This window comes from Nicotiana tomentosiformis, chromosome 11 (genome assembly GCF_000390325.3).
Source record: "Nicotiana tomentosiformis chromosome 11, ASM39032v3, whole genome shotgun sequence".
NCBI lineage: Eukaryota > Viridiplantae > Streptophyta > Magnoliopsida > Solanales > Solanaceae > Nicotiana > Nicotiana tomentosiformis.
In genome coordinates this window covers 119,663,095-119,734,753 of record NC_090822.1, presented here as the reverse complement: position 1 = coordinate 119,734,753, position 71,659 = coordinate 119,663,095, and the positions used below count along the sequence as shown (strand labels likewise).

Sequence of the window (71,659 nt, the reverse complement as noted above, 5' to 3'; positions counted from 1 at the left end):
CGCGTTTGGGGGTCGGGAGCCAAGTCTGGATGTCAAAACGCGAAGAAAACGAAACACTCTTTAAAAACTTCATTGTCGCGCTGCATGGGGCGGCGCGGCAATGTATTTCTGCTCTACAGTTAGAACGTGCTCTCTGAACTTTCCCACTAGCATCACGCATGGGGCGGCGCATGCCGCGCCACTCGTGTGTGATTTTCTGAGAGTAATTTCCTGTTTCAGCTTGAAAAAGGTAATTTTACATGGGACCACTCTTACATGGTATAAATACACCATAAAGACGTTTTTGAAGGGACTTTTGACCTTGGAAACTAAGAATTTCATCATCTTTCCATCAATTTAATACGGGAGTTTGGATTGTAATGTTAGATTAATGCTTCCTTACTCTTTAATTATATTTGTGATGACTTCCTCCATAATTATGGAATAGTTTCCATTAGTTTTTGAAGGATATGATGTTTTGATAAATATTTTTGGATTTTAACTCTAGTTCTTTGCTTACAGGGGCGGCCCGTCCATAAAGCAGGTAAAGCAACTGCTTTAGGCCCCACATTTGTGGAGGCCCTATTTTTTTTTCACTCTCTCTATATATATTTTTTAAAATAGTTATGTGAAGTAAAAATATTTGATTTCTTTATTTAACAAAGGCCAAATATATAGACAACCACCTAAACTTGACACCAATTTTTACTTAAACACTTAAACTAAGACTTGTTCCTATTAGGCACTTAATCTATCTTCAAACTAACCTATTAGACACATTCAGCTTACGTGACAGAATGCGTGTACCACACTTCATATTCGAGCGTGAACAATCAGAAACATACCTGGAGTCTCGAATAGGCATGGATATCTGCTCCGCATCTCCCGCTCGGTCTCCCATGTGGTCTCCTCCACAGGCTGACCTCTCCATTGCACCTTCACTGAAGCTATATCCTTTGACCTAAACCTTCGAACATGCCGATCCAAAATAGCCACCGGCTCCACATCATAAGTCATATCACCCTCTAACTGAACCGTGCTGAAATCCAAAACAGGGGACGGATCTCCAATATACTTCCGGAGCATGGAAACATGAAATACTGGATGCACACTCGACAAGCTGGGTGGCAAGGCAAGCTTATAAGCCATCTCTCCTATCCTCTGAAGCACCTCAAAAGGCCCAATGAACCGGGGGCTTAACCTGCCCTCTTCCCAAACCTCATAACACCCTTCACGGGTGATACCTTCAGTAAAACCTTCTCCCCAACCATAAAAGACACATCACGGACCTTCCTATCCTCGTAGCTCTTCTTCCTAGACTGCGTCGTGCGAAGTCGCTCCTGAATCAATTTCACCTTATCTAATGCATCCTGGACCAAGTCTGTACCTAAGAGCCTAGCCTTACCCGGCTCAAACCATCCAACCAGAGATCTACACCTTCTCCCATACAAAGCCTCGTACGGAGCCATCTGAATACTCGACTGATAACTATTGTTATATGCAAACTCCGCGAGTGGCAGAAACTGGTCCGATGAACCTCCAAAGTCAATGACACAAGCACGTAACATGTCCTCCAATATCTGAATAGTGCACTCGGACTGCCCGTCCGTCTGAGGGTGAAAAGTTATGCTTAACTCAACTTGAGTACCCAACTCTCGCTACACGGCCCTCCAAAACTGCGATGTGAACTAAGTACCCCTATCTGAAATGATGGAAACTGGGACACCATGCAGGCGAACGATCTCTCGGATGTAAATTTCAGCCAACCGCTCTGAAGAGTAAGTATTACCAATTGGAATGAAGTGCGCGGACTTGGTCAGCCGATCCACAATAACCCAAATAGCGCCGAACTTCCTCGAAGTCCGTGGGAGCCCAACTACAAAGTCCATAGTGATCCTCTTCCACTTCCACTCTGGGATCTCTAACCTCTGAAGCAAGCCACCCGGTCTCTGATGCTCATACTTAACCTGCTAACAGTTTAGACACCGAGCCACAAACCCAACTATATCCTTCTTCATCCGCCTCCACAAATAGTGCTGCCTCAAATCCTGGTACATCTTCGCGGCACCCGGATGGATGGAATACCACGAGCTATGGGCCTCCTCAAGAATCAGCTCTCGAAGCCCATCTACATTAGGCACACATATCCGGCCCTGTATTCTCAGCACCCCGTCATCACCAATAGTCACATCCCTAGCATCACCTCTCTGAACTCTGTCCTGAAGAACGAGCAAGTGAGGGTCATCATACAGACGCTCCCTGATACGGTCATAAAGAGAAGACCTGGAGACCACACAAGCCAATACCCGACTAGGCTCTAATACCAATCTGTCACGACCCAAAACTAACCCCTGTCGTGATGGCGCCTATCGTGAAACTAGGCAAGCCAACTCATTTTCAAAACAAAATAATATTTTTATTTCAAAGATAATTTCAAGGTTATTTAAACATAAAACCTCCATTTAAAAAGTTCAAATTAAAGAAAAACAGAAGTGCGGAAAAGAAAAGCCCGACATCGGGATGTCACTAGTCATGAGCATATACTACAATCTGTCTAACAATATCAAGGCTAACTCAGTCTGGAAAATAGCTAAATACAACTAGAGGAAGATAAGAGGGAGAAGAGCAGGGGCTGCGATCGCCAAACAGCTACCTTGCTATCTCCAAGAAAATCTACAACCAGAACACTCCATAACTGCTACCGTGTCCAGCTACACCTGGATCTGCACACAAGGTGCAAGGAGTAACGTGAGTATGCCAACTCAATAAGTAACAACAATAAATAAAGATTGAGCAGTAGTGACGTGCAATAAAGCATATAACGTTCATATCGGAAATCTCAGTAAAATATCACATACTCAAAAAACAATCAGGATTTGAATCAAACATCTCGTTTAAACCCAGTTCTAGTAAAAATCATTTAAAGACATTTTTCCAACAGTTTTTCAAACAAAGGCTCAATGCAAAGGTGAGCAAAAATGATGAAATCATAAACAGCCCCTCGGGAAAAACATCACTCATATATAGCCCCTCGGGCAAACCTCACAGTCACTGGTGCCACTCGGGCATACCTCACAATCACTCTTGCCACTCGGGCATACCTCACAATCACTCTTGCCACTCGGGCATACCTCACAATCACTCTTGCCTCCCAGTCACTCAGTACTCGGCACTCACACTCAGTAGGTACCTGCGCTCACTGGGGTGTGTACAGACTCCGGAGGGGCTCCTTCAGCCCAAGCGCTATAATCTGCACGGACAACTCACGTGCGATAATAATAAAGTATGTTGCAGGCGGGCAGCCCCGATCCACACTCATCCTCACAAATCAGGCCCTCGGGCATTTCAGTAAAACAAGGCATTCGGCCCAAAACATTTATATTCATAAAAATAGAATCATAAAACTGAGTTATGTGGTAAACAAATATAAACATGACTGAGCAGTAAGAGGATGGTAAGAAACAGCCCCTAAGGGTCCAAACAGCATTGGCGCAAGGCCCAAACATGGCATTCAGCCCAATTTACAGAAAATCTTTCTAAAACATATAAGTATCAATGGTTCCAACAAAGTATGCAACTTTACAGTTGCTACGGGGCGGACCAAGTCACAAATCCCCAACAGTGCATGCCCACACGCCCGTCACCTAGCATGTGCGTCACTAAAAATAGTAGAATGATACAAAATCCGGGGTTTCATACCCTCAGGACTAGATTTACAATCGTTACTTACCTCAAAACGTGAAACTTTTTACTCTGCTATGCCTTTGCCTCGCAAATCGGCCTCTGAATGCCTCGAATCTAGTCGCAAATAATTCGTTTTAGTCAAAAAAATTCATTGGAATTAATTCCACAAGATAATAATGATTTTTCCATAAAAATCCGAAAATTAGCTCAAAAATTGTCCGTGGGGCCCACGTCTCAGAACCAGACAAAAGTTACAAAATCCGAAAGCCCATTCAACCACGAGTCTATCCATATCAATTTTACCAAAATCCGACCACAAATCGACCCTCAAATCTACAAATCTAATTTCCAAATTTCTAAGTTTCAATCTCCGATTTATACCTCAAAATCATGTAATCTAGTCGGATTATTCGATGATAATTCAATATTATGGAGTAGAAATAATCATAAGGGACTTACCTCAAGTTTTTCTTGAAAATATAACAAAAGTCGTCTCTCCTCAAGCTCCAATTTGTCAAAAATGGCAAATGGGACGAAGTCCCTGTTTTTATAATTCTGCCAGACATCCTCGGTCCTGACCCTCGATCCTGGGCTCGTCATGCCTTCGATCGTGGCCCTCAACTTTGGGCTCGATCTGGGCTTCGATCATGGCCCTCGACCCTGAGCTCGATCTGGGCTCACATCTGGGCTCGATTTCTGGGCAGAAGCAATTTCTAACAAAAGAAAATTGCAGCAGCTGTTCTAGTTCAATATTTTATCCGCTAACCATCTGAAACTCACCCGAGGCCCTCGGGACCTCAACCAAATATACCAAAAAGTCCTAAAATATCATACGAACTTAGTCGAATTCTCAAATCACCTCAAACAATGCTAAAACCATGAATTATACCCTAATTCAAGCCTAATGAACTTTGAAATTTCTAATTTCTACAAACAACTCTGGAACCTATCAAATCACGTCCGATTGACCTTAAATTTTGCACACAAGTTCTAAATGACATAAAAGAGGTATTCCAATTTTCAGAATCAGATTCCGACCCCGATATCAAAAAGTCAACCCCCGGTCAAACTTCTCAAAAATAAAACTTTCGGCATTTCAAGCCTAATTCCTCTACGGACTTCCAAATAATATTCCGGACACGCTCCTAAGCCCAAAATCACCATACGGAACTATTGAAATCATCAAAATTCAAATCCGAGGTTGTTTACACATAGGTCCATATCCGGTCCACTTTTCTAACTCAATTATTTTTTTCAATTATGAGACTAAGTGTCTCATTTCAATCCGAGTTCTTTCCGGACTCGAACCCACTAACCCGATATAATATAATATAGCTGAATAACACCAAAAAGAAGTAGGAATGGGAAAAACGGGATTATAACTCTCGAAACGACCGGCCGGGTCGTTACAAAAATACAAATTCATCTCTTTCTGTTTAACTCTCTCTACAGATCTTTGAGGACCTCATATAACTACAAAAAAGAAAAACGTATAGGCGCATATTTCCCAATAATTTACTCTTTGTGCAATATGATGGACTTTGGAATAGAGAGCTACACCAACCTAACCGCCACCACCGCAACTGCCGACGGTAATTCCGATTATGATATTCCTCGAATGTTGTCGTCCTCCAGTGTTTATCAAACCCTTCTTCTCATTAAATTCGATGACTCACTTTGAAAAATTAGGCGGCTAGGGAAATTGGACACCTCACATAAATTTCTAATTGTTATCGCCACTATTTCTCCAACACCGTCAAACTCCTCTTCAACTCTCCGCCATCAAACACTGACCGTAAAAGCATTTGCCGTAGCCCTGAATTTTTCAGCACTTGTTTTGTTTCATAGCAAGATAACTCTGAAATTTGCCGGAAATAGTGAGAGGGAGGAAGGGGGTGCGACGACTGTTTTATTTGTTTCATTTGCTCAAAATCTTTTTTTAACTGAAAAGACACTTGGCATTTTTTATTCCTTATTCTATCATGTAAGAGCGTGTGAATTTCACGCAATGTATTTTGTATACGGGTTAGTCACAAAGTGTTTAATAGGTATAGATTGACTTAAGTTAAAATGTCTAATAGGAACAAGTATTAGTTGAGGTGTGTAAGTGAAAATTGGTGCCAAGTTTAGGTGGTTGTCTATGTATTTGGCCTTTAACAAATAAAGAAATGAAGGATTTGCAACTGCTTCTATTTCTCCCAAGAAAATTACATTTGAAATTAATATCGAACCCGAATTTCATTAAAAAAAAACGTGTAATATATAGGAAGAAACAATTTGAGGAGAATGTTAATAGAGAAATCTCAAAATCTCTCAAACATCTTTAGAGTTGATTACTTTTTATACATACTCCCTCTGGTCCATAATAAATAACTTTTTAACATTTGATGTACCTCTTAAGAAAATACTGAATCCTATAACAAAATTGTATTTTGACTGAATTATCCTTAATTAAAATTTATATGTTGTTAACTTGACACATTGAGATATGTAAATAAGAGCAAATTTTGAAAAAATAAAGTTAATTCCTTCTCGATTATATAAAAAGGACACTTATTTGGGACCAAAATAAAAGTCAAAAAAATCACTTATTATGGACCGGAGAGAGTAGTAGACAAGGTTATTTTCACTTTAAAATAGATTTGAACAATTAGATGTATATGAAAATATTTTTGGTTTTATATTTAGCTGTAAAAACTGAGATCACTAGTTGATGGAAATTTGAAAACATATTGCCTTCATCTTGAATGCTCCTTAAATCATAATAATCAGCCCGATATTGATAGTTTAGATTTATTTTCTAAATCAAAAATATTTAAAAAATAGTACAATTAGAAGATAACAATTTAATTGATATACTCAATCAAATAAAAATGTTTGATTATTTTTCAAATGCCAATATTACTTATAGAATAATGTTAATAACTCCTATTACCGTTACTTCCGCGGAAAAAAGTGTTTCAAAATTAAAATTGATAAAACCTTACCTACGATCAACAATGTCTCAAAGATATTAAATGAATTAGCTATATTGTCAATTGAGAAAGATAGGAGAAATTGATTATAAAAAATTAATAATAACTTTGCATCTAAAAAAAGTTAGAAAAATAGATTTCAAATAAAAATAAAATATTTTTTATTAATAAAAAATTCAAGGCCCCTCATAAAGTTTGGCTTTAGGTCACGAAATTGGTGGGGCCGCCCCTGTTTGCTTGAATTCGTTTATGGAGCCTTGAATTGTTGCAACTTTATTCACCGGTCTATTTAATGGAAAGAGGAATATTTTGGTGATTATCTTTGCATTATTTTGTTTGATGTAATTCATTGATTCTATTAAGTAATCGAAAGAGCTTGGTGAATTGTTGATTAAGTCAAGATAGGAGAATATTCGAGAGACGTTTTCCTAAAGACTAATCCATTAAATAATGCTTGCATACTTTCACAGTGCTTGTATTAGTTCACCTCGTAGAGTTAAGATTTAATCGAAAGAGGAGTCTTGACTATACGTTTGAACTTATCTTCGAGTGAATTCATGAGAATCGTTCGAACATTAGAGTGAATTAAACTAGAGTTAAATCCCAAACAATTATCTTGCACCTATCATGTCAACCCCTTATTCCTCACATTGGTAAGAAACCAACTATTTGAATCTCCAATTCCTTGCTGTCAATTGTCAATTGCTTTATTTTAGTAGTTAACGTAGTTCATAATCACTTAACTCAAGTGTTGATCCTCCTGAATAACAATTAGCCCAGAAATTACTCGAACATTATTTAAATTCAATCACCGTGGAGACGATATTTTACTATACTATCTTTGATTAGCGAGCATCAATTTTGTGTTGTGTTTAGCACTCGTCAGATGGGGCTAAAAGCAATCTTTGCCCTACTTTATATATAAGAGTAATAAAGTTCAAGTTTGGGACATGATTGCAAATGAATTGGACATGATAGGAATTTAAAGTTTGAAAGTTTGACCGGGGAGTTGACTTTTTGATACCGGAGTCGGAATCCAGTTCCGAAAATTTTCATAGCTCCGTTATATAATTTATGACTTGTGTGTAAAATTTGAGGTCAATCGGAGTTGATTTGATAGGGTTCGACATTGAATGTAGAAGTTGAAAACTCTTAGTTTCATTAAAGCTTGAATTGGGGTATGATTCATGGTTTTAGCGTTGTTTGATGTGATTTAGAGTTTCGAATAAGTTCGTATGATATTTTAGGACTTGTTAGTATATTTGGTTGAGGTCCCGAGGGCCTCGGGTGAGTTTCGGATGGTTAACGGATCAAAAATTTGAGTTAAAAAGCTGCTGCAATTTTTCCTCTTCTGTTGGACATTCTGGGCTGTGATCGAGCCCAGATATCGAGCCCAGGTATCGAGCCCAGGGTTGACGAGGTACATGCTCGAGCTAGTGTATCGAAGCCATGATCGAAGGTCTAACTCGAGGGCCATGATCGAAGGTCCAGCTCGAGGGCCATGATCGAAAGCAAGGCTCGAGGGCCAGGATCGAGACCCAAGATCGAGGGTCACAATCGAAGGCTCAAGCTCGATGCCATGATTGAGGCTATGATCGAGGCCATGACCGAGGTCCAGGCTCGAGCCTGTGATCGAAGCCGCGATCGAAGGCAAGGCTCGAGGGCATGATCGAAGGTATGGCTCGAGGACTAGGATCGAGACCCAAGCTCGATGCCCTGATCGAAGGCCCAACCTCGATGCCCTGATCGAAGGCACATGTTCGATGCCGCGATCGAGGCCCAGTTCGAGGACCAGTTCCGAAGGCTGCTGGGCAGTTTTATAAAAAGAGGGCATTCGTCCTATTTGCCATATTTGACGAACTTGAGCTTGAGCAGAGACGACTTTTGGCAGATTTTCAAGGGAAAAATATTAGGGTAAGTGATTCTAACTCGGATTTGATCAATATACACGAATATATCATTGTTTTCACAATTTAATTAGTGTTTTAAGATTGAAACTTGGAAAAAGTTTAGAAATCTCATAAAAATGAAATTTTGAGATTTCGGTATCGATTCGGAGTCAGATTTGAGTGAAACTGGTATGGTTGGACTCGTAATTGAATGGGTTGTCGGATTTTATAACTTTCACCGGATTCCGAGATGTGGGCCCCGCGGGCGAATTTTTAATTAATTTCGGATCTTTTCTTTAAAATGTAGTATTTTCTTATAGAATTGATTCCTATAATATTTAGTGATTATATCGAATTATTTTGGCTAGATTCGAGCCAGACGGATTTGGATAATCGTGAAAAAAGCCTTATAGTGGATTAAATTGGAGCAAGACGAGGTAAGACTCTAGTCTAATCTTGTGAGGGGGAAATTACCTCATAGACGATTAAGATTAAATAATTATTGCTAATTGTGGGGGCTACGTACGCACGAGGTGACGAGAGTCCCTGCGTAGCTACTATTAATGCTAAAGTCCGGGTAGTTTAGGACTCAAAGCATATATTACTTGTGTAAATTATATTCTTTGATTAATTAATATTAATTGATATATATATATGAATATATTGTGAATTGTTTGATAAAGATATTAAAGGATGAAAATCTCATAGGCTTGATTTCTATTTAAATCAATTAATTGTCAAAAGAAATTGTTCTCCTCCCAAATTTATCTTATAATAAACATACTGTCATTCCGGAGGCACATAAGAAAATGTCCTCCTTTCTTGTGGAGTGGGCCGAACGCCTCGGCAGGATAGATGCATCTATGGATCGCGCCGCACGTCCCTCGGCAGTGTACACGACACTCTGGATCGGGTCGTACGTCCTCGGCAGAAATCGTACTTAATAATAATAATTACACGATACTTTAATAATCTATTTCAGCTTGAGAAGCTAATTAATAAATTGGAAAATCCTTGGACTTTAATGAATTATTATTCTTGCTTGTTTATGGAATTAATTGTTACTCCTGTAAATGAGATTTAAATTGATAAATTGGATTTTTTCTGAATTGAAGGAATTTAATTAATATATTGAGAATTGTTACATTTGAAGGAATTTGATTATCTCTGTTGATTAAACAAATTATTGTAAATTCTGTAAATTATGCTGATTTAAATATTCTAGATATATTTCAGTTATTATTATTGACCCATAGTGAGTGTCAAAGTCGGCCATCTCGTCTCTACCATTTCGAGATTAGGCTTGATACTTACTGGGTACACGTTGTTTACGTACTCATACTACACTTGCTGCACTTTTTGTGCAGGATCTGAGACAGGTACTAGTGGAGGACCTATCATCACATACCCCACGTCATCCCGAGGCATAGTGGTGAGCTGCCTTTCTGAGCCGTTCTGCAGCTACCAGCGTCTCTTCTTATATTTATATTCTGTCTATTTCATTTCAGACAGTATTTGGAGTTTTGTATAATCTACTAGATGCTCATGCACTTATGACACCGGGTCTTGGCACACACACATTGGTAGAAGTTGGTATTTTATTATTTTCTTGGAATAAAAGTTTAATCAATGTACGTATGACTTATTAGTTGGCTTGCCTAACTGTAGTATTGAGCGCCATCACGACCTATAGGTGAAATTGGGTCGTGACAATATGGTATCAGAGCACTAGGTTCACGTAGGTCTCACAAGTTATGAGCAGACCTAATAGAGTCTTGCAGATCGGTACGGAGACGTCTGTACTTATCTTCGAGAGGCTATATGGTGTTAGGAAACTACCTTTCTTCATATTCTATCGTGCAATTGATGTAGTACTAAATATCCTTCTCTTATTCTCTCACAGATGGTGAGAACACGCTCTAATGAGATTCCAGACCAGGGAAGAGCTACTCCCCCAGTTGCTAGAGGCCGAGGGAGGGCTCCATCCCGTGGTAGAGGGCGAGGATGTCCCAGGACTATTCCGGTTATGCCGCCAGTGGATCCAGTAGAGAATCCCATTATTGAGGAGGAGGGTGAGGTGCCTGTGGCAGAGCCAGCTCCGGTGGACTTCACATATGCACCGGGATTTCAGGATGTCATGGGTCGTATGCTGCGATTCATGGATAATATGACTCAGGCCGGTTTATTTCCGGCAGACCCAACCACATCTCAGGCGGGCGGGCGGGGGAGCACAGACCGCTACCGCGCAGGCTCATGGACAAGCAGCTGTTGCATATCAGACCTAGGGTGCACTACCCATAGGTGGAGTCCAGCCAGTGGCAGCAGCTACACCTGAGCCCAGGCCAGCTGTAGCCGCGGATCCTCAGAAACTATTGGATAGATGGGCTAGACTATATCCTCCTATCTTCGGGGGTGAACGACATGAGGATCCACAGGATTTCATTGATCGTTGCAAGGATAGACTGTACAACATAAGGATATTGGAATCCCATGGGGTTGATTTTACTACTTTTCAGCTAGAGGGTAGAGCCTGTAGATGGTGGCAGTCTTATGCTCTTGGCAGACCAGCAGATTCTCCTCCCATGACTTGGAACAGGTTCACGCGTATCTTATTGGACAGGTATATTCCACCCTCCCAGAGGGAAGAGTTGCAGTTTCAGTTTGAGCAGCTCCAGCAGGGTCAGATGTTAGTGACCGATTATGATGCGAGGTTTTTCGAATTATCTCGCCATGCACTAATGATACTCCCTACTGAGGCGGAGAGAGTGCGAAGGTTTGTAGCCAGTTTACATACTGGTATTCAGGCCACTATGGCTCGAGAGATTGAGATGGGTACTTCTTATGAGCGAGTTGTGGAGATAGCCCGGAGGATTGAGGGTGTACGTCAGCGGAGCCGAGAGCAGATTATGAGAGATAAGCGGTTCAGGTACTCTGGAGAGTTCAGAGGTGCTCCGTTCGGGGGCAGAGGTCAGTTCGTGAGGGGACAGTCCAGCATACCCCCATATCCAGCACCACCACCTCCTCGAGGTGCTCCAGTGTGACCTTATCTCAGTGCTATCCCAGAGAGTTCTTACCGCCCACCAGCTATTCAGGGTCCTCCCAGTGGGTATTCAGGTCCCCAGGGCCATACACTTAGTCAGCAGCCCATCGCACCGAAGATTTGTTACGAGTGCGGGGATCCCAGTCACATGCAGAGGTTTTGCCCCAGGCTTTGAGGTAGACCAGTACAGCAGGGTCAGCAGCCTATGCTTTCCAGACCAGTTGCTCCACCAGTAGTCCGACCACCCAGAGGTGGAGGACAGGTGGGTAGGGGCCGTCCTAGAGGTGGAAGTCAGCCAGGCGAAGGCCAGACAATTGGCGCTCCAGCTCGGTTCTATGCTTTTCCGGATAGACCAGATGCAGAGGCCTCAGATGCTGTGATTACGGGTATTATTTCTGTTTGTGGCAAAGAGGCCTCAGTATTATTTGATCCAGGATCTATGTATTCATATGTGTCATCTCTATTTGCTCTATTCCTGGGTGTTTCTCGTGAGTCCTTGAGTACTTCTGTATATGTGTCCACTCATGTGAGAGATTCTATTATTGTGAACCAGATCTACCGGTCCTGTATTATTACATTCTGTGGTTATGAAACTAAAGCAGATCTCCTATTTCTTGAGATGACCGATTTTGAAATTATTCTGGGCATGGACTGGTTATCTCCATATCATGCTATTCTAGATTGTCATGCCAAGACTGTTACCTTGGCTATTCCAGCATTGCCTAAGCTGGAGTGGAAAGGTTCGCCTATTAGTTCATTTAATCGAGTTATTTCTTTTATAAAGGCTCAACACATGGTTGAGAAGGGTTGTTTGGCTTATCTAGCCTATGTTCGGGATACTACTGCAGAGACTCTGGCTATTGATTCAGTGCCTGTAGTTCGGGATTTCCCCGATGTATTCCCGCCAGATCTTCCAGGTATGCCACCTGATCGTGATATTGATTTCTGTATTGACTTGGCTTTAGATACCCAGCCTATATCTATCCCACCGTATCGCATGGCTCCAAAAGAATTGAAAGAATAGCTTGAAGAGTTACTAGCCAAAGGGTTCGTCAGACCGAGTGTATCGCCTTGGGGTGCACCAGTATTATTTGTGAAAAAGAAGGATGGAACAATGCTGATGTGTATTGATTATCGCCAATTGAACAAAGTCACTATTAAGAACAAGTACCCGTTGCCGCGTATTGATGATCTATTTGACCAGTTGCAGGGTGCTAGGGTATACTCTAAGATCGACTTGAGGTCGGGGTACCATCAGTTGAAGATTCAGGATTTGAATGTTCCGAAGACTGCTTTCCGTACTAGATATGGTCATTATGAGTTTATGGTAATGTCTTTTGGTTTAACTAATGCCCCAACAACATTTATGGATCTGATGAATAGGGTATTCATGCCATATATTGATTTGTTTGTCATTGTCTTCATTGATGACATATTAATCTATTCGCGCAGTAAGGAGAAACATGAGCAGCATATGAGATTAGTGCTTCAGACATTGCGGGAACAAAAGCTATATGCTAAGTTCTCTAAATGTGAGTTCTGGCTTGAGTCTGTAGCATTTTTTGGACATATTGTATCGGGCGAAGGTACTAAAGTTGATCCCAAAAAGATTGAGGCAGTTCAGAATTGGCATCGTCCCACTTTGGCGACTGAGATCAGGAGTTTTCTGGGTTTGGCAGGTTATTATCGTCGGTTCGTGGAAGGTTTTTCATCTATTGCAGCACCTTTGACCAAATTAACCCAGAAGGGTGCCCTATTCCGATGGTCCGATAATTGTGAAGTGAGCTTTCAGAAGCTCAAGACATCATTGACTACAACACCAGTGGCAGTGTTGCCTTCCGGTTCGGGGATGTATACAGTGTATTGCGACGCTTCGCGCGTTGGCTTTGGTTGTGTATTGATGCAGGAAGGGCAAGTTATTGCATATGCTTCACGTCAGTTGAAGCCCCACGAAAAGAATTATCCGGTACATGATTTGGAGTTAGCTGCGATTGTTCACGCTCTTAAGATTTGGAGGCATTATCTTTATGGGGTGTCTTGTGAAGTTTACACTGATCATCGCAGTTTGCAGCATTTGTTCAAGTAGAGGGACCTAAATTTGAGACAGCGCAGATGGCTGGAGTTACTAAAAGATTATGATATTACTATCTTGTATCATCCGGGCAAAGCAAATGTGGTTGCAGATGCCTTGAGCAGAAAGGCAGAGATTATGGGTAGTTTGTTTTTCATTTCAGCAGAGGAAAGGCCATTAGCCTCAGATATTCAGTCCTTGGCTAACATACTTGTGAGGCTGGATATTTCAGAGCCCAGCCGAGTTCTTGCATGTGTTGTGGCCCAATCTTCACTATTGGAGCAGATCAAGGCTCGCCAGTATGATGACCCACACCTGGTGGTTCTTTGTGAAACGGTACTACGAGGTGATACCAAGAAAGTTACTATTAGAGCGGATGGTGTTCTGCGACTCCAGGATCGTCTATGTGTTCCTAATGTGGATGGGCTAAGGAAAAAGATCCTGGAAGAGGCACACAGTCGATATTCTATTCATCCAGGTGCTACTAAGATGTATCGTGACTTGAGGCAACATTATTGGTGGCGACGAATGAAAAAGGACATAGTTGAGTATGTAGCTCGGTGTCTAAATTGCCAGCAAGTTAAATATGAGCACCAGAGGCCAGTGGCCTACTCCAACAGATGACCATACCAGAGTGAAAATGGGAACGAATTACTATGGATTTTGTAGTTGGGTTGCCGCGGACCTTGAGGAAGTTTGATGCAGTTTGGGTGATTATTGACAGGTTGACCAAGTCAGCACATTTTATTCCTGTTGTGACTACGTATACTTCAGAGAGGTTGGCCCAGATTTATATTCAGGAGATAGTTCGGTTGCACGGTGTGCTAATTTCCATCATATCAGATAGAGGCCCTCAGTTTACTTCATATTTCTGGAGAGCAGTACAGAGTGAGTTGGAGACCCATGTAGAGCTCAGCACAGCCTTTCATCCGCAGACCGATGGACAGTCAGAGAGGACAATTCAGATTTTGGAGGATATGCTTAGAGCATGTGTGATTGACTTTGGAGGTCAGTGGGATCGTTTCCTGCCTTTGGCCGAGTTTGCTTATAATAACAGTTACCAATTCATTATCGAGATGGCTCCATTTGAGGCTTTATATGGTCGGCGATGTCGTTCACCTATCGGATGGTTTGAGCCACGTGAGGCTAAGTTATATGGTACTGATTTGGTAAGGGATGCCTTGGAAAAGGTAAAGTTGATTCAGTAGCGACTTCGTACAGCACAGTCCAGACAAAAGAGTTACGCGGATCAGAAAGCGCGTGATATATCATTTATGGTAGGTGAAAAAGTTCTCTTGAAGGTTTCGCCGATGAAGGGAATTATGAGATTTGGGAAGAAGGGCAAGTTGAGCCCAAGGTTTATAGGCCCATTTGAGGTGTTGAAACGAGTTGGGGAGGTTGCTTATGAGCTTGCCTTGCCTCCCAGCCTATCGGGAGTTCATCCGGTTTTTCACGTATCTATGCTCCAGAAGTATCATGCCGACCTATCACATGTGTTAGACTTCAGCACAGTTCAGCTAGATAATAGCTTGGGTTATGAAGAGGAGCCTATTGCCATTGTTGATAAACAGGTTAGCCAGTTGAGATCCAAGAGGATTTCTGCGGTAAAAGTCCAGTGGAGGGGCCAACCAGTCGAGGAAGTGACTTGGGAGACCGAGGAAAACATGCGGAGCAGATATTCAGACTTATTCAACACTTCAGGTATAATTCTAAACCCGTTCGAGGACGAACGTTTGTTTAAGAGGCGGAGAATGTAATGACCCAACCGGTTATTTTAACTTTTAGAACCCCGTTCTCTAAAATAAAACTTTCCGTAGGTGCTTGTAATGATTTATGACTTGCGGGGATGGTTGGTTGGGGATTTGGAAGTGTTTGAGGTGAAACCGGAACACTTGGTTCCTTAAGTTGGCCTTAAAGTGCTAAGTTTGACTTCGGTCAACATTTTGAGAAAACAACCCCGGAATAGAATTTTGATGATTCAAACAGCTCCGTATGGTGATTTTGGACTTAGGAACGTGATCGGAATTTTATTTGGAAGTCCGTAGTGAAATTAGGCCTGAAATGGCTAAAATAGGAATTTAAAGTTTGAAAGTTTGACCGGGGAGTTGACTTTTTGATACCGGAGTCGGAATCCAGTTCCGAAAATTTTCATAGCTCCATTATGTAATTTATGACTTGTGTGTAAAATTTGAGGTTAATCGGAGTTGATTTGATAGGTTCCGACATTGAATGTAGAAGTTGAAAACTCTTAGTTTCATTAAAGCTTGAATTGGGGTATGATTCATGGTTTTAGCGTTGTTTGATGTGATTTAGAGGTTCGAATAAGTTCGTATGATATTTTAGGACTTGTTGGTATATTTGGTTGAGGTCACGAAGGCCTCGGGTGAGTTTCGGATGGTTAACGGATCAAAAATTTAAGTTAAAAAGCCGCTGCAATTTTTCCTCTTTTGTTGGACATTCTGGGCTATGATCGAGCCTAGATATCGAGCCAGATATCGAGCCCAGGTATCGAGCCCAGGGTTGACGAGGTACATGCTCGAGCTAGTGTATCGAAGCCATGATCGAAGGTCCAGCTCGAGGGCCATGATCGAAGGCAAGGCTCGAGGCCAGGATCGAGACCCAAGATCGAGGGTCACAATCGAAGGCTCAAGCTCGATGCCATGATTGAGGCTATGATCGAAGGCCCAACCTCGATACCCTGATCGAGGCCATGACTGAGGTCCAGGCTCGAGCCTGTGATCGAAGCCGCGATCGAAGGCAAGGCTCGAGGGCATGATCGAAGGTATGGCTCGAGGACTAGGATCGAGACCCAAGCTCGATGCCCTGATCAAAGGCCCAACCTCGATGCCCTAATCGAAGGCACATGTTCGATGCCGCGATCGAGGCCCAGTTCGAGGACCAGTTCCGAAGGCTGCTGGGCAGTTTTATAAAAAGAGGGCATTCGTCCCATTTGCCATTTTTGGCGAACTTGAGCTTGAGCAGAGGCGACTTTTGGTAGATTTTCAAGGGAAAAACATTGGGGTAAGTGATTCTAACTCGAATTTGATCAATATACACGAATATATCATTATTTTCACAATTTAATTAGTGTTTTGAGATTGAAACTTGGAAAAAGTTTAGAAATCTCATAGAAACGAAATTTTGAGATTTCGGTATCGATTCGGAGTCGGATTTGAGTGAAACTAGTATGGTTGGACTCGTAATTGAATGGGTTGTCAGATTTCATAACTTTCGCCGGATTCCGAGATGTGGGTCCCGCGGGCGAATTTTTAATTAATTTCGGATCTTTTTTTTAAAATGTAGTATTTTCTTATAGAATTGATTCCTATAATATTTAGTGATTGTATCGAATTATTTTGGCTAGATTCGAGCCAGACGGAGTTGGATAATCGTAGAAAAGGCCTTATAGTGGATTAAATTGGAGCAAGACGAGGTAAGTCTCTTGTCTAATCTTGTGAGGGGGAAATTACCTCATAGGTGATTAAGATTAAATAATTGTTGCTAATTGTGGGGGCTACATACGCACGAGGTGATGAGAGTCCATGCGTAGCTACTATTAATGCTAAAGTCCGTGTAGTTTAGGACTCAAAGCATGTATTACTTGTGTAAATTGTATTCTTTGATTAATTAATATCAATTGATATATATATGAATATATTGTGAATTGTTTGATAAAGATATTAAAGGATGAAAATCTCATAGGCTTGATTTCTATTTAAATCAATTAATTGTCAAAAGAAATTGTTCTCCTTCCAAATTTATCTTATAATAAACATACTGTCCTTCCGGAGGCACATAAGAAAATGACCTCCATTCTTGTGGAGTGGGCCGAACGCCTCGGTAGGATAGATGTATCTATGGATCGCGCCGCACGTCCCTCGGCAGTGTACACGATACTCTGGATCGGGCCGTACGTCCTCGGCAGAAATCGTGCTTAATAATAATAATTACAGGATACTTTAATAATTTATTTCAGCTTGAGAAGCTAATTAATAAATTGGAAAATCCTTGGACTTTAATGAATTATTATTCTTGCTTGTTTATGGAATTAATTGTTACTCCTGTAAATGAGATTTAAATTGATAAATTGGATTTTTTCTGAATTGAAGGAATTTAATTAATATATTGAGAATTGTTACATTTGAAGGAATTTGATTATCTCTGTTGATTAAACAAATTATTGTAAATTCTGTAAATTATGCTGATTTAAATATTCTAGATATATTTCAGTTATTATTATTGACCCATAGTGAGTGTCAAAGTCGGCCATCTCGTCTCTACCATTTCGAGATTAGGCTTGATACTTACTGGGTACACGTTGTTTACGTACTCATACTACACTTGCTGCACTTTTTGTGCAGGATCTGAGACAGGTACTAGTGGAGGACCTATCATCACATACCCACGTCATCCCGATGCATAGTGGTGAGCTGCCTTTCTGAGCCGTTCTGCAGCTACCAGTGTCTCTTCTTATATTTATATTCTGTCTATTTCATTTCAGACAGTATTTGGAGTTTTGTATAATCTACTAGATGCTCATGCACTTATGACACCGGGTCTTGGCACACACACATTGGTAGAAGTTGGTATTTTATTATTTTCTTGGAATAAAAGTTTAATCAATGTACGTATGACTTATTAGTTGGCTTGCCTAACTGTAGTATTGAGCGCCATCACGACCTATAGGTGAAATTGGATCGAGACAGCTGACTTAAGAAAAAGTGAAATTTATTTGGAAAAAACTTTAACCAAATTTTATGTCCAAATGGGCCCTATATATGTTCTACCATGACATTTTCAAAGTGGCTGTGTTCTATACTACACTAAATGGCATATCTAGACATTAGTGGCTATATTACACTAAATATAGCTGCAAACGGGTTATTTATTAACATGGTTAATAACATAATTAGATAGACCTTTAGTACTCTCTCTGTATTCTACGCGAAGAAATCAGAAATAGTCTGATTTACCACTGCTAATTGAAAATTAGCCATAATTTCAAAAATAATTAAAATTTAGCTACTTTTTCAACTAAAACACACATAAAAATCGGAAAAATTCCAGCATAATATGGTGGAGTTCGAATTTTTTATATATGAGATTCCATCATAATGAGGTGGAATTCATAATGTGCTAGAGTTCCAATATAATATGCTCGCAGTTTATATGCAGGAGTTCCATAATCCAACATGTTATGCTGAAACTTTCTGTGTTTCAGTTAAGGTACTTATGTTCATATTTTATCTCCGCCTTAAATAGCGACTACTTTTCAATAGATTTACAAACACTGACTATTTTTCAATAATCGCCGTTATGCTATGCCATTTTGGCCATATTCTACCTTGTGAAAAACTTAAATAAAACTATATTAAGTTCTTGATGTCATAATAGCGTGTGAGAAAAAGCTAACACGTTGGGTAGTTCAGATACAAAGTGGAGTTGCATGACAAATATAATTATTGAGATATAAGATATGGTTGGTGGGATAATAAATTGATATATCACCAATAAATAAATTAAAGAATAATTGTATTCACACGAACGAGTATAGATCTAAGATGTTAGCAAGATCTTTCGTGTTGCTTCCTAAGATTTAGGCTGGCAACAGCAAGTCCAAATAATTGCAAATTAAATTTCACATGAATATTTTTTTAAAAATAATTTTATCCAAACATTGTATTCATTAAACGATACAATACAATATAATACAATATAATACGATACATCATAAAACGATATGTAACAACCATCCAAACAAGCTGTTAGCGTTAACATACTTATGACTTTCTCTTAACAAATAGGAAAATATTTAAGTTTAGTGTTGAAAAAGTTAAAATCATAAGATAAGGGTAAATTTCACAAACGGTCATATAGCTATAATTTTTTTCACCAAAGTCATATAACTTTGTTTTCTCACACAAAAATCGTATAACTATGTCTTTTTTTACTAACTCACACAAAAATCATAGTGATCGAAAAATATAAATTTTCAGTAGTATTTTCTTATTTTGTGATTTTTATTTTTTATTTTCAGTCTAATAAATAATAATCCAATTAAAATTGGGATGACCCAACTCGACCTGGCCCACCCGACCCATATATATATATATATATATATATATATATATATATATATATATATATATATATATATATATATATATATATATATAATAAAAATAATACTAAATGTGAATAGTAAATTCTTCAAAATATGATACTTCTATCTTCTTCTTTTTTCAAGAGTTTTATTGAAATTGATAACTTTTTCATTTCAAGTGTTGTCTAATTATACGTTTTATTTCTTTATTTTTGTGTTAGAAACTCATGCATTCCGAACTAAGTTTTTTATGGGGGAAGAATTAACTTTTCGTATTATTTTAACTTGCATATATGGTTATTGGGTCAGGCTCGGTTGGGTCATTCCTATTTTAAGAAAAAAATATAAAATTAACTGACTGGTCGAAACTAATGGCATTGCTAGCCAAAATATATATAGAATGTGTATGTTATATGTATATAATACACACATATATAAAAAATATTTTATCGGCTATTATTTTTGGGAGGGCTAAAAATATACTCATATTTTTCCTATTTTTATTGGGTAATTATTAATTAGACCGAAAATAAAAAATAAAAAAACATAAAGCAAGAAAATATTTATTTTTTAACCTCTATGATTTTTATGTGAGTTAGTGAAAGATTTATGATTTTTGTGTGAGAAAACAACATTATATGACTTTTGTGAAAAAAAAATCATAGTTATATGATTTTTGTGTGAGAAAACAAAATTATATGACTTTGGTGAAAAAAGTCATAGTTATATATAAATTTGTGAAATTTACCCCATAAGATAATACTCTTTCTTTGAATTTGTATTTCACTATAGTACTCATTATAGTATAAGTTTTAATCGCATAATATCTACGATATAATTTTATGAGGTAATTGTTTCAAATTACTTATGATTTTAGTCACGATGACAAACTTGTATTCATTTTCTCCATTAGAATTATTTATATTTAACAAAATAAGGATATAATTTTGGTCATATTTTACTTGTTTTTAATATTTCACAAAGGGAGTTTAGAAAAGATGATTTTTTTTCATAAGAAAGAGGTTGACTTTGACTGCTTTTTTGAATTTTGATTGGAGAGTACGAAATTTTGATGGATTAATTGAATAGTTCCCTTTTGACTTTCTTGTTTCTTACAAATCTTGCTTACTAGGGGCATTTCTCGTTCTTTTCCCTCTAAGTTAATCAATCAAGGTCATAAAAAAATTTAGTGTAATCTCGCAAGTAACGTTTAAAACGAGTAGTGTGTATATACACATTACCCTTACCTTGTAAAAATAGAAATATTGTTATATTAATTAAATAAACAATAAATTATTTTCTTATTTTAGACAATAAATGTAAACCCGAACAATCCTACAATAAACGAAGAAAGAAACTAATATAAGAGTACACTTAATCATAAAAGATCACCACCGTTAGTCAAAGTTTTGAGTTCGAGCTACGAAAATAGAGAAATCATTGGTAGAAAATGAGTATTATTTTTAATAATTTTTACACGGCACAAATTTTTTTCTTTCACCATGCAGCATAAATTTGAATTAATGAAATCAATGGCTAAAAAACATCATATAGTTATACACAAAAATCATAAAAGAGCCTTAGACTTGATATAAGATAAAGTCTATATAGTATATATAGACAGCATATATTGTAGCTAAGTTTTTTTTTTTCTGTTTTGAAACCAAATAGGAGTACATATTCTTGCTTGCATTGGCCAACAAACCCAAAAAAGGAAACAAAATTCACGATTGGTTTTGGTGGAATTAGGCATATAAGTTCATCAATCTTGTTGTAGCTGTAGATGAGCTACACTCTCACCTTTCAATTATTATTATTATTATTATTATTATTATTATTATTATTATTATTATTATTATTATTATTATTATTATTATTGTTATTATTAGTGCAACAGTAAAAATTATCGCTGTTAGAGCTAGAGATCATGAATTTTCTGGCAAAATTACAAGCTAAGACTATTTACATAAGACTTATAGTCTGTTTGGCCAGACTTCTTCAAGCCAAAAATACTTTTTTTTAAAAGTATTTTTTTTCAAAGTTGAAGTGTTTGGCCAAGCTTTTAGAGGGAAAAAACGTACTTTTGAGTAGAAGCAGAAGTAGAAAAAAATAGTTTCTCTCCAAAAATACTTTTTTGAAAAGCAATTTTGAGAAAAATACACTTAGAATAAGTTTTTAAAAGCTTGACAAAACACCAATTGCTGCTCAGAAGTGCCTTTTAAGTAAATTAGCCAAAAGCAAATTGCTTCTCACCAAAAGTACATGAACTTTCTCGTACTCGCACATGATGGAACTTAGGTTCTGTTTGGCCATAAAAAAAAAATACTTTTTTCGATTTTTTTTTACTTTTTTTCGGAATCAGTATTTTGCCATGAAAAGCACAAGTTTCACTTGAAATTGAATTTTGAAATTTTTAGGAAATTTAAAAAGCTCCAAAAAGATGTCTTTCAAAATTTTACTTTAAACCACGTACAAAAATTTGAAAACAGCTCCAAATTGTATTCATGTCCAAACACAACTTTAATTTTTAAATACAATTTTTACTTGAAATTTTTTTTCATTTTTTTTTTCCGGAATTTCACAATTCTTATATCCAAACGTCCACTTAATGCACCAAATTGCATTTGTTATTATTATTGTTATTGTTACTTTTATAATTTTGCATCATAGAATAACACATAATACTACCAACAATTGCATTTACTGGTTTAGCCGCTATTTCCTCCCACTTGTGTGTATGTTAGTTAGTAGTAACCAATAGGGGTGTTGTGTTTTGGGCGGTGCTACTTGCTGTGGGAGAGCAAATCCAAAACTTTTGCATTGAAATCCACAAAATAACAAAATAAAACTAACCAATCCATAAGCTTCTCTTCAACTATAAACCACACATTTCAGCTTTCTTGTTTTTGCCTTGTTTTCATTGGTTCTTTGCTCAACTTACCATTTCTTGTCCCTTACTTCCAAGAAATAGTGAGAAAAATAAAGGGTAGTGGTCAATTTTTTTTGTTTTTTGTTTTTTGTGATGAAGAATTTAGGTGGATGATTGAAAAGGGACAACCCCACTTGTTTAAAACTTCCATACTTCAATCATCCATTATTGTTTTTTACATTCATCTCCATATTTTCTTCTTCATTTGCCTTTGTATAATTACCTCAATTGGGAGTCTAAATAAATAAAATCACATAGTTTTGGTTTTTCAATATACAATCTTTGATTTTTTCAAGAAAGAGGTTGGTGACCTTTGTTTGTTCCCCATAAATTTGTACTATAAAAAGTTGGTATTTTTGATAAAAGGAGGGGTCTTTGTATCTGGACTTATCTCCTACTTTTTTCATCATTTGGGGATTTTTCCAGGTGTCAGAGACCCATATCAGATCTGTTTTCCCATCTTAGAATACAATAAAAGAAAAAAAAAATCCAATCTTTATTGTGTATATGAACTGATCTTGCACTCTCTACTGGATTATTGATATGGGAATTTGAGAACAACATAAATAGAGGAGAAGTATTCCACTTTCCTTTTGCTGTTGTGTCTAAATTTATGTGACCACTTATCCTTTGTTTTATTTCTTTTTGCTCATAAGAGTAAAAGGATTGTGTATATAGTAATAGATTTTATTTAGTTAAAGCTTTGTTTTTAGTCAATCTTGTTAGACTTGTGGTGAGGCCCACTCTTTGTTTTGGTGGGCTTCATCAAACCAATAGAAGGATAAAACCTGTATTTTTGGAAGGGATTGGTGGGGATCCCCTTTATCTCCTTTTTAAGTAGAGTTGTAGTTTAATAATTGTTATATAGTAGGAAGAAAGAGTAAAAGCAAATGAGTTTCTATTTATTTACCTAACTTTTGATCTTCTCCCCACATGATTTATGCTTAAATTGAATCATCAAAAACCTTTTTCAAATGCTTTTCTTATTGATAACTTGCTTCACCTTCATCACTTTCCTTTATAAGTCTCTTTCCCTTAAACCACTTCCCTTATGGAGTTCTGAGGTCAGATTGTTATCAATCTATTTTTGGAAAGATTTCTTGATTTTGAAACCTTTCAAGAAAGGATTTTTGGAAGCTGGTTTTATCCCTTTTATTATTTCAAGAATGTCACTTAGGAGAAAGAGTTTCAGCTCTAGAGTAGAGAATGTTGATCGAAATTCAGAAATGTCTGTTCTTGATTTGCCTGAATTGGCTTTGGATTGTATTCTTGAGAGGCTCCCCCCTGAGGGACTTTGCAATATGGCCAGTGTTTGTAGTTTTCTGAAAGAGAAATGCAAAAGTGATTATCTTTGGGAAAGACATATGAAAGAAAAATGGGGTAGAGTTATTGGACCTGCTGCTTATAGGGAATGGCAGTGGCGTATTGCTTCAAGAAATGATTCAAGTTTCTTTAACCAAGCTAAACAAAGAGGTTTTATGACTTACCTCTCTCAGTTTTGGCCTATTTCATTAGTTAGTAGATCTAATTCTAGCATTAGTAGTATCAAGAAAAAACATACCCCACCACCTGTTGATTCAGTTATGTCTTGGTATCTTGCTCTTGAATCTGGCAAGTTTTGGTTCCCTGCTCAAGTTTACAATCGAGAGGTATCATCAAATTTCTTCCTTCAAATCTTCAGTTTGAATCGTTTCCTTTTGTGAAATGTAACTGTTAATAAGATTATTTTCTCTGTTTCTAATTTGCAGAATGGGCATGTTGGTTTTATGCTATCTTGCTATGATGCTGAGCTTAGCTATGATCTAAGAACTGACACTTTCCAGGCTAGGTAATTGGAAATATATACTCACAAATCTTGATTCTTAAATGTCTCTCCTCTTTTTGTGGGCTAAAACCAGTGGAATTGTCATTGTAAGCCGTGTCGGAGCCATAAATTTCACTAATAGGTGTCAAAATATAAAGAAGTTAAATACACGAAGAGGCTAATTAGGGGAGTAACATATAGTATATATACATGAAAATAATTTTTTGACCTAGCTATACATTGTAATTTTCCGGCTTTGTCCACTGACTCCGGCCACTGATTGTAAGTTAGATATAAGTTCCTGTTACTTTCCTTTTTGCTACATATGAAATTAGAAGTTCAAGAAATGCTTTTCTTGTTGTAATAATATATGTAAATGAGTTGTGAAAAATTAGTTTTGTTTCTATAATTTATTTTGCAGATATCCTCCACATGGAAGGAGGGCAATTGCAATAGAGACAGGTGTAACATGGGATAGATTAAGAGCTCCCCCTCTTGATACTTCTCCACATGATCTTTATATCTCTGATTGCTTAACTGAATTATGCCCTGGTGATCACATTGAGATTCAATGGAGAAGAAACAAAGAATTTCCTTATGGTTTGTTCCTCCATTAACTCTTCCAACATTCTCTACCATTTTCATTCTTTTTGATTTAGTGTAATTTTTTGCCATACTGTATTTTGGTCTAAGGGAGCTTTGGTGTAAACGGGTAAAGTTGCTGCCATGTGATCAGAACGTCACATGTTCGAGCCGTGGAAACAGCCTCTTGCAGAAATGTAGGGTTAGGCTGTGTACAATAGACCCTTGTGGTCCGGCCCTTCTCCGAACCTTGCGCATAGCGGAAGCTTAGTGCACCGGACTGTCCTTTATTTTATTTTGGTGAAGTCAGCTACTATTCTAATGTTCCTTAATTGTGGATGATGTGTTACAAAACAAACTTCCTGGTAGTATCTAGGAAAGAGGACTAATCCTAGTCCTATTTCCAACTTGTTAGAATCTTTTTCTTTTTTTCAAGTAAGGTCCCCTTCTCTTGATCTCCCAAAACGTGTTCAACTGTTAAGCCTGCCTTAATTGACCACAACTTTTTGATGGACATAGTGGAACTTTTTCACTATTGATGAATTTGGGGATATATTTTCAGCAGTACATGTTGGGTGTGCTATGAACAGTTAATTCCTAGTTCCTACTCATCTCTTCCATTGTATATGATCTTATGATTAATGAAATGTCATGAAATATTCAAATTACAAGCTCTAAAGATTCTTTTGGTACGTGTAAAAAGCCAATCGCGGTCAGTATAAAATGAATTGGAGAAAGTCATTGTTTTTCAAATGGAAGGTGGCCAGTCTTTCTTGTTTGGTAGAAAGTTGCATCAGTTGATCAACAAAAACTTAGGATTCCTATTTTTTGATTTGAGTCCACTGTCAATTTCTTTCTAGGAAACGTGACTTACTTTGATTGGTGTTTGAATCTTGAAGATATGAACAAATCTATCTTTTGGTTTTGCAATCTTTGAATTTTTGGGGCATACTTTTGCAGGCTGGTGGTATGGTATTGTAGGCCACTTGGAAACATGTGATGGAAATGAGTTTTACTGCCGTTGTCATGATAGTGGTGAGTTATTTCCCCTTTCACATCTACTATAGCTAGTAGTGATTTTTAGCCATATACTTTTACACTAAGTTGGAGAATCTAGTCTGTAGCTTTACTTACCACTTATCTGTCAACTGTCTTATTAAACGAGCTAAAATCCAAGATTTAGCTATATACTTGTACACCACTAACTCCATTACTAAACGGGCCAAAATTCAAGAAACGTAAACATCAGTTCCCGTTCGCGCATGTCAAATTCAAGATCACAAGTCTCATTTGTGGTCCACTATTAGAACAACAAGACATATATTATGGTTAGATCGATATTATTGTTGTTATTAACCATCCGAAGAAAGGGTGGACCTACAAAAGCTTGTGGACTTGCCTAGTTGTTTACATTCAAGATTTTCGTACACACATGTATAGGAGAGACATCTTAGCTGTGAATATAATTTGAGTATGACACATTACTTGTTTGTAGTCTACGTGCTTTACATCTTTAAATTTTTTTGATGAAATTGTCAATTCATCCTTATCGAAGATAGCCTTGGCGTAACTGGTAAAGTTGCCTCCATGTGACTAGCAGGTCACGGGTTCGAGCCGTGAAAACAGTTTATTGTAGAAATGCAGGGTAAAGCTACGTATCTATTGTAGTCTGGCCCTTCCCTGTACCCTGTGCATAGCGGGAGCTTAGTGTACCGATCTGTTCTCTTTTGTCAATTGTTCATTATCACAAAATAAACCTTTTCTTCCCTTCATTTTGCATGTGGGCCCATCTTTTATGCCACACAATTGGTCCCCAAGACAAAGTCCTATTCAGTTTGTCATCTTTTCTTCCAACATGATCATAAGTGCCGTCTCAGTGGAGCATATTTAATGATAACCAAACTGAAAGAGACTTGTAATTCTCTCAGCCTATGATTCTTTCTTATGGAGCTGGAATTATTCTGCCTTTTAATATTGAGATTATTGTATTGATCCAAGATTTTTTATTTTCTCAGTCTTACTATTCTTGGATCAACTGATATTGGTGAATCCTAAAGTCCTAGTTTCACATTTAGTACACCAGCATGCATTGCTTCAAACACTACTCTCTTTTTGTGAAGTTTGTCAAGATCTTTCATAATTCAAAAGATTAACTTCTGCCCCTAACTCTACATCCATTAAATATTACATAGATTTTAAACTCATCTTTTAGTAATAGTAGGAAGGGGAGCCTTGGCGTAACTAGTAATGTTGTTGCCACGTGACCAAGAGGTCACGGGTTCAAGCCGTGGAAACAACCTCTTGCAGAAATGCAGGGTAATGTTGCGTACAATAGACCCTTGTGGTCCAGTCGGCCCTTCCTCGAACCCTGCGCATAGCGGAAGTTTAGTGTACCGGACTGCCACCATTTAGTAATAGTAGCAAGCAAACTATAATAAATGTACATTCACTTTGAACACCTTCTGTCAGTTGAGAAGATCTCCTAAAAAATGGATAAGTCCTCAAGCCTTCATTTAATCCATCAAAAACTGTTCTTCATTTTTAAGTCAGCTATACGAATCATCTATATCTATTTCGCTCTAAGGCCTCATTTAGCCAAGTTCTCTCTTTCAATTAGTTGAAACTTGATGTAAGGTTTCAAAGGTGTAATATCTCACATTGTAAATGAAAAACGGGTCGGGGGAATGGAGTAACAAGAGGATTACATACTCTAGCAGATATGAACTGTTCTAAGGAAAAATCAATTCAGTACTAGAAAACTAATACTATATATCTTTGATCTTATGAACCACTACAGCGCCAATGTGATCCCTTTTAATCTTGCTACTCGAAACTTTTTCGTTCTAGTGTGTTGTCATGGTTTCTGAATATCAATGTGGTACCTGCAGATACTGTAATTCTAGAGTTCAATCAATATACTCCTGGATCGCGGTGGAGAACAACAACCATTGATAGGAAAGATCATCGCGAAGAAGGAAATGAAGCTGATGGATTTTATGGAGGAATTCGGAAGCTTCAGAGCAACGAAGAGATTTCTATGTGGAGACACCTCTGGCCAACCGATGCGTTGGAGTAAGTTGAAAAAGAGTATTTGGAAGTTACTCGCTTAATGCTTCACTGTTGTTGGCAAAAAGATCACCATTACAAAAGCTCATTTGTTCCTTCAGAATGTGAAATAGTTACACAAGAACTTAGAAGTTCACTTCCACTAGCATTTTCAGTGCCTTTTTTCAGTCATGTCTATTGTTTGTGATCAGTGGGGGAGTTAGAAGAGGTTGTTTTGATACTGCAGAGATTGCCTTATTTGCTTCTTCACAAGTCCAAATTGTTTGTAAAATAATTACCACGTTTACAGATTGATTTGTTTAGTGAATCTATTAAAGCTTTAGTATAGCTTCTTGTACTAAGAAATTAGATTCTTGATTTATCTCTTACCACCTTTATGGTTTCTTTTGATCAATGAAAGGATAGATGCTTAGTTATATATATATATAAAGAAAAAAAAGGAGCTAATAGTCGAGTGCGCGCAAGCTACCATTATTTAAAAAGATACAAAATGAGCTAATTTAATATTTCCATGTCTATAATATTTCCATGTCGAAGAAATGAGGATATTAAGGTGGATGTGCATAATAGATAAGATTAGGAATAAAGTTATTCGAGACAAGTTAAGAATGGCATCCGTGGAGGACAAGATGGGGGAAAATACTGGCATATGAAGAGGAGAAGCACTTGTTCTAAATAACTACAACCACAAAAACTCGATTTCATAACTGAATATTTTTTTCTTTTGATCAATGAAAGAGATTGGTTTGTTAATGACATCTAATAATACAGAAAACTTTTCTTTCAAGAGAAACTCTCACAAATTTGTTCAACCCTATATGGAACATAAATCACTTATCCTATCAAATGAAAATCCTATGACTTCCTTTTCTATCACTAAATAAAGAAAGTTTCAAGTTTACATTATAGGACAAAATAAAGAACCAAAAATACTACTGATAGACATATCTTTCTTTAAGCTTTTTCAAGTCCATAACCCAAACAAAGTGCTGGTTTGTACTTCACAATCACCAACTTTGGCTCCCCTCCATTTACCTTTTTACTCACATTGCCATTACCATTTCCCTTGAACTTGAAACTCAATTTCTTGAAGTAATTTGGCTTCCATAGAGCTGATATTGGATTATTCATCTTTCCTTCACTATTATCCTTTCTAAATGATGCATATTTCACTAACATTCCTTTGAATTTTTGCATTTTGGTTTCCACAAAAACATCCCCTATAGTAGAGTACTCTTGAGCAACACCATTTGAAGTGGGCTTGTTGGGCTTTGGCTCTTTCTTTCCAAAAAGCAAGTTTTTGGGCTTCTTGGATTCTTTTGGGCCTGGCCCAATAGTCATAGAATGGTCTAGAACCCATCTTCCATATGATGCTCCCTTGGCCTTAGACTCAATGGGCTTTCTTGTGTTTGGGCTTGAAGGTTGAATTGGTGTCATGGACACAATTTCTTGTCTCATTTCCTCAATAGTCCATTCCATATTTTTGGCTCTAAATGGTGAGAGTGACCTTGTTCGTTTATGGTGATTTGAATTGTTACTTCTCCCTCTATTTTCTTCATTCATCACCTTTTGCATGGCAACAACGAAAGGATCAACGTTACGGCGAGCAAACGGAGACTTAACTATTGCACTCGGAGCGATAGTTGAACATGTAATCGATCGTTGGCTAGTATATTTCGTGTCATTGTTGTCACATTGGAGCCTTGGTGGTAGTTTAAGGGGCATGACTTGACCATTAGAGAAAAGTTCATCAGCAAATGCCAAATCAGGGAGTGAGCCACCCCGCTCTCTTCGTTTTTCGTGCCATGACTGATCATCCTTGGAGTGCTCAATGTTCTCACACGTCTCAAACTCCATGCAATTATCAAACTTTTTACTCGTTTCAAATTCAAAATCACTCAAGGTCAACTCACAAGCGTCATCAGTTGTAACACTACCAAACTTTTTACCTGGACTAACCGGAGCACTATGGTACTGCACCATGTAAGAAGTTGGGCTAGTTGGTGCTGTCACATAAGGAGAAGTTGAAGATGGAGATAAAAACTCCATAACTATAAGTTTGAGAATTGAGTTTTAGGCAAATGCAAATGAGAAGGTTTTGAATTTGCTCTTAAGAACAAAGAATGACTTGGAAAGGTTTTTGAGTGCTGAATATTTTGCTCCTGAATTTAAGGATTCCCTAAGTCACAAGCACTACCATTTAGTGTAAAATAATCTTCAAACCTAAAATAACATAGAAAATGCTAATTCATGTCCCTAACTATAGACTAGCTTAAAACATTCAAAATATTGGTGTATAGTTGTTTGATTACAAAAATGGTCATATGTGGACCAACACAATAACATTTTGTGCATATTTAGATATTTTGGTGCTTCTTTCTTGGACTTTTCTATTGTTCAAAGACCAAAAGCTTGTCTCATAAACTTTAAAAAGACAAACCACTTAGTTATCTTATTTCTATTAGAGTTAGTGAAAGTATTTGGTCTTGCACATATTTTGGATATTTATAATTTGTGGGACGAGACAAAAGGGATAAGAAACACAGAAGTGATTTATTATTCTATGCAATAAGATAATTGTATTATTGTATATATAAGTTTGACAGATGTACTTATTAATTTGTCATGTCCGTGTTTTGATACCATTTTATGATTTTGTTTCAATAAACAAAAAGGGAATATACTTTTGCTTTATCCTTTTTTAATTACATACAAAGAATTATATGGTAGAAAGTACAAGAAGACACTATATATATATATATATATATATATATATATATTATAAAATTTATTTATTTACTTTAACTAATTGGTACGTTTGACTCAATCAATGGATGGTTTACTTGAATCTCATTTTCAAAAATTTAAGTTTGAACCACTCCATGATGAAGCCACTCGTGAATTGATCTTAGTACATTTGGATAATCATCAACGGTCAAATACTTAGTTTATTGTATTTTGCGTAAACGCTATCGATCTTCTATTATTATTATTATTGTTGTTGTTGTTGTTGTTATTATTATTATTGTTATTATTATTATTTAATTTTTAAATAATTTAAGTATGAGATTGATGTTAGTGCATATAAATACATATTCTGGCTTAAAAAAATGTTATTTCCATATATAAAATGATTTTTTTAATGAAGCTACTAGTATCAAATGGCGTCCCTCACTAGAAGGTTCATTCGCCATTGCCAACAATCAAACACCACTAGATATTCTTGTTCTTGCAATAAAATAATATTGCCAGCGCACCCATTATTTTTGGCTCGATCTATTTTTATATAAATAATTTATAACAAAGATATGTGGACCTACCCCTAATGGACATTATGCTTGCAATTCCTCTTCTTTCCTTCTTCAATTTCCACAAAAAAGCATTATGTCTCCAAAGGAATGATTCAAATTTAAATAGTGACACTACTAAAAAAACATGAATTATCGACGGACAAATTCTGTAGCTAAATAAAAAAATTTGTCGTTAAACCTATTTGGCGAGATTATCAAAAAGTTTTATTAATGATGAACGATTTAGCGACGAAGTTCGTAGCTAATTCTAATTTTTTTTGTTGTATGAAAGGTATAGAGAAATCATATTAGAATTTCATCCATCAAACTTTAATGTAAGTCCATTTATTTGGGATGAATATTATTACTCAACTTCTTTACTTATATATTTATTGTACTGGACTGTCCCATCATATAATCAAGTTTGCACGAACATCACCGTCCAAGAAAAATTCACAAAAGCATAAAACAATGAGGAGAAGCTAGCCAATCAAGTTGGGATTTTGAAAAGATTTGACTTTCCAACTTGGAGTCTTTGACTGTTTTATCAAACATGCTTTCTTGCCAAACCCACTTTTCATTCTTTCATTGGTATTGGTATTGGTATTATACCTAAATAAAAATGGCGTTATATAAAACGACATCGTTTACTAACTGAACTGGAAGTGACACTTCCTTAAGAGTCAACTCAGTAATTCTAATTCCGCTCTAGGCTAAAATTTTAGTGCCCTTTTGAAATTCAAACAAAAATATAAAAATATTAGCTAGCACTCTCCTTACATCTCTTCTTTCCACATAATATACCAAATAAAGAATTACTTGTTGTATTTCTTTTCATTATTTTAAATTTTATTTTTTTGTTCTTTTTTCATACAAATTGAGGAGTTGACAAACCGGTTGGTTGAATGAATTCAAGGTAATTTGGTGACTCTTATATCTCTGTGTGATCCAATATATCATGTATGTATATAATTTCATAATGGGTCAGTTTTATTTTATTTTATTTACCTAAAGATTTAAACTTTGTGGTCTTTTTTTGAGTTCTTGATTGGTAAATGGAGAGACCTTTGTTCTTGTTTTCTCTTATCATTTGGGTGTAACAAATTTTGCAATAAAATTTGTATCTTTTCTGCCTCTGTTTATATATTTATTTTTCCAAAGAATTGAATTTCAGCCTTTGCTGCTTTCTTGGTCTAGCTGTATATTTGAGCTGATCAATGCATCATATCAGTTTCAAGGCTTTTTGAAACAATGAAAAGAAAAAGGACAAATTTTGAGGAGGGGGAACTGCCAATGTGTGCTTGTTTGTCTGCTGTATACTGTTTGTGTTGCATCATATTCAAGCTGTGATAAGGAAAAGGGGGGGGGGGGGGGAGTATAGTTTTACTTGTTCGAATGATGAAGATAATATGGGCAGCCCGGTGCACGAAGCATCCCGTGTTTACGCACGGTGGAAGGGCCGCACAAGCATCATTGGCTGATTTCACGGCTTGAACCCGTGACCTATAGGTCACACGGAGTCAACTTTACCGTTGCTCCAAGGCTCCCCTTCCGAATGATGAAGATAATAAGATACTGTTAACTGGTTCTTGAGAAAAAAATGTTAGTAAGTTTTTAGTTTTAGTTTAATTTGTGAAGCAGGAAATATGTCAAAAGAAGTTTTTTGCTTCATTTTTGTTAATAAGTTGGCTGATAGAGTTTGGGTTGCAATGAAGCTCAGTTTTATAAGCTTTTTTTAGCCTGCATCGCTGCATGGTAACATAAAGTCTCTTTGAGGATGGATAGAAATTAGATTGTGCTATACTTTAATATTTATGAGGTTAGTAAGCTGAAATGGTACAAATGGTGGGGCTAAGTTAACCATTTCACTTTTCAAAGTCTAGCATGGGCCTCCTTTAATTGTTTTGGCTGATGTTGATGAACGTTATTGGCTGGATCAGTGCACCCTAGGTTCTGCTTAATAAATGTCAGAAACAAGGAAAGTTTCAATCTTTGTTTCCTTTATGTTAAATATTTCTGAGTTTGAGTTTAAGCTGCATTATGATGTTCATGCTCTACATTCCTGGAATCCGATGTTATATGCTTCTTGTATGATGAGTTCTTATGGTTGGTGTCTAAGTTACAGCTCTATTTGACACTTTATTGATGCTTATAGCCTTAAATAATTTTTTTTTCTAATTGAAGAGGTTTATCCGTGGCTTCCTCTCTGGATTCTCCTGATCCACTTTCGGAAAGGAGTCTTATAGAGGATAGTAATAACAGTAGCCAAGGCGGGGAAAGAAACTTCTTTGATCATCAACCTATTTTGCTGGATCACGTCTCCAGTTCTTTCAGAAGAGAAGTAGTTAACAGGTGCACTTAATTGATGCCCTTATCGTCTTCCTTTGTCATTATATTTTAGTTGTCTTTCATTATCATTACTTACATTGGTTCATTTCTGGTTGGTGGAGCTTATTATTAATCCTTGGTGATATGTTTGCTTCTTGTTGGTGGACTTGTTAATACTGATAATGCATTTCATTTCAACGTGGTGGTATTTTAATAGATACTACCGCTGCTACTTGCTCTACGTCTCTTGGAGATTCACCCAGTTTTACAACTGTGAACATATCTATTATATGAAGATTTATATTTTTGGTATGTTGATATGCGTAGGTTTCAAGACTATAATCCTTGTACATAGCACTTACCTTGCATACTATAATCCTTGTACATAGCGCTTACCTTGCAAACATCATGCATCTTTTCTTTCTTCCTAGTAGTGGTTGCTACAAACACTGTATTTCTACTTTGGATACAAGTATTCATATTGCATTGTATTTATGAAATACTGGCAGACTTGGAGCGGACAATATCACCAATATATTTCCTAATATCTTAAGGGCAGTCCTGTGCACTAAACTCCCGCTCTATGCAGGCTCGGGGGAAAGGTCGGACCACATTGGGTCTTATGTGTGTTTCTGCAGAATGATGCATTGCAGTATGTTCTTTTGTGGTTCACAACGTAATTTTTTATTATATATTATGCCTTGTGAAAGCCATTTTGGTATGCTACTGCATGGCCAGTGAGAAATAAAATATTTTTTTGCAGGGATTAAAGAGGCAATGAGAGTTCAATCATCTGTCGTTGCACTCTTTTCTCTTTTGGTGGAAAGAGGGTAATAGGGAAAAAATATTTTTCATGTTGTTTTTAGCTCTCATCTAATTTGCAGATTCTTAAGCGCTCCCTTCATTGATGTGCTAAATTATATGTTGCTTCTCTGAGTTACAGCTGGATGATGGCTATGTTTTCTCCTTAACATTATTTTCCTTTTTGCAATATTAGGGACTCTATTAAGCTGTTGCCTTGGTTTGTTTGTTTTTCATGGCCATGCTACTAATTTTGATTAGAATAATTTCAAATACACTGTAATTGAAATTACTATTTTTTAATTGTCTTCAGATCCTTTTCCATGAAAGCTGTAAATAAAAATGATGAAGATTTGGAAAATGGGATGTTGGAGAAAGATACAGAGAAGTCAGCACGCAGCAATAAAGTTGTCACAGTACACAATAAGGCCTTGCTATCCGGAGTCGCTTATTGTATTTCGTCCTGTAGCATGATATTAGTGAACAAGTATGTACTCTCCAGCTATGACTTTAATGCAGGGATTTCATTGATGCTCTATCAGGTACTTCCCAAGCTTTGTTACATTTTTGAGCTATCGAGGTATATAGGTTGGGTAGTGACAATTAATCTTTGATCTTTTATGCAGAATTTTGTCTCGGTTGTGGTGGTTTCTACCTTGAGACTTTTTGGGGTAATTTCTACAGAACCACTCACTTGGAAGCTAGTCAAAGTCTGGTTGCCTGTTAATGTTATATTTGTTGGGATGCTTATAACAAGTATGTTCAGGTACAAGATACTCCCACGTCACATTTGTTGTACCATGCATTTCATTTTTTGAATATGTCTATTGTTTTATTTCCTGCTGGTTGCACAAGTCATTCATTGAGCCCTATTATGTTGGAACTTGGAAGTGCATCTATGATGCACAGTTCTTTGGGAACAGTTTGTCGATGTGATCGAGTCAGCTGGACCTTTATGCAAGATTATATTTCATGGGAATTCATTGCTTTCCATAGGCATATTTGAATATGCCTATTGTTTTATTTTTTGCTGGTTGCACAAGTAACACTCAAAACCCCCCACACACGCGCGCGCGGGCACTGTGTATGTTTGGAGGTTCTCTAATTCATGTATCTTCTGTTTGGTGTCTTATGTATGTCAATTCCTCTCTCTTTAGATGAAACAAAAGATGCTTAAGATGTAGGTCATAAACACTCAAATTGTGATTACACGGCATGTCAAAAAGCAGAAAAAGGTAAAAAACATTAAAATTCAAGAAAAAAAGGTTTCAACTGCAGCTATTTATGTTCTTCTGCTCCACCATTTTCATCACTAATTTCAGTACTCTTCCATTTTATCTACATATTGTGCAGCAGCATTAAAAGATGCTTTAGCATACAAGTTGCTTTAGCGTTTACCAATTAAAGCTGTGATTCGATGAATCTTGGCTGAATAGCTTACTTCTAATTGTCTTATTTCCTGCAGTCTAAAGTACATCAATGTTGCTATGGTCACTGTCCTGAAGAATGTCACTAATGTGATAACTGCTGTTGGTGAGATGTATTTATTCAACAAAACCCACGATAACAGAGTTTGGACTGCTCTTTTCCTGATGGTATGATATTAGCTTAAATAGCTAAAATAGATTTTTTGCTTCGGTAGCATCATAGCTACTATCATGGTATGTTGGCTGTGTGTAAGTGGGAGCAAGATAGCATGTACCAAATTGTCTGCGGTTGATCAAAATCAGTTATTACTCTAGGCTTTACATTTTCTTCTTGTCACTTGCACATAAGAGGAACTCTGCTGTTGTTTCGTGTTAGTTTTTCCTCTTATGTCTGCTAATCTTTTTTTAAAAATCTGCATCATACCTATTACTGATTCATGTGTTAAGCGCATCATAAAGTTCAAGTACCCTAATCCTCGGTCAAAGGCATATTAAGTGATGCCTACTGGGAATAGAATGAATCTCATGGTGGGACTAAATGCTATATGCTGTATTGAGGACAAACGGCAGTTATGATAATGAACGGTGTGCCATCTTTTTTTTTTTTTTCCTTTTCGAGTATTGCTTCTGGTACCAATGGTACTCTCTGGTAACTAGTGCTATCAGTAGTTTTCATGAGTATAAGATCAAGATCAGTAGTTATTGGAATATCCATCGTCAACCCTAAAATCATCAGATTTAATGTGATTTCGCTACCAACTTTGAAATATAATGTACTTGTGAGATGAAAGCTTTAGAGATGTAACTCGTTAGTTGTGTTGTGCAGATTATTTCAGCAATTTCAGGAGGAGTTACTGATCTTTCTTTTCATGCCATTGGTTATACATGGCAGATTATTAATTGTTTCTTGACAGCGTCATATTCTGTAAGTGCATCTTTTTCTTGTGTTTCCTTTATGATCAAATATATATGGGCTCAATATCTGTGCTTTCTCTATAAAAAGAATGATGCCCACATGTGAGGAGGCAAGTTGATGACGATATTGAATAGATACATCACTGTCCTGGATATCCTTTGTAACAACTTAATCTTTTACTAAAAGGAGCTGCAAAATTTTAGATTACACTCTGATGTTTCCTACTGAAGAGATATAATAGGAACGTATCCCCTTGTAAACTTTGAACTCTGAAAGTATCTTAGGCAGTAACTGAATTGCCATATACCTCTTTATGTGCTCTCAGTATGAAATTAAAATGATGATACAGTTTTGACCTTGTAATCATGTAATGTTAATCATGGTATTCATAATGTTGCTGTCTGTCCAGGTAAAGAGATTTAATGTTTCCTGATTTAATTCTTAAAAACTCAATTATTTGAAAATATATAGTGTTTTAGTTAATATAATTTGAGATCGAATTGAGACTCGAACTTGAGCCTTGTTAGCTTGTGTTCAATTTGAAGCTTGTCCCATATTCCATTAGGCAGTAAGCTAGATCCCAGCTATTCAATGTTTCAGTCAAGCTCAAAACATCCAGAACTTGACTCGGCATTGATTTCTTCTTGATAACACCTCCAATTCTGTTTTCCATCAGTAATGGGACAAGCAGCAGAGTTTACCAGAATTGATTTGTGAGCTTCTTATCTCCGTCATTTTTCTTGAGGTCACATTTGATTTGATGTTCTAATTAATCATTTAAAACTTCTAATATGTTTTGTGCATGTCAACGCGTTGACCTGATTTCCCACGCTAATGCTTAAATTTAAAATAATGTTGTGATCTTCTGGTGAAGTTGACTCTACGCAGGGTGATGGACACTGCCAAGCAAGTGACTAAATCCGGGAACTTGGACGAATTTTCAATGGTTCTGCTAAATAACACGCTTTCACTGCCTTTAGGCATTGTGCTTATATTAATATTCAACGAGGTGGACTACCTTTCTAGAACGTGAGTTTTGGTTTCGTAAAGTAGCAATTTGTTCTCCTCAATTCTTTTTTTGATTTATCTCGTCTGTAAGTAGTAACCATTCTCTTAGGCACTCACACATTCACATGTATGTACATGCTTTGTGCCTATTGTTTAAACCTGTGATAATTTCTAATACATATTGCTACTTACTGAAGGCGAATACTGCTATATTGCACATTGAAAATTTTGCGACATGTTTTTTGGTGCAGGCCACTATTACAATTGCCAACATTCTGGTTGGTAACAACCTTTAGTGGATTTTTGGGCTTAGCAATTAGCTTCACATCTATGTGGTTTCTTCACCAAACAAGTGCCACCACTTATAGGTATGGTTCTTTTCAAATGACTGCGCTATTTCATTTTTCTTTGATTAATTTGACATTAAATCTTTCCCTATTTGATTTTTCTTTGATTTCGGATTCTGCAGTCTTGTGGGATCACTAAATAAGATACCACTCTCTGTTGCTGGTATTTTCCTCTTCCATGTCCCAACAAGTCTGGAGAACTCTGCCAGTATATTCTTTGGTGAGTGTTTACTCTTTCTCTTTACTCCAGCAGTGTACTTAAGATTTTAAGCAAATGTCGATTTATTGTCATAATTCAGCTTGTACACGGGTTTGGGTCTGGGGAAACTGAGTTCTAGGACTTAACGTCCTATCTCAAATTGATGTTTACTTTGCATGATTTTAAGCTTTTCGGATTACACATTATTTTTAGAAAAATATTATGTATGTGTGTGTGCGCGCGCTGCATTTAATTTTTCTGCGAAGCAGTGTTTGCTGTCACTACTTGGTTGAAGGTGCTTTCGGCACTACTTTACCCTACTACCTTTCTAAATCAAAGATGTGCTTCATTTAGCTAAGAACAATATTAAGGAAAAAGTATGTGTTGCATTTTGCAGGCCTCTTGGCTGGAGTATTTTTCGCCCGAGCAAAGATGCAGGAGAAATCTCAATCTCGATCTTGAACAGTGGAAACTAACACCCTTTCAATTGTATATTAGCTTTTCTTGTACAACAAAAAATGTGACATGATCAATCAATTCAAGAGATAGATCAAGATTTTCATTCATCAATGGACCTGCCTATTCTGATACAAACCTCTTTACTGTGGCTGCTGATTCTTGACTCTTGAGTCAAGTTTTATGAGCTTGTATTTTTCCAACATCTTTTTAAGCTAAAACCACCTATATAACCTCTTTTCAAACACCTAAAATTAGTTTCAGATAAATAAGCCTAAGGTCTCTTTCGCCTAAAAGTAGTTTCAGATAAATAAGCCTAAGGTCTCTTTCGAATCAAAATCAGAAGAGTACATATAACCCAGTATAATTCCACAAGTGGGGTATGAGGAGGGTAGTGTGTACGCAGACTTTACCCCTACCCTGGGGTAGAGAGGCTGTTTCGATAGACCGTCGGCTCCCTCCCTCCAAGAACTCCCCACCTTGCTCTTGGGGTGACTCGAACTCACAACTTCTTGGTTGGAAGTGGAGAGTGCTCATCACTAGAGCAACCTACTCTTGTCCAGAAGAGTGCCTTTAGAAAATGGAAGAGGAGTCGCCACAAGGAAGACGGCAACGATTGTTTTAATAAAAAGCGCAGCCCGGTGCACTAAGCTCGCGCTATGTGCGGAGTCCGGGGAAGGGCCGGACTACAAGGGTCTATCGTACGCAGTTTTATCCTGCATTTCTGCAAGAGGTTGTTTCCACGGCTCGAACCTGTGACCTCCTGATCACATGGCAACAACTTTATCAGTTATACCAAGGCTCCTCTTGTTTTAATAAGCCAAACTAAATAAGTCCCAAACTCTAGGAGTGCCTTTAGAAAATGGTAAAGGAGTCACCACAAAGAACATGTTACCTAGACTGCAATTTGATATTAGAGTAAAGGGATCAATAAAGATGCTTCTATATCTAACAGATGTAAAGTATTGAGCCATGAAATAGTTGCCTTAGGCCAAAGACTAGCTGGTTGAAGGTGCAGAGATAAAAATATCCGCACAAACATCTCACAGTAACACCAAACAAAAGCTCAAAATAGCAAAAGTGACTTCTATTCTACTACAGAATTTGGAAGGATCAAAAGGAGAGCTAAAACTAGCTCACTATCATCTGCATAATATAGATTGCACCAGAAGATTAAGATAATTCTGGAGAAAAAAATGATACACATTACAAGATTACTTGAGGGCTTAATGTAACTTTCTGTTTCCTGGAATGTCAAAATTACACTTGAAAAAACAGGTTTTTGTGGCAATTAGAGCCTTTTTGTCTTTTTTTTTGTCTTTGACTAATAGCTTTTTCTGTGCTCCTTGGAACTGTGTACTTTCTCATTCAACTGGTGCTAAAGAACTCAGTTATCGATTGGCAACTCTAATGATTAGTCGCTATCTCAAATATAACTCCTTCGTGATTCTTGATATTACATCGAGTCCCAGAAACTTCATTTATCTGCAGACCATGCCGAATTGCTTCATCGATGACCATAGCATCCATGCTGCATATAGAATGATCGATTAGTCACACAAAGACCAATAATAAATCAAGAACGAAAATGAGTGAAGTCGCTAAAAACAATGTCAACAGGCATTTTTTCATTTTCTTCCACAAGATGTTAGTTGAAATTATGTTGAAGAAGAAGGGGTATATACTAGTATGTAATCTTTGTAGACAACGTGAAGTCTTTAAGTGAAACTTGCAGCGTTTCATGATCACAATAATTTTTACATGGATTTTCCATACATTCAGCAAAGCCCTCCAAAATTTTGCAGCCATTCAATAGCCATGATCACAATAACCAAGATAGTGAAGGGCACTTACACTTTTGCTCGTGAAACATAGCCCAAAATAAATTTGCATTTGCTCTGATCACGACCTCTGAATAGCTGTTCAACAGTATCAAAAAGCAAAGGAACATTTGCCTGCTGAAAACTTAAAGCTTGTCAAGGATACACTCTATTCTTTCTCGACTACAATATCATCTAAATGATGAAAAATGTAACAAAAACTAAGTTTACAATTCAATCATTATTCAGTTAAGACAATCTTGTTGCTAGTGAGTTTCAAATATAGATCAGTTGATTTAACATTAGTACCAATTAAAGCATTAGGACATAAATCTAGTAGGATATAAATGTCAGCTCCGAGAACTAAATCGAATCCTTCTGGGCGCTGCTGTAATATGTGATTCAGCTGATCGGAGTTTCCCCATTCCAGCTTCTCAGCTTTTAATTCTGCATTGAAGATAAAGGTTAAATGATGACATGACCTTATAAAATGACAATTACAGTCCTCAATCGTTCACAAACCTGCACAACATAGAGAATCGTCTGAAGATTCCTGCAGCTTTATATTTTTATTCAGAATCTGGAATGAGATAAAAAAGATTAGAGGGTGAACTTGCAACACATTCCTGCGGCAAAATTCAATCGCTCAACCTTGCCTTGAGAACTTCCTCATTATGGTCTGTCATCACTACTTCACGACAGAATCTACTGCAGAGTACTCCTGTTATACCTGTATATACGATGCAAACAAACTAATTTAATCTTAACTAAAATAGAGAAGGAGAAATGATATAGAAATTTAAATAGAAAGAAGTGCAAAGACATGTTCTTTCCTTTGCCTTGGGAGAGGAACTATGTAGTGTTATTAGCACTTAAGATTGTGAATAGTTTAGGAACTTAATTCATGTCTTTCGTCAAAAGTGGCCTTTAAGTTATATAACCTCTCTTACTTTGCTCGTGTTTCACACTTCAATTTTTTCCTTGGTTTGCTGAAGAAGTTCTCCTTCCCAATTGCCTATAATTTTTACAAAAAGAGGTATTTTAAGACTCACTTTTATCTTCCAAAAAAGTTCTTACTCTTCAGAAAAGTAAAATCCAACTCTAATTTCAGACACAGTTCCTTTTAAGGTTAATACCATAAAATTTTAATTTTTATCTTAATAGTGATGGCCAAACAGAAAAAGACACAAACGGGGACAAAGAAAATACACATCCTATGTTAATTTATTGAGGTTTCGGGGATGATACTAACCGACACCAGAGCCTAGTTCGATGACAGAACATCCTTGGAGCATGTTCGCATTCTTTGTAAGATAACCATTCAACAGCTCCGCCCCGGGCCACACCAACTGTCCTGTTAAATCAAAATCAGCTGTTCCACAAATAGTCAGCCCACAGTTATTATAATGGGTAATACTAATACAAGCATGCGGACATAAAAAATTATCCAACAACAACAACCAAGTAAAATCTCACAAGTAGGATCTGGGGAGGTTAGTGTGTATGCAGACCTTACCCCTACCCCGGAGGAGTAGAGAGGCCGCTTCCGATAGACCCTTGAACATAAAAAATTATCCGAGGAATAAAAAGTAAACATATCAAAATGGAATTTGGTTCTGCAGTGCTACTGCTAGGTAAAATTCTACAAGTAATGGGACGAGAGAGAGAGCTACTGTATTCATCAACTACACATTGTTGTTGGTATATTCAGACAGGTTTATATCTGGTGAATCTTAATCATCTTAGGATATCCCCCAACCCCACCTCATTTTCTTATTTCTCCAGTTTTTTAATTTAATGAGCCCATCGATTGCTCGTAATAAAGCCTCTCCAATGAGAACTATGCTTATTATGTTGTACTTCATGAAGGTAGTACTGTTAGTCCTTATAACACTGCTTTAGATAAGTAAAGGACCCCAACGAGGACGCGACCCCTATTTATGATAGAAAACTTAAACATTTCTTTGAGCATGTGTAATAAACCTGATCATTCTGTATGTCACAATAGAATAAGCATTTTCCTTAATCCCTTCTTCCCCTTCTATGCCAGCACAAGCTTCCTAACCTACCAAACATTACCATTTGCCTCCATTTTTCTCCATTCTAAGATCTCATATGGCTTAATTTGTTAGAGCATGTTCGGTAGTCCATTTAAAGAGAAAGAAGACTGAGGATGGTTTTTGTAGCTGTTAGGATCGGGAATCCGGGTAGTGCGAAATATAGCCAAACAACGGTATAATGGCAATAACAAAGACAATGGAAGTTGATAACAACGACAATTAAAGTAGATAAAGAAGACATAAATTTAACGTGGTTCGGTCGAAGTGACCTACGTCCACAAGCGGAGAGGAGCAATTTACTATAACAATAAGAGTACAAAAGAAAGTACAAAATTAGAGTAAATACTCTAATTAATCCCAAATACCCTAAGAGAATAACCTCACAAGATCACTCCAAAGAAAGGGTTCACACAAGTGCTTCCCAACACTAACTCTCATACAAAACACTCTTAATAAAGGAAGAAAGGAAGAAACAAGAATTGAAGACAAGTCTTGTTGGTGTGTCTAAAATGAACTAATGACCTTCCCTTTTATAGGCAAAAAAGTCTTGACCTCTTAGGTGTAAAAGAAGAGATACAACTTGTGCAAATGATGTCCAACACACAATGCAATATTTTTGGGTCCCAAAGAATATTGCCAACAAAGTCTACACTTTGCAAAGATGCTATGTGAGATGGACTCCATTTGACAAAATAATGGCCATATTACAAATCTCCACCTTGGCCTAATTTTGGATGATATAGTAAATTTGCTCCACCTTCTCCGCAAAAGCCCCAATGGGCATATGTCAAAATTTAATGCCATCAAAATCAGACAAGTTGTCTGATACCGAAACTGTAAGTAGGGCCTATAATAGTGGAGCCCAATAAAGTATACAACGAACCAGATCTGTGTGCTTTCATGATTACACGAGCACCTTGAAAAATTTTCAGAACTCCACCTTCACCAGTGAATTTGCACCCAAGGGATTCTAAAGTGCCCAAAGATATGAGATTTTTCTTCAACTCAAGAACATATCTAACATCGGTGAGAGTTCTCACCACATCATCATGCATTCTGACCCGAATTGTACCTTTGCCAATAACGTTACAAGTAACATTGTTACCCAATTGGACAACTCCACCTGCAACTGAATCATATGTAGAAAACAAGTCCCTTCTAGGACACATATGATATGAACAACCGGAATCTAAAATTCACTCATTGTCTAATCTGAAACTAGTTTCAGTTGCTAAAAATATAGTTCCCTCAATCTCATCAGTTGCTACACTAGCTTCGGCGGTGTCAGTATTTTTGTGCTCATTTTTTCTTTCCTTATGCTTTTCTTTATTTTTCAGCTTATAGCATTCGGAGATAATGTGACATTTCTTATGACAATAGCGACACTGTAAATTATTGTATCTGGATATGGAGTCGGAGTTGTCCCTAACAAACAAGCCAACTTCCGCTTGAGTTCCACTTGCTTCCCCAGTAATATCACTATCTATATGTTCCTTTGATTTTAAGATAGATTTAATATCCTTATAAGAGATATTATCCTTTGCATAAAGCATAGTATCTCTTATATGCTTAAAAGATGGGGGGTAGAGAACAAAGCAGTAACACGGCTTGATCCTCATCTTTAATTTCAGCATCTATATTACTCAAATCCATAAGAATGGAATCAAATGTGTCAAGATGAGAGAGAATAGAGATAACTTCACCCATACGAATTGTATAAAGCTTCTGCTTCAGGTAAAGTCTATTTTCCACCGTCCTCTTCATATATAAGGTTTTCAATTTTTTCCACATGCCTTTAGCTGTGGTTTCTACAGAAACTTCACGTAAAACTTCATTTGAGAGATTTAAAATAATACCTGCTTTTGCCTTTTTGTCTATGATGGCAAACTCCTCATCCGTCATTTTATCCGGCTTCTTCTCCTTTCCTTGCAACGCCAAGTCTAAGCCATCCTGAATTAGGATAGCTTCCATCTTTAATTGCCACATTCCGAAGTTTGCTCTTCGGTCAAATTTCTCAACATAGGTCTTTGTTAGAGTCATTTTGGCTATTGAAACTAACCCGGTTAGATCCGGCTCTGATACCAATTTGTTAGGATCGGGAACCCGGGTAGTGCGGAATATAGCCAAACAACGGTATAATGGCAATAACAAAGACAATGGAAGTTGATAACAACGACAATTAAAGTAGATAAAGAAGACACAAATTTAACGTGGTTCGGTCGAAGTGACCTACGTCCACAAGCGGAGAGGAGCAATTTACTATAACAATAAGAGTACAAAAGAAAGTACAAAATTAGAGTAAATACTCTAATTAATCCCAAATACCCTAAGAGAATAACCTCACAAGATCACTCCAAAGAAAGGGTTCACACAAGTGCTTCCCAACACTAACTCTCATACAAAACACTCTTAATAAAGGAAGAAAGAAAGAAACAAGAATTGAAGACAAGTCTTGTTGGTGTGTCTAAAATGAACTAATGACCTTCCCTTTTATAGGCAAAAAAGTCTTGACCTCTTAGGTGTAAAAGAAGAGATACAACTTTTGCAAATGATGTCTAACACACAATGCAATATTTTTGGGTCCCAAAGAATATTGCCAACAAAGTCTACACTTTGCAAAGATTCTTATGCTTATGTGAGATGGACTCCATTTGACAAAATAATGGCCATATTACAGTAGCCCAACAAACAATTTTGTCAGAAATGAGCCAATAATGACCGGTCTACTAGAATTGCATTAAAGACAGAGACGGATCCAGGATTTAAGTTCTATGGTTTCAACATTTAAGGTTGTTAGTATTGAAACTACTGTATTTTTAAAATTATGAGTTCATACGACCTACTATTAAAGACATACTATTTGTTGCAATTTTAGTATATTTTTTATATAAACTTATGCTCTGCATCGAATGTACTTAGTTCAGATCAACCCGACAACACAACACCCCATCGGCACCTCATTAAAGAACCCTTTATTTCAGTAAACATTGTATTAAAGAACCCTTTTTTTCCTTTAAAAAAGAGCTATTTTTTTTATTCCAACTCTGCAAGAATCATTGTTAAATCGTTACTTAGTCCACATATCACAAATCAACAGTATAAGTGTACAAGATTGTGTCCCAAAAATCCCCCCACCCGCAAAAAAAACACCAATTATTCTTTTCAATAAACTACAGAAAGTAAAATAGGTTTACTAACTTGAAGCAGATTGGAGGCAGTAAAGCTGAAGAACATGAGACCCAAACGTAAAATCTGTAATTTGGTAGCTGCAAAAGAGTGAAATTAAACTCATTTTCAGTATACACAAAGCATAAACTTATATGTACATATCTGCAACCAAAAAAAAAAAAAAAGAGATACCCACTTGTCATTGATGAAGAAAGATTCGTCTAAACACACTATATCTTCTTCTTCTTTACTCATGTTTGATGCCAGTTTTCTGTTTTCTTCTTTGTGCACAGCTCCAGTGCCAACTCCAAAAGCTTCTTTAACTTCACTTTGTTTCTTGTGAGCCTTTTGGCCTTCTACTTTCAATTTTCAATTTGATGTGCTTGGGCTTCAAAGTTTAACAAAGTAAAATTTAATTAGCAAAAGTATAAACCCTATTTATTATAAATCAAAATTATTTTAAAATATTATTTTTTATACCTATTTTTTATATTTTATAGCAAAATAAGTATTTATGGTATATAATATTATTGATGCATGAAATACACTATTTATGTTTTTTCTCTCTTAGACAGCTAAACATACTTATTTTTAAGGTGATTGTCGTTATTGTATTCATGAATATATGGCGCGAATACATGTGCGTACAGATGGACTGTATAATTTTTACTCCTATATTCATGAATACAACAACGCGAATACATGTGAATACATGTGCGTACAACTGGACTTTATGATTTTAGGCGCTTTTTGTTGTATTGATGAATACATGGCGTGAATACATGTGAATGCATGCGCGTACAACTGGACTGTCCTGATTGTAATGGAAGAGGTGATGAAGCGATATAAGGAGTCTTGGCCGGAAAACGCCATCTCCGACGAACTTTTTTCTCTTCTTTGCTATTTAGTCACATACAATGATAGAAATACATTGTATTATGTACAAATTCACTCAAACACGTTGTATTTTTGTATAAATACATTTTTTTTGGCATGTGTTTATGTATTTCGAATGTCTCTATTTTTTTAATACAACTGAATACACCGGATATAAACATTAAAATACATTGAATACAAATATTAAAATAGAACATAATATAAACAATGAATACATTTAATTTTAAAATACAGTAAAATACACTAAATACAAATAGAAATACAATGAATGCAACCAATGAAATATATTGAATACAACAGTAATAACATGTATTAGGAAACTAAAATACTGAATACAAATATACTGAATATAAAATAGCGAACACAGTAAATACACACGTTGAATCCAATGAATGCAACAGTAAAAATAAATATTGAAACACACTAAATACAAAAGTTATATACAACTAAAAAATCATTCTAATTAATTGGGTTGATAATGATACATGTTATAATTGATTTTGTTGAGTTATATTAGGAGCATATCACGCTAATTAATATTATTTCCGTTATTAGATAGCTGGACATACCTATTTTTAAGGTGATTGCCTTTATTGTATTCATGAATACATAGCGTGAATACATGTGAATACATGCGCGTACAGCAGGACTGACCTAATTTTAGGTGCTTTTTGCTATTGTATTCATGAATATAGCAACGCGAATACATGTGAATATATGCGCATACAGCTGGACTGCCATGATTTTAAGCGCTTTTTGCGTTTATATTCATGAAAATAAATGTGAATATATTCGTGTACAGCTGGACTGCCCTGATTTTAGGCATTTTTTACTGTTGTATTCATGAACATGACGCGAATACATGTGCGTACAGCTGGACTTATTTTAGGCATTTTTTGTTGATATATTCATGAATACAGCAGCGCGAATACATGTGAATACATGTGCGTACAAGTGGACTGCAATGATTTTAAGCGCTTTTTGCTGCTATATTCATGAATACATGGCGCGAATACATGCGCGTACAGCTGGACTGCCCTGATTTTAGGCGCTTTTTGTTGCTATATTCATGAATACATCAGCGCGAATACACATGAATACATGCACGTACAACTGGATTGCCCTGATTTTAGGCGCATTTTGCTACTATATTCATGAATACATGGCGCGAATACATGCGCGTACAACTGGATTGCTCTGATTTTTAGGCGCTTTTTGCTGTTGTATTCATGAATACAGCAGCGCGAATACAACGAATACACTACCGTAATAACTGCATAGTAGCTATAGGAAGTTAATAGCCACTAAATAATAGTGGTTTCTGAAAGGTCCTAACAAAGGAAATTTTACCATTATTAGATAGCTGGACATACCTATTTTTAAGGTGATCATGTGAATACATGTGCGTACAGCTAAACTGCCCTCATTTTTAGGCGCTTTTTGCTGCTGTATTTATGAATACAACATCGCGAATACAATGAATATATTACTGTAACAACTGAATAGTAGCTAAATGAGGTATATATATATATATATATATATATATATATATATATATATATATATATATAGTAGCTATAGGAAGTTAATAGTGTCACGACCCAAACTCCCCTCGTATAATGTCGTGACGGCACCTAGTCTCTACGACTAAGTAAGCCTAACAAATTTCGGAAAATAACAAAATGAAAGTAAAACCTGGCAATCAACAGCAGTGGATAACTGAATAACTAGTAACAATGCCGCTCGACATGTACAATAACCAATACTCTATAAATACACAGTCTTCCTAAAACCCGGAACATCGTAAGTCACAAGCTACAGAAGGAAGATAGCATTTTTATACATCAGAGTCTAATAAAAGGAATACATGAAGTGTTTGACATAGGGGAGAATAGAGGGGGGGACTCCTAGGTCTGCGGACACGGCAGATGTACCTTGAAGTCTCCGTACACCAACAAGTACTCTCAGCTAATAACGGGGCTGATAAGAAGTACCTGGATCTACACACAAAAACATGCGCAGAAGAGTAGCATGAGTACACCACAACGGTACCCAGTAAGTGCCAAGCCTAATCTCGGTCGAGTTGTAACGAGGTCAGGTCAGGCCCACTGGTATATAATAATTAAAGTAGGGGAATATAACAGTATATTAAGAGACCGGAATTTAACAAAAGGAAAACACAGCAAAAATAGCAGTACAACACAGGGGTAAATAGCAGGGGATCTCCTAAGATACCATCTCGTAGTCCCGAAGTAAAGAAACAAAGAGATCTCCCGCGGTACCGCCTCGTAATCTAAAAAGTAAATGTGCAGGGAGAACTCCCGAGGTACCGCCTCGTAGTCTCAAAAGTAAATGTGCAGGGAGAACTCCCAAGGTACCGCCTCGTAGTCTTAAAGTAAATGTGCAGGGAGAATCCTGAGGTACCGCCTCGTAGTCTCAAAAGTAAATGTGCAGGAAGAACTCTCGAGGAACCGCCTCGTAGTCTCAAAAGTAAATATGCAGGGAGAACTCCTGAGGAACCGCCTCGTAGTCTCAAAAGTAAATGTGCAGGGAGAACTCCCAAGGTACTGCCTCATAGTCTTAAAAGTAAATGTGCAGGGAGAATCCTGAGGTACCGGCTCGTAGTCTCAAAAGTAAATGTGCAGGGAGAACTCCCGAGGAACCGCCTCGTAGTCTCAAAAGTAAATATGCAGGGAGAACTCCTGAGGAACCGCCTCGTAGTCTCAAAAGTAAACACACAGCTCAAATCGATAAATACAACAGTACCAAATCCTAAGGGGATTTTCCCCGCACAAGGTTAGGCAAGCCACTTACTTCGAACCAAGCTCAACCAATCGGTAACAATACCTTTTCCACGAATATCCAAATCTGAATGGCCAAAATCTAGCCAAAATCAATTACATACCGTAAATACAACTATAAAAAATTAATCTAATTAATGAAATCAAAGCTAAAGCAAGAAATTAGAAAATCGCCCTAAAAAGCCTCCCCAGGCACACGTCTCGGAATTGGGTAAAAGTCACAAAATATGAAAACCCATTCACTCACGAGTTCTCTCATACCAAAATTATCCAAATCCGATATCAAAATCTCAATCAAAACCCAAAATCTTAGTTGAAGAACTTCTTCCCATTTCCCCCAAAATCCGAAATTAAAAGATGCAATTAGTGATATATTAGTGGGATATAACCAAAATCAAGTGAAGAATCGTTACCCAATTGATGTCTCTGAAAATCCCTTAAAATCTCGCCCAAATCTGATCTCTCAAACTCAAGTTTCGATAAAAATGGCCAAACCCTCGTTTTTGAAATCTTATATTCTGCCCAGGCAAATCCTTCTTCGCGAACGCCGAAGGACCCTCGCTTTCGAGAAGCACAAACTTACTTTGGCCCAGAATCCCTTCATTCCGAACGCGATACCATTGTCGCGAACGTGAAGACCACTCAGCTCAACCCTACGTGAACGCAGGACCAACATTGCGAGCGCGTAGGCAAAAAGGCCTGTGGTCCCAGTCGCTCAACTTTCTCTACGCGAACGCGATGCCCGTCTCGCGTTCGCGATGCACTGCCTAACAACCCCTTTGTGAACTCAAAGAACAATCTTCCTTCTGCTTCTAGCTCCTCTTCGCGAATGCAGAACACCCCTCGCGAATGCGAAGAAGGAAACCAGCAACTGGGAAAACCAGAAATTCTGCTATTTTTCATAAGTCCAAAATGATCTGTTAAGCATCCGAAACTCATCCGAGATCCCCGGGACCTCAACCAAACATACCAACCAGTCCTAAAATACCATACGAACTTAGTCGAGCCCTCAAATCACATCAAACAACGCTAAAAATATGAATCACCCTCCAATCCAAACTTAATGAACTTGAAACTTCAAATTTCTGCAACCGATGCTGAAACCTATCAAACCACGTCCGATTGACCTCAAATTTTGCACACAAGTCATATTCAACATTATAGACCTACTAACCCCGATATCAAATTGTCCACTTTCATTCAAAATCCAAAAATTTAACTTTCGCCATTTCAAGCCTAAAACAGCTACAGACCTCCAAAACACAAATCGGACACGCCCCTAAGTCCAAAATCACCCAACGGAGCTAACAGAACCAACGAAACTCCATTTCAGAGTCGTCTTCACACAGTTCCAACTACGGTCAAAATCCTAAGACTTAAGCTTCCATTTAGGGACTAAGTGTCCCAATTCACTCTGAAACCACAACAACGACCTCCCGGCAAGTCACATAAGCAGAAAAAGATATGGGAAAGCAGTAAACAGGGCATCGGGGCTAATACACTCAAAATGACCGACCGAGTTGTCATATCCTCCCCCTCTTACAACAATCGTTTGTCCTCGAATGAGCATAGAGACATACTTGTAGTGGTGAAAAGATGAGGATAGCGGTTGTGCATATCATGCTCGGTCTCCCAAGTCGCCTCCTCGATCGGCTGACCCCTCCATTTAACCTTCATAGAAACAACGTTCTTTGACCTCAACTTTTGAACATGCCTGTCCAAAATAACCACTGGCTCCTCAACATAAGATATATCCTTGTCCAACTGGACTGAGCTGAAATCCAGCACATGAGACGGATCACCATGATACTTCCGGAGCATCGAAATATGGAATACTGGATGAACTCCTACTAGGCTGGGAGGTAGGGCAAGCTCATAAGCAACCTCCACAACACGCCACAACAGCTCAAAGGGACCAATGAACCTTGGGCTCAGCTTGCCCTTTTTCCGGAACCTCATAATGCCCTTCATAGGCTAAAACCGGAGCAAGACCTGCTCTCCAACTATGAATGCAACATCGCGAACCTTCCAATTCACATAACTCTTCTGTCTGGACTGGGCTATGCAAAGTCTATCCTAAATCACATTCACCTTATCTAGGGCATCCTGAACCAAGTATGTACCCAATAATCTAGCCTCGCCTGACTCGAACAACACACTGGAGACCGACACCGCCTACCATATATAGCCTCATACGGTGCCATCTGGATGCTCGACTGATAACTGTCGTTGTAGGAAAACTCCGCAAGTGGCAAGAACTGATCCCAAGAACCTCCAAAATCTATCACACACACACGAAGCATATCCTCTAATATCTTAATAGTGCGCTCGGATTGTCCGTATGACTGATGGTGAAATGCTGTGCTCTCCACTCTATCACACATGCACCGAGCATACCTAACTCATACTGTACGGCCCTCCAGAACCATGATGTAAACTGCGTACCCCGGTCAGAGATGATAGATACCAGTACGCCATGAAACCTGATGATCTCGCGGATATAAATTCGAGCCAGCTGCTCGGAAGAATAGGTAGTCATCACAGGAATGAAATGAGCTGACTTGGTCAGCCTATCCATAATCACCCAAACTACATCAAGCTTCCGCTGGGTCCGTGGAAGCCCAACAATGAAATCCATAGTGATCCTCTCCCATTTCCACTTTGGAAACTCTAACTTCTGAAGCAACCCACCTGACTGCTGATGCTCTGACTTCACCTGCTGGCAATTTAGACACCGAGCTACATACTCCACTATGTCCTTCTTCATCCTCCTCCACCAGTAATGCTGCCTCAAGTCCTGGTACATCTTTGCGGCACCCGGATGAATGGAGTACCGCGAGCTGTGAGCCTCCTGGAGAATCAACTCACGCAACCCATCTACATTTGGCACACAAAGCCTGCCCTGCGTCCTTAATGCACCATCATCCCCAATAGTGACCTCCTTAGCATCACCGTGTCCCTAAGGACAAGCAGATGAGGGTTATCATACTGACGCTCCCTGATACGATCATAAAGAGAAGACTGAGAAACCACACAAGCCAATACTCGACTCGGCTCAGAAATATCCAATCTCACAAACTGGATGGCTAAGGCCTGAACATCCAACACCAATAGCCTCTCTGTTGCTGGTAAATATGCTAAACTCCCCAAACTCTCTGCCCGGCGACTCAAAGCATCGGCCACCATATTGGCCTTCCCCGGATGGTACAAATTGGTGATGTCATAATCCTTAAGCAGCTCCAACCACCTCCACTGACGCAAGTTAAGATCCTTCTGTTTGAACAGATGCTGTAAACTCTGGTGATCGGTGTAGATCTCACAAGGGACACCGTACAAATAGTGCCGCCAAATCTTCAAGGCATGAACAATAGCTGCTAACTCAAGGTCGTGGACAAGATAGTTCTTTTCATGTACCTTCAGTTGTCTGGACGCGTAGGCAATCACCCTACCATCCTGTATCAACACCGCACCGAAACCAATCCGCGATGCATCACAATATACAGTATAAGACCCCAAACCTGTAGGCAATACCAATACTAGGGTTGTAGTCAAAGTTGTCTTGAGCTTCTGAAAGCTCTCCTCACACTCCTCTATCCACCTAAACGGAGAACCCTTATGGGTCAGCCTGGTCATAGGTGATGCAATAGATGAGAATCTCTCTACAAAACGACGGTAATACCCTGCCAAACCAAGAAAACTCCAGATCTCCGTAGCCGATGATGGTCTAGGCCAACTCTGCACTGCTTCTACCTTCTTCGGATCTACCTTGATCCCATCACTCGATACTACATGACCCAAGAATGCTACTGCATCTAGCCAAAACTCACACTTTGAAAATTTTGCATATAACTTCTTTTCTCTCAAGGTCTGAAGCACAGTCCTCAAGTACTGCTCATGATCCTCCCGAGTCCGGGAGTACACCAGAATGTCTTCAATAAACACAATGATGAAAGAGTCAAGATAAGGCCGGAACACACTGTGCATCAAGTGCATAAAAGCTGCTGGGGCATTGATCAGCCTAAATAACATCACAAAAAACTCGTAGTGACCATACCGAGTCCTGAAAGCAGTCTTCGGGATATCTGGTTCTCGAATCTTCAACTGATGATAGCCGGAACATAAATCAATCTTGAAAAATACCCTGGCACCCTATAGTTGATTAAATAAATCATCAATACGAGGCAATGAATACATGTTCTTCACTGTAACTTTGTTCACTTGGTGATAATCAATGCACATACGCATAGAACCATCCTTCTTCTTCTTCACAAACAAGGTAGGAGCACCCCAAGGTGACACACTGGGCCGAATGAAGCCCTTATCAAGCAACTCCTGTAACTGCTCCTTCAACTCCTTCAACTAAGGAGGAGCCATACGATACAGAGGAATAAAGATGGTTTGAGTGCCCGACAACAAATCAATGCCAAAATCAATATCTCTGTCGGGCGGCATGCCCGGAAGATCAGCTGGAAACACATCTGAAAAGTCCCTCACTACTGGGACTAACTCAAGTGCAGGGGCATCAATACTGACATCTCTCATATAAGCTAGATACGTGTCACACCCCTTCTCAACCATTCGTTGAGCTTTAAGAAATGAAATAACTATGCTGGGAGTATACTCTAAGGTACCTCTCCACTCTAATCGCGGTAAACCTGGCATAGCAAGCGTCACAGTCTTAGCGTGAAAATCAAAAATAGCATAATGGGGGGACAACTAGTCCATGCCCAAGATAAGATCAAAGTCTACCATACTGAGTAATAATAAATCGGCTCTGGTCTTAAAATAACTAAGAGAAATCAAACATGACTGATACACACGGTCCACAATAAGAGAATCTCCCACAAAAGTAGACACAAAAATAGGAGAACTCAAGGAATCCCGATATACGCCCAAATACGAGGCAAAATAAGAGGATACATAAGAATATGTAAAGCCTGGATCAAATAAGACCGACGCGTCTCTATGACAGACTAGAACAATACCTGTAATGACAGAGTCGGAAGAAACTGCCTCTGTACGAGCCTGAAGAGCATGATATCTGGCCTGGCCTCCCCCTCTAGGGCGACCTCGTCCTCCCCGACCTTTACCTCGAGTTGGCTGAGCAGGTGTGGCAGTAGTTGATGCTGGAATCATAGCCTGACGACCCGGTGGAGCACGCGGTGGCTGAGAAGTCTGTGGAGGTGCACCCCTCCTAAGTATGGGGCAATCCCTCACCATATGGAGAGTGTCTCCATACTTAAAACAAGCTCTCAGAGAGCGTGGCTGCTGTGACTGGATCGGGCCAGGTCTGCTGGACTGACCGCTAAAAGCACCCCGTGTAAGAGGCACACTAGACACTGGTGGCACATAATAAGGCTCCTGGGGCCTAGAAGGGACCAAAATACCACTGACACCTAGAAGAGCTGAATGATCATGGCGACTCCCATAGCCCCTACCATGGCAAACTGCAGCTAGGGCACGAGTACCACTATAAGTGCCAGACTATCGAGAACTCTTGGCCTTTCTCTCCTCTCTATCCCGAGCGAGCATGCCCTCCAATCTCCTAGCAATACTCACAACCTGCTGGTAAGAAATATCCATCTCCAACTCCCTGACCATACTAATCTTGATACTAGGGTGGAATCCCTTAATAAACCGACAAACCCTCTCTCGAACTGTGGCAACCAAGGCCAGTGCATATCGGGCTAAATCACTGAAATGAACTATATTCTCTGACACAGTCATAGCACCCTGGTGCAACTGTTCAAACTCTGCGCATCATGCGTCCCTGAGGCTCTGAGGGACATACTCTCTCAAAAATATGTCCAAGAACTGAGTACATGTAAGTAAAGTTGCCTCAGCCAGACTACTCAACTCATAAGCACGCCACCACTAATAGGCTGCTACTCTAAGCTGGAATGCAGTAAAGGAAACCCTACTCGACTCTGATATACCCATAGTACGGAGAATACGGTGACACTCCTCCAGAAAACCCTTGGCATCCCCGGAAACCAATCCATTGAAGGTAGGAGGGTGGTACTTCTTGTACCTCTCAAGTCTGAGCTGCACCGACTCAGAAACTGATGCTCTAACCTTAGGCTAAACTGGAGCTACCGACTGTACTGGTATGATCTCTAGATCCTGGTCTACCTGAACTCACTGCTATGGGGTACTGGCGATGGGAGTCTGAGATGTGGCAGGAGAAAGTGGAATCTATGCTCCCAAGTAGCTCCTCCTCCGGCATGAGATGTGGCAGGAGCAAATGGAATCAATCCAGCCTGAGCTAAGGTGCTGAACATGCTTAGAAACTGAGCTAGAGTCTCCTTAAGGGATGGTGCAGCAACATGTATCTCAGGTGTTTGCCCTCCAGTTGGAGCTACTGGGGGATCTTCTGTAGCAGCTCGTGCGGGTGCTCTGGCTGCACCGCGTGGATGTCCTCAGCCTCTACCCCGGCCCCGGCCTCTCGCAGCTCTAGCAGGGGGCGCGGGTGCCTGGTCATCAGATCCGCCTGTACGTGTCCTCACCAGCTGTGAGAGAATATAATATAGAAGTGTAGAATTTCGAAGTCAACAATTTTGCACGACAAGGAATCAAAGAAGTGTAATATTTTTCCTAACAGTTCCATAGCCTCATGAAGATAAGTACATACATCTCCGTACCGATCCGCGAGAATCTAATAAACTGTCTTGTGACTCACGACAATTATGAACCTAGAGTTCTGATACCAACTTGTCACGATCCAAACTCCCTCCGTATAACGTCATGACGGCACATAGTCTCTACGACTAGGTAAGCCTAACAAATTTCAGAAAATAACAAAACAAAAGTAAAATATGGCAACCAACATCAGTGGATAACTAAATAACTAGTAATAATGCCGCTCGGCATGTACAATAACCAATACTCTATAAATACACAGTCTTCCCAAAACCCGAAACATCATAAGTCAAAAGGTACAAAAGGAAAATAGCATCTCTATACACCAGAGTCTAATAAAAAGAATACATGAAGTGTTTGACATAGGGGAGAATAGAGGGGGGACTCCTAGGTCTGTGGACACGGCAGATGTACCTTGAAGTCTCCGTACAATAGCAAGCACTCTCAGCTAATAGCTGGGCTGATAAGAAGTACCTGGATCTACATACAAAAACATGTGCAGAAGAGTAGCATGAGTACACCACAACGGTACCGAGTAAGTGCCAAGTCTAATCTCGGTCGAGTAGTGATGAGGTCAGGTCAGGCCCACTGGTATATAATAATAAAGCAGGGGTATATAACAGTATATTATGAGACCGGAATTTAACTAAAGGAAAACACAACAAAAATAACAGTACAACACATGGGTAAGCAACAGGGGATCTCCCGAGATACCGTCTCGTAGTCCCGAAGTAAAGAAGCAAAGAGATCTACCGAGGTACCGCCTCGTAGTCTCAAAAGTAAATATACAAGGAGAACTCCCTAGGTACCGCCTCATAGTCTCAAAAGTAAATGTTCAGGGAGAACTCCCAAGGTAACGCCCCGTAGTCTTAAAAGTAAATATGCAGGGAGAACTCCCGAGGTACCGCCTCATAGTCTCAAAAGTAAATATGCAGGGAGAACTCCCGAGGTACCGCCTCGTAGTCTCAAAGGTAAATGTGCTGGAAGAACTCCCGAGGAACCGCCTCATAGTCTCAAAAGTAAATATGCAGGGAGAACTACCGAGGAACCGCCTCGTAGTCTCAAAAGTAAACACACGGCTCAAACCGATAAATACAACAATACCAAATCCTAAGGGGAGTTCCCCCACACAAGGTTAGAGAAGCCAGTTACCTCGAACCAAGCTCAACCAATCGGTAACAATGGATTTTCCACGAATATCTGACTCTGAATGCCCCAAATCTAGCCAAAATCAATTACATACCATAAATACAACTATAAGAAATTAATCTAATTAATAAAATCAAAGCTAAAATAAGAAATTAGAAAATCATCCCAAAAAGCCTCCTTGGGCCCACGTATCGGAATCAGATAAATGTCACAAAATATGAATACCCATTCACTCAACATTTCACTCATACCAAAATTATCCAAATACTCTTACAAACGCGAAGAAGGAAACCAACAACTGGGAAAACCAGAAAATCTGCTATCTTTCACAAGTCCAAAATGATCCGTTAGGCATCTGAAACTCACCCGAGGCCCCCAGGACCTCAACCAAATATACCAACCAGTCATAAAATACCATACAAACTTAGTAGAGCCCTCAAATCATATCAAACAACGCAAAAAATACGAATCACCCTCCAATCTAAACTTAATGAACTTGAAACTTCAAATTTCTACAACCGATGCTGAAACCTATCAAACTACGTCCGATTGACCTCAAATTTTGCACACAAGTCATATTCAACATTACGGGCCTACTCCAACTTCCAGAATCAGAATCCGACCCCGGTATCGAAAAGTCCACTTCCGGTCGAAATCTCCAAAAATTCGACTTTCGCCATTTCAAGCCTAAATCAGTTATAGACCTCCAAAGCACAAATCGGACACGCCCCTAAGTCCAAAAATTCACCCAACGGAACTAACAGAACCAACAAAACTCTATTCCGGAGTCGCCTTCACACAGTTCCAACTACGATCAAAATCCAAAGACTTAAGCTTCTGTTTAGGGACTAAGTGTCCCAATTCACTCTGAAATCACAACAACAACCTCCCGACAAGTCACATAAGCAGAAAAAGATACAGGGAAAGCAGTAAACAGGGGGTCGGGACTAATACACTCAAAATGACCGGTCGGATCGTCATAAATAGCCACTAAACAATAATGGTTTCTGAAAATTTCTCATAAAGGAAATTTTACCGTTATTAGACATCTGGACATACCTATTTTTAAAGTGATTGTTGTTACTTTATTCATGAATACATGGCGCGAATACATGTGAATACATGCATGTACAGATGGACTGCCCTGACTTTAGGTGCTTTTTGCTGCTGTATTCATGAATACAACAACGCGAATACATGTGAACACATGCACGTATATCTGGACTACCCTAATTTTAGACGCTCTTTACTGTTGTATTCATGAATACATAGCGTGAATACATGCGCGTACAGCTGGACTGCCCTGATTTTAGGCATTGTTTGCTGTTGTATTCATGAAAATTGCACGAATACATGTGCGTGCAGATGGACTGTCCTAATTTTAGGTACTGTTTGCTACTGTATTCATGAATACATGGTACGAATACATGTGAATACATGCGCGTACATGTGGACTGCGCTAATTTTTTTGCGCTTTTTGAAACTCCACAATTGTTGTTAGGAAAAAAGTACGAATTTGTCCCTGTACTATTGCCAAAGGTATACGTTTGTCCTCCATTTTACTTTACATTCAATACCCACCATACCGTTAAAAAAGTGATTAGAAGTGCCCCTAGCCCTAAAGGATGGCCAGTGTGGCACCTGACCCCGTAAAATAATTTGCCACATAGGAGCCAACTCAGCCTTCTACTAAAATTACCCTAAATTATAACGACTCAATCCCAATTATCTTGAACCATTTGACTCCCAAGTAACTAACGGAACCCAACGACCTCTTCTTCTCCCCTAAAAGACCCTCTATTGCTGAGAAATTAAGGTTCCACTGAAAATTTTCATAAATCTCCCTTTTTCTTCATTCTCCTCGTATCTTTGGTTCGTAAGTATTGCAAGGTAGCTGTTCATTTTTTATTAGGTGTCGTTATGGCATTATAGCTAACCACTTCACTTCGTCGACTCAAAATAACTGCGAAAGAAAATTCTATAAATATCCGAGGCCTAAGATTGTTTAATTATAGCATTTCCCCCCTTTTTTGAAGTTTAGTGTAATTTTTAATCTACAAGTGAAGTTTTATAATGATCAACTAATTGATCTTTTTGAATTACGTTTGACGGCCTAGTTCATGTGACTTTTGGGAATGGGAAGATGAAATCTTCCCGCAAAGTGATTGGACTAATATTAAAGATTTAACATCATTGTTGGGTGAGGTTAAGATCAAAAGAGACAAATTGAAGGAAAAAGTAATTGCCATGGAGGCTATACACCAATATAAATTGAATAAAGTCATAAATTTGGAAGATAAACTTGCAAAGACGAGGATGTTGCTTATGATTTTATGGAGACTTTTTCATCTTGGTTTTGTTGGAGCCTCGATGATGAAGTGACTTTCTTTCGGATAATATTGTCGTGTGTTCTTATGATGGTATGTATGTGTAGCTAACCTTTAGGTCAATTAAGTGATCTAAATACTACTTATAAGATAACACTTTATTACTTACTTATATTTTCATTTACATAATTATTAATTGTATATAAATTAATGTATTATGCTCTAATCTTTCCTATTTTCTCTCCCTCTTCTTCCTCCCTCGTTCCATCAGAACAATAATTGAGTCGTTGTTCGCCGAAGGAGTTGGGAGCGTTTGGGAGCTTTGAAGCTCAAAAGGTTGGGTTTATACGAAGTCAAAATAATAGAATAAATTATAAAAAATACAATAAAATTGATCTGCAAGTATTATATCAAGTTAAAAACATAAATAGTGAAATAAGATCGTCTATATATGTGACTTTGAAATGGCACATTATTTATATGTGTAGTATAATTGCTAATAAGACGAAAGTACAGAATAATGCACCTAAGTTGACCTTGAAGTATTTTAGTCCAGTTACAAGTTTGCAAATGTGTAGCCAAATATCAATAAACTTAGATCTGATTTTTTTTATTTTTTTATTCTCTATATCTTCAGGCATGAAACATCAGTGAGTTTCTATTCTCCTTTTTCCTCGAGTTTTTACATACCTATTATAGCTACAAAAAAACAAAAAGAGAAATCTAAAATCTCATCTCCTTCAATGCTAATCTTGTTAAATTTTGAATATGATTGTGTGAGAAATTTGGAGTGAGTATTGTTTGAACTTGTTAGCAATAGTTTAAGTACGCTGTATACAAAGTTTGAAGTCATTTGGTGGAGATTTGGACTAGTTTTAAACAAGAATTGCAAGTGAAATCGTACAAAAAGTCCCTCAGAGATGCTTATACACTTTTATACAATGTTATACATTTTTTATACAAAGAGGTACATTATTGCCAGGACCCAATTTCCCTCTGTGTGACGTCGTGACGGCACCTAGTCTCTACAACTAGGTAAGCCTAGCATTCTGCGGAATAATGAAATAAAAATATAAATTTAACCAACTATTCAAAAATACACAACAATCCCAAAATATGGAACATCGTGAATCACAAACTACAGGAGAAAAATCTAGTGTCTATATACATAAGAGTCTATCAAAAGAAAATATAGAAGATAATGGACATGGGGAAGAGTAGAAGGGGACTCCGAGGTCTGCGGACGCGACAGATATACCTTGAAATCTCCAAAGCTGTCCCATATCACTGATAGTGCGGCTGATAAGGAGCACCCGGATCTGCATACGAAAAATATGTGTAGAAGAGTAGCATGAGTACACCATAATCGATACCCAGTAAGTACCAAGCTTAACCTCGGTAGAGTAGTGACGAGGTCAGATCCAGGCCCTACTGGAATAGGATAATAAAGCAAGGCAAGAATGAAATATCGCAGTAAAATAAAGACTGAAGTTTAACTAGAAAGAATTCATAGAAGGTAACAGCTTAATACACAGAAATACAACAGGGGATCTCCCGAGATACCGTCTCGTAGTCCCAAACGTAAATGTGTAGGGGGATCTCCCGGAAGACCGTTCCGTAGTCCCAAAGTAAATATGAAAGACAGGGGTATCTCCCAGAATACCGTTCCGTAGTCCCAAAGTAAATATGCAGTATAGGGGGATCTCTCGGAATACCGTTCCTGTCATGGCCCGAAATTTTCCACCGACGGGACTGTGATGGCACCTAACATTTCACTCGATAGGAGCCGACGTTAGAGAATCATTAAACTAATTCCTTATTCTCATTCAGTAATTAACAATAATTAACTAAGATGAAATATAATAAGTGCAAAATATAATAAAACTGTATTAATTACTACCACCCGGATCTGGAGTCACAATTCACGAGCATTCTAGAATTTACTACAAGTAATAGTCTGAAAGAAATACAATTGTCTGAATAAAAAAAAACAGTATGACATAAAAGTTAGACGGGGACTTCAAGGTTTGTGAACGCCGACAGATCTACCTTGAGTCTCCAGACAATGGACCAATAGCAAAATATCGATCAACCTGAGCCGGTACTTAAATCTGCACAGAAAGTATAGAGTGCAGCATCAGTACAACCGATCCCATATACTGGTAAATATCGATAATAACCTCGGCGAAGTAGTGACGAGGCTAGGACAAGACACCCACATATAACCTGAACAGTATAATCATGCTAGTGGCAACAACAGTGAATAAAGAAATAATGTAGAAATAATGGGAAGAGGACATACAATGGGGGAATACAATATAAAGAGTGAGAATAATGGAAAGACAGAATTAAACCGAAAATCCTTAAACGAATTGAGCAAATAAAATAGCAAAGGAAAACTGCACGGCATTACCCTTCCTGCTTTTACTCTCAACCTCACCAAATAAATAAATAGAACGGCACGGCATCACCCTTCGTGATTTTAGTCTTAACCTCACCAAATAAATAAATAGAACGGCACGACATCACCCTTCGTTCTTTTACTCTCAACCTCACCAAATAAATAAATAGACGACACGACACGACATCACCCTTCGTACTTTTACTCTCAACCTCACCAAATAAATAAATAGAATGGCACGACATCACCCTTCGTTCTTTTACTCTCATAATATACACGGCATCACCCTTCGTTCTTTTACACTCTTCCTCACAATATAAATAATGCATGCACGACATCACCCTTCGTGTTTTACACTCCTCCTCATAAATCACAGAATCAATAACAACGGGTAGATAGGAGTATCATAAAGAAACCAGTATTTTACCCATAATCAATAGCACAATATAACCTCAACCTTGAATCAATATTCGAAAGTTACCAAATATCAGTGAAACCAGATATAAGTCACCCAACATTTCAAATAACCCGCTAAGCATGGATAGTAGAATTTAAGGCTACAAAATAGACAAGAATAGAATTTCACTCGCATGCTATGACTCGACAACGATGCATAGATACTCGTTACCTCACCTATACATCGTATTTAACAACCAAACACGTAGCAAATGAACACATAATACCTATTCCCTCAAGCTAAAGTTAGACACGACACTTACCTCGCTTCGAAGGCCACTTAATTCTTAATCACAGCTTTTCCTCTAGAATTCAGCTCCAAACCACTCATATCAATTCAAACATTACCCAATAATATTAAATATTTCTAAAGGAATCAATTATATTACATAAATTAAATTCCCCAAATTTTCCTCCAAAACTAAAAAATTGACCCCGGGCCCGCTTGGTCAAAACCCAAGGTTCAGACAAAAATCCATTTACCCATTTACCCCCGAGCCCGAATATATAATTGGTTTTGGAATTCGACCTCAAATTGAGGTCTAAATCCTCAAATTCCCGAAATCCCTAGTTTCTACCCTAACCCCTAATTCTACCATGATAACTCTAGATTTTAGGTTGAACATTCATGAAATGTAATGGGTAATTGAAAGAAAATGGTTTAGAATCACTTATCAATACTTTGGGGAAGAAGATGATTCTTGAAAATCGCCTCTCACCGTTTGGTTTTTGAGAAAAAAGAAATTTTGGCTAAATCCCATGTTTGGATTCTATAAAGTGCTGGGCGATAGTGTTCATCGCGTTCGCGAGAGCACTGTCACGTTCGCGAAGAGTATAGGCTACCAAGACTTCGCGCTTGCGAGACAGTGTTCGCGTTCGCATAGGCTACCCCCTAGCCTTTGCGTTTGCGGGCCATCGTTCGTGTTCGCGATGAAGTTCGACTGAATGCGCACACAAATCGAGGAGGGTAAAAATGAGATTTTTAAGGCTTAAGAGCGCTGATTCGAGTTCTAAAACATAAGATGACCTTTTTGGTCATCACATTCTCCACCTCTAAAATAACCGTTCGTCCTCGAACGGACATAGAAAAGTACCTCGGTTGGTGAAAAGGTGGGGATATCTACTCCGCATATCGGACTCAGACTCCCAAGTAGCTGCCTCAATAGGCTGACCTCTCCACTGCACTCGAACTGAAGGGTAACTCTTTGATCTCAACTGGCGAACTTGCAGGGCTAGAATTGCCACCGGCTCCTCCTCGTAAGTCAAATCCTTGTCCAACTGGACAGAGCTTCAATCTAACACATGGGACGGATCATCGTGATACTTTCAAAGCATGGACACATGGAATACCGGATGAACAACTGCTAAACTAGGTGGCAACCCAAGCCTGTAAGCCACCTCTCCCACTCTCTCCAGAATCTCAAAAGGTCCCATATACCTATGGCTCAACTTGCCCTTCTTCTCGAACCTCATTACACCCTTCATGGATGATACCTGAAGTAACACTCTCTCTCCAACCATGAATGCAACATCACAAATTCTACGATCGGCATAACTCTTCTGCCTGGACTGAGCTGTGCGAAGTCGATCCTGAATAATTTTGACCTTATCCAAGGCATCATGTACTAAGTCTGTGCCTAATAACCGAGCCTCTCCTGACTCGAACCACCCAACTGGCGACCGGTACCGCCTACCATATAATGCCTCATAGGGAGCCATCTGAATGCTCGACTGGTAGCTGTTGTTGTAGGCGAACTCTACAAGGGGAAAGAACTGATCCCACGATCCTCCGAAGTCTATAACACAAGCGCAGAGCATATCCTCCAAGATCTGAATAGTACGCTCGGATTGCCCGTCCGTCTGAGGATGAAATTCTGTGCCCAACTCAACCCGCGTACCCAACTCACGCTGAACTGCCCTCCAAAAGTGCGAGGTAAACTGCGTACCTCGATCGGAAATAATAAACACGGGCACACCGTGAAGACAGACAATCTCACGGATGTAAATCTCTGCCAACCGCTCCGAGGAATAGGTAACTGCCACAGGAATGAAATGCGCTGACTTAGTCTACCTGTCCACAATGACCCAAACGACGTCGAACTTCCTTTGAGTCTGTGGGAGTCCAACAAAAAAGTCCATAGTGATACGCTCCCACTTCCACTCAGGAATCTCCACCTGCCGAAGCAAACCACCGGGTCTCTAATGCTCATATTTTACCTACTGACAATTCAAGCATCGAGCCACGTACGCAACTATATCTTTCTTCATCCTCCTCCACCAATAATGCTGCCGCAAGTCCTGGTACATATTTATAGCGCCCGGGTGAATAGAATACCGAGAACTGTGAGCCTCTTCAAGGATCAACTCACGAAGCCCGTTCACATTAGGCACACAAATACGACCCTGCAATCCTGAAAACTCCGTCATCTCCAACAGTAACCTGCTTGGCACCACCGTGCCGCACTATGTCTCTAAGGACAAGTAAATGAGGGTCATCATCATGCCGATCTATGATGCGTTCAAACAAAGAAGACCGAGCAACTGTACAAGCTAGAACACGGCTGGGCTAAGAAACATCTAACCTCACGAACTAGTTGGCCAAGGCCTGAACATCCAATGCAAGCGGTCTCTCACCAAGTGGAATATATGCAAGGCTACCCATACTGACCGACCTTCTACTCAAAGTATCGCCCACCACATTGGCCTTTCCCGGATGGTACAATATAGTGATATTATAGTCTTTTAATACCTCCAGCCACCTCATCTGCCTCAAATTGAGTTCCTTATGCTTGAACAAATACTGCAAGCTCCGATGATCAGTGAATACCTCACATGGCACGCCGTAAAGATAGTACCTCCAATTCTTCAATGCGTGAACAATGGCTGCCAGCTCTAGATCATGAACATGGTAATTCTTCTCGTGAACCTTCAGCTGCCACGAAGCATATGCAATAACCTTGACACCCTGCATCAACACCGTACCCAGACCAATACGAGATGCATCACAATATACTGTATAAGATCCTGAACTTGTGGGTAACACCAATATCGGTGCCGTAGTCAAATCCGTCTTGAGCTTCTGAAAGTTCGCTTCACACTCGTCTGACCACCTGAACGGGGCACCCTTATGGGTCAATCTGGTCAACGGGGATGCTATAGATGAAAACCCCTCCACAAATTGACAGTAATATCCCGCCAAACCCAGGAAACTACGGATCTCTGTAGCTAATGTGGGTCTAGGCTTGTTCTGAACCTCCTCAATCTTCTTAGGATCCACCTGAATACCCTCTGCTGATACAACGTGACCCAAGAAAGCAACTGAACTCAACCAAAACTCACATTTTGAGAACTTATCATGTAACTGACTGTCTTTCAGAGTCTAAAGAATGATCCGAAGGTGCTACTCATGCTCCTCTCGACTGTGGGAGTAGATCAAGATATCATCAATAAACACAACCACAAAGGAATCCAAGTAGGGATTGAACACCCGGTTCATCAAATCCATGAATGCTGCTTGGGGTATTTGTTAGCCCAAAGGACATCACTAGAAACTCATAATGCCCATACCAAGTATGAAAAGTTGTCTTAGGAACATCGGATGCCCTAATCTTCAACTGATGGTAGCCAGATCTCAAATCAATCTTCGAAAACACCTTGGTATCCTGAAGCTGATCAAATAAATCATCAATCCTCGGCAATGGATACTTGTTTTTGATAGTGACTTTGTTCAACTGCCGATAATCTATACACATCCTCATCGATCCATCTTTCTTCTTCACAAACAACATAGGTGCACCCCAGGGCAAGACACTAGGTCTAATGAAACCATTATCAAGCAAATATTGCAACTGCTCCTTCAATTCTTTCAACTCTGGCGGGGCCATGCGGTATGGCGGAATGGAAATGGGCTGAGTGCCCGGAGCCAAATCAATGCAGAAATCTATATCCCTGTCAGGTGGCATCCCCGGTAGGTATGGAGGAAACACCTCTGGAAAATCACGAAGAACCAGCACTGAATCCATGGAAGGAACCTCCGCACTAGAACCGCGGACATAAGCCAAATAAGCTAGACACCCCTTCTTGACCATATGTCGAGCCATCACATAAGAGATAACCCTAATGGCAGAATGGCCAAGATTACCTTTCCACTCTAATCGAGGCAACCCCTGCAAGGCTAAGGTCACCATCTTGGCATGACAATCTAATATAGCATGATAATGTGACAGCCAATCCCTACCCAGCATGACATCAAAGTCAACTATGTCGAGAAGTAGAAGATCTACATGAGTCTCAAGACTCCCAATGGTGACCACACACGAATGATAAACACGATCTACAACAATAGCATCTCCCACCAGTGTGGACACATACACAGGAGCACTCAAAGAATCACGAAGCACAACCAAATTGGAAGCAAAATAGGATGACACATATGAGTAAGTAGATCTCGGATCAAATAGAATTGAAGCATCTCTACTGCAAACTGAAACAATACCTATGATAACAACGTCAGATGACTCAGCCTCAGGCCTGGCTAGGAAAGCATAACATCGGGGCTGGGCCCCACCACCCTGAACTACGTCCCTCGGACGGCCTCTAACTGGCTGGTCTCCACCTCTAACAGTCTGACCTCCACCTCTAACAGTCTGGCCTCTGCCTATGGCTGCCTGACCCCTGCTTCTGGCTGGCTGAGCAGGTGGTGCAACAACTGGTGTTAGAACCATGGCACGCGAACTCTGATGTTGTGAGCTGACCGTTGCCCGAGGGCAAAATCTAGCAATATGCCTCGGATCCCCACAAATATAACATAACTTCGGCTGCTGTGACTGTAGACCTTGACGACCTGAATAACCACCCTAATAACTCTGGAGTGGAGGTGCACTAATAGGAGCTGGTGGTGCACTGCATGCTAGCTGGTCGAAATAATGCATCTGAGGGCCACGACCACCTGAGGCACCGTGGAATGCCTGAAGCGCTGAATAGAACGGCATGGGAAGATAGCCTCTACCAAAAGTACTCTTGCCTCTAGATGAGGCACCACTGAACTCACCAGAATGACGAGGTCTCTTGTCAAACCCCTGACCTCCCTGAGAAAGAACCATTTCGACTTGTCTGGCAACATTAGCAGCCGCTTGAAAAGAAATCTCACTCCTGGTCTCCTTAGCCATCTGCAATCTGATAGGTTGAGCAAGTCCATCAATAAACCTCCTCACCCTCTCTCTCTCGGTGGGAATCAGAAGAATAGCATGACGGAACAAATCCATAAAACGGGTCTCATACTGAGTAACAATCATACTGCCCTGCTGGAGACTCTCAAACTGACAGCGACGCTCCTCCCTCAATGTGATAGGCAAAAACTTATCTATGAAGAGCTGAGAGAACTGGTCCCAAGTAAGAGCAGGCAACCCAGCTGGTCTTGTCAACAAGTAATCTCTCCACCATTTTTTGGAAGAACCAGTCATCTGAAATGCAGCAAAATCGACCCCACTTTACCCATGTTCTGTAGAACCTCGTGACAACTGTCAAGATACTCCTTGGTATCCTTTGAAGGAGCACCACTGAAGTGAACAGGAAAGAGCTTGATAAACCTATCCAATCTGCATAAAGCCTCATAAGACATAACTGTCCCATCTCCAACCTGTGCCGCAATAACCGGCTGAACTAATTCGACTGGCTAAGCTGCTGGAGCTTGATACTGGGGATCTATCTGCTCTGGAGAGGGAGTGGTAGGAGTATGGGCTCCTCATCCAGCCTGAGAGATTGCTGGTGCCATGGGAAATGTGCCAGTCTGGGCCACACTCTCCATAAGGCCCACTAAACGGACCAAAGCGTTCTGAAGTACTGGGGTAACAATGAACCCCTCCGGAACTTGAGCCGGTTCGGTAGGAACAGTCTGGTTGGAACCTCTTCGTCAAGCTCTATCTGAGGCTCCACTGCTAGGGTTACTTCTCGGGCTCTAAGCTGAGCCCTGCCCCGGCCTCGGCCTCGACCTCTGCCCTACGTAGGAGCTGCCACTGGAGGCTATGGTTACTGCTCAGCTGATGAAGTGATGCGTATTCTCACCATCTGCGAGAGAATAAGAGAAGAAGAGTTCAATCAGCATTGAGAAAGAAAAATCGCACGAGAGAAAAGAATAGAAGTGAAACTTGTTCCTAAACTTCATAGCCTCTGGAAGATAAGCACAGACGTCATCGTACCGATCCTCCAGACTCTACTAAGCTTGCTCGTGAATCGTGAGACCTAGGCAACCTAGTGCTCTAATACCAACTGTCATGACCCGAACTTTCCCACCGACGGGACCGTGATGGTGCCTAATATTTCACTTGCTAGGCAAGCCGACGTTAAAAAATCATTAAACCAATGCAGAATATCATAAAACTGTATTAATTACTACCACCTGGATCTAGAGTCACAATTCACAAGCATTCTAGAATTTACTACAAGTAATAGTCTGAAAGAAATACAACTGTCTAAATGAAAGAAAAAAATAGGACATAAAAGATAGACGGGAACTTCAAGGTGTATGAACGCCGACAGATCTACCTTGAGTCTCCGGATAGTGGACCAATAGCAAAATCTCGATCAACCTGAGCCGGTACCAAAATCTGCACAGAAAGTGTAGAGTGCATCATCAGTACACCGACCCCATGTATTGGTAAGTGTCGAACCTAACCTCGGCGAAGTAGTGACGAGGCTAGGACAAGACACCCACATATAACTTGAACAGTATAATCAAGCTAGTGGCAACAACAGTGAATAAAGAAATAATATAGAAATAATGGGAAGGGGACATACAATGGGGGAATACTATATAAAGAGTGAGAATAATGGAAAGACAGAATTAAACCGAAAATCCTTAAACAAATTGAGCAAATAAAAAAGCAAAGGAAAACTGCGTGGTATCACCCTTCGTGCTTTTACTCTCAACCTCACCAAATAAATAAATAGAACAACACTGCATCACCCTTCGTGCTTTTACTCTCAACCTCACCAAATAAATAAATAGAACAACACGTCATCACCCTTCGTGCTTTTACTCTCAACCTCACCAAATAAATAAATAGAACGGCACATCATCACCCTTCGTGCTTTTACTCTCAACCTCACCAAATAAATAAATAGAACGACACGGCATCACACTTCGTGCTTTTACTCTCATAATATACACGGCATCACCCTTCGTGCTTTTACACTCTTCCTCACAATATAAATAATGCATGCACGGCATCACCCTTCGTGTTTTACACTCCTCCTCACAAATCGTAGAATCAATAACAACGAGTAGATAGGAGTATCACAAAGAAACCAGTATTTTACCCTTAATCAATAGCACAATGTAACCTCAACCTTGAATCAAAATTCGAAAGTTACAAAATCTCAATGAAACCAGATATAAGTCACCCAACATTTCAAATAACCCGCTAAGCATGTATAGTAGAATTTAAGGCTATAAAATAGACAAGAATAGAATTTCACTCGCATGCTATGACTCGACAACGATGCATAGATGCTCGTCACCTCACCTATACATCGTATTTAGCAACCAATCATGTAGCAAATGAACACATAATACCTATTCCCTCAAGCCAAAGTTAGACACGACACTTACCTCGCTCTGAAGGCCACTTAATTCTCAATCATAACTTTTCCTCTGGAATTCACCCCCAAACCACTTGTATCTATTCAAAAATGACCCAATAATATCAAATATTGCTAAAGAAATCAATTATATTGCATAAATTAAATTTCCTAAATTTTTCTCCAAAAGTCAAAAAATCGACTTCAGGCCCGCTTGGTCAAAACCCGAGGTTCGGACCAAAATCCGTTTACCCATTCACCCCCGGGCCCAAATATATAATTGATTTTGGAATCCGACCTCAAATTGAGGTCTAAATCCTCAAATTTCCGAAATCCTTAGTTTCTACCCTAACCCCTAATTCTACCATGAAAACTCTAGATTTTAGGTTGAAACTTCATGAAATATAATGGGTAATTGAAAGAAATGGTTTAGAATCACTTACCAACACTTTGGGGAAGAAGATGACTCTTGAAAATTGCCTCTCACCGTTTGGTTTTTGAGAAAAATGATTTTTTGGCTAAATCCCGTGTTTGGATTCTGTTAAATGCTGGACGACAGTGTTCGTCGCGTTCGCGAGACAGTGTTCGTGTTCGCGTTCGTGTAGGCTACCCCCTGGCCTTCGCGTTCATGGGCCATCGCTCGCGTTCGCGATGACGGAAAGACTAACTCTTCCCCATGTGTGCCTAACACTACGCGTTCGCGAGGAGCTAGTCGTGTTCGCGAAGGGTAATGCCCCCATTGCTTCGCATTCGCGACCAAGCCTTTGCGTTTGCGAAGAAGAAAACTCCAGCTGCCCAGTTTACTCTTCGCGTTCGCGAGAGTACCTTCGCGTATGCGAAGGACATGCCAGAACGCCTGTTGTAGCAAAATACCAGATTTTCTAAGTTCAAAACATCTCGTGGCCTATCCGAATCTCACCCGAGCCCTCGGGGCTCCAAACCAAACATGCACACAAGTCTAAGAACATCATACGAACTTGCTCGCACGATCCAATCGCCAAAATAACACCTAGAACTACTAATTTAGCACCAAATCAAATAAAATTCTCAAGAACACTTTAAAATTTCTATTTTCTCAACTGGACGTCCGAATCACGTCAAATCAACTCTGTTTCTCACCAAATTTCAAAGACAAGTCTTAAATATCATAATGAACCTATATCGGGCTCCGCAACTAAAATACGGACCCGATACTCACAATGCCAAACATCAATCAATTCTTAAAAATAATTAATTTTCAGACTTTTAATTTTAATCAAAAATTCATAACTCAAGCTAGGGACCTCCGACTTCGATTCCTGGCATACGCCCAGGTCCCATAATTCGATATGGACCCACCGGGACTATCAAAGTACGGATACGGGCCCGTTTACCAAAAATGTTGACTGAAGTCAACTAAAATCAACTTTTAAGGCAAAAATTCTTATTTTCATTAGTTTTCAACATAAAATCTTTTCGGAAACATGCCC

At 38.9% G+C, this 71,659-nt stretch overlaps 5 protein-coding genes across 11 annotated transcripts; 2 read left to right on the top strand and 3 right to left on the bottom strand.

The window, feature by feature from the left end:
• The first annotated feature begins 22,575 nt into the window (after positions 1-22,575).
• LOC104087786 (F-box protein At2g32560) lies at positions 22,576-28,467 on the top strand. 3 transcript variants are annotated; one of them, XR_011412378.1, is made up of 6 exons: positions 22,576-24,319; positions 24,419-24,498; positions 24,896-25,074; positions 26,017-26,091; positions 26,875-26,971; positions 27,072-28,035. XR_011412378.1 is itself a non-coding variant. In XM_018767956.3 (5 exons), exons 1-5 carry the CDS (start codon positions 23,645-23,647, stop codon positions 27,026-27,028), a joined length of 1,053 nt encoding a protein of 350 aa, XP_018623472.1. In that variant the 5' UTR covers positions 22,576-23,644; the 3' UTR covers positions 27,029-28,035. The 3 variants fall into 3 exon arrangements, 2 of the variants coding, with proteins under 2 accessions (XP_018623472.1, XP_009590639.1); XM_018767956.3 differs by lacking the exon at positions 26,875-26,971 and having other exon boundaries at positions 26,985-28,035; XM_009592344.4 differs by lacking the exon at positions 26,875-26,971 and having other exon boundaries at positions 22,584-24,319; positions 27,945-28,467.
• A 404-nt stretch (positions 28,468-28,871) lies between these two features.
• On the bottom strand, positions 28,872-30,238 carry LOC117274530 (uncharacterized). Its single transcript, XM_033653865.2, has one exon. It carries the CDS (start codon positions 30,169-30,171, stop codon positions 29,077-29,079), a length of 1,095 nt encoding a protein of 364 aa, XP_033509756.1. The 5' UTR covers positions 30,172-30,238; the 3' UTR covers positions 28,872-29,076.
• A 1,847-nt stretch (positions 30,239-32,085) lies between these two features.
• On the top strand, positions 32,086-39,008 carry LOC104087788 (GDP-mannose transporter GONST1). 3 transcript variants are annotated; one of them, XM_009592347.4, is made up of 12 exons: positions 32,086-32,328; positions 33,597-33,764; positions 34,250-34,392; positions 34,504-34,570; positions 34,855-35,083; positions 35,168-35,307; positions 36,007-36,136; positions 36,795-36,893; positions 37,759-37,913; positions 38,144-38,260; positions 38,362-38,459; positions 38,836-39,008. In XM_009592347.4, the coding sequence occupies exons 1-12, from the start codon at positions 32,318-32,320 to the stop codon at positions 38,898-38,900; spliced, it is 1,422 nt and encodes a 473-aa protein (XP_009590642.1). In that variant the 5' UTR covers positions 32,086-32,317; the 3' UTR covers positions 38,901-39,008. The 3 variants fall into 3 exon arrangements, with proteins under 3 accessions (XP_009590642.1, XP_009590643.1, XP_018623471.1); XM_009592348.4 differs by lacking the exons at positions 34,250-34,392; positions 34,504-34,570 and having other exon boundaries at positions 32,093-32,328; XM_018767955.3 differs by lacking the exons at positions 34,250-34,392; positions 34,504-34,570 and having other exon boundaries at positions 32,095-32,372.
• Positions 39,009-39,997: 989 nt separating this feature from the next.
• LOC104087789 (uncharacterized) lies at positions 39,998-46,313 on the bottom strand. 3 transcript variants are annotated; one of them, XM_070188003.1, is made up of 9 exons: positions 46,139-46,312; positions 45,973-46,040; positions 44,631-44,724; positions 41,967-42,086; positions 41,371-41,444; positions 41,237-41,294; positions 41,069-41,161; positions 40,749-40,869; positions 39,998-40,425 (listed from the first exon to the last, which is right to left on the bottom strand). In XM_070188003.1, the coding sequence occupies exons 1-9, from the start codon at positions 46,143-46,145 to the stop codon at positions 40,302-40,304; spliced, it is 759 nt and encodes a 252-aa protein (XP_070044104.1). In that variant the 5' UTR covers positions 46,146-46,312; the 3' UTR covers positions 39,998-40,301. The 3 variants fall into 3 exon arrangements, with proteins under 3 accessions (XP_070044104.1, XP_070044103.1, XP_070044105.1); XM_070188002.1 differs by having other exon boundaries at positions 40,749-40,860; positions 41,060-41,161; positions 46,139-46,311; XM_070188004.1 differs by lacking the exon at positions 44,631-44,724 and having other exon boundaries at positions 40,749-40,860; positions 41,060-41,161; positions 46,139-46,313.
• A 5,921-nt stretch (positions 46,314-52,234) lies between these two features.
• Positions 52,235-55,367, bottom strand: LOC138902092 (uncharacterized). Its single transcript, XM_070189902.1, has 5 exons — positions 55,175-55,367; positions 54,626-55,093; positions 53,172-53,320; positions 52,509-52,599; positions 52,235-52,356 (listed from the first exon to the last, which is right to left on the bottom strand). Exons 1-5 carry the CDS (start codon positions 55,365-55,367, stop codon positions 52,235-52,237), a joined length of 1,023 nt encoding a protein of 340 aa, XP_070046003.1.
• Positions 55,368-71,659: the final 16,292 nt, after the last annotated feature.

Excerpts from the sequence above, each read along its gene's own strand:
- LOC104087789 (XM_070188003.1), bottom strand. Across the intron at positions 42,087-44,630 it reads AGACAAAAAGGCAAAAGCAG|CTGATTTTGATTTAACAGGA; the intron begins GTATTATTTTAA and ends TTTGTGGAACAG. Across the intron at positions 40,426-40,748 it reads TATGTTTCACGAGCAAAAGT|CATGGATGCTATGGTCATCG; the intron begins GTAAGTGCCCTT and ends TTCTATATGCAG.
- LOC117274530 (XM_033653865.2), bottom strand. The coding sequence starts at position 30,171 with ATGGAGTTTTTATCTCCATCTTCAACTTCTCCTTATGTGACAGCACCA.
- LOC138902092 (XM_070189902.1), bottom strand. The coding sequence starts at position 55,367 with ATGACTGTGTCAGAGAATATAGTTCATTTCAGTGATTTAGCCCGATAT. Across the intron at positions 55,094-55,174 it reads TATTGCTAGGAGATTGGAGG|CTGCAGTTTGCCATGGTAGG; the intron begins GCATGCTCGCTC and ends CTCGTGCCCTAG. Across the intron at positions 52,357-52,508 it reads GCCAAATGTAGATGGGTTGC|GTGAAGTCAGAGCATCAGCA; the intron begins GTGAGTTGATTC and ends AATTGCCAGCAG.
- LOC104087788 (XM_009592347.4), top strand. Across the intron at positions 35,084-35,167 it reads TTTCATTGATGCTCTATCAG|AATTTTGTCTCGGTTGTGGT; the intron begins GTACTTCCCAAG and ends TCTTTTATGCAG. Across the intron at positions 37,914-38,143 it reads GTGGACTACCTTTCTAGAAC|GCCACTATTACAATTGCCAA; the intron begins GTGAGTTTTGGT and ends TTTTTGGTGCAG.
- LOC104087786 (XM_009592344.4), top strand. The coding sequence starts at position 23,645 with ATGCTTTTCTTATTGATAACTTGCTTCACCTTCATCACTTTCCTTTAT. Across the intron at positions 24,320-24,418 it reads CTCAAGTTTACAATCGAGAG|AATGGGCATGTTGGTTTTAT; the intron begins GTATCATCAAAT and ends TCTAATTTGCAG. Across the intron at positions 26,092-27,944 it reads CTGCCGTTGTCATGATAGTG|ATACTGTAATTCTAGAGTTC; the intron begins GTGAGTTATTTC and ends TGGTACCTGCAG.